Here is a 72089-nt window from a genome sequence, read left to right as displayed (position 1 = left end):
GTGATGGCTGCCTTATTTTGTGGCCTGGTTTCACCACACGTAGCCACTGGTTGCGTTGCTCTGGTCATAACTGTCCTGCAGCCATTACCGCTCACGAAACAGGAGTAGAGGACAGGAAATGTGGTTTCCTCTGGTTTTACAGCACCGTGTCGGGCTTTAGGACCTCCACAGCCCAAAACACCAAACTGTGACATACAGTCATTGGAATTTACTTGAATTAAAAATGACTGCTCGTCAAAAATCCACTGAATGATTGTTTTGGTGTTAAAACTGCATATGGTACATTTTAGTTTCTGCATATCATCTGGTGGTGATGCTTTTAAGTGTCTATATGTTTTTGCAGAGCAGATGTTATGTCAGCTGTGATTTGTAACACTTCATATAGTCTAACAAGCAACTTTTGGGGGGATCCATTTGTGAGTATAAACTATTAGAAATGAACCCCCTTATAACATCTCGTCCATACTGTAGATCTACCATCACGCTATCGAGGTGTTTTATTGGCCCGTGGGTGCAGCTGCCGAGTGGCATCTGTCATCAGAGCATGCCCTCGCTCTACGCCAAGGTAAGTTTATTTGGTTTGATACGTGGTGTGCTGCCCATATTTTCACAGGTGCCTCTGCTGTTGAACCAAGAGCCTGATTCCTGCTTTCCCTGGCAGACACAAGGCGCTGGTTGTCCAGAACTTCCTCTGGTGGAGGTGGGTTGAGGGGTGAGGGGTAGAGTGCCCTTCTGCTCCTGTAGGAAGCAATCCTCTTCAAAATGCCCACATATTAGTATGTAAATATTATTTGTGTTAATGAGAAGCTGTGTTTTTTAACATACTGTTTCATCCTCCGTCAGACATGGCAGCACTGGTCTGCGAATGGTCTACGACTATAAAACCGGCAAGTGGCTGAATGTCAAAACTGTCAAAAATAAAAGAAAAGTACCATGGACTAAACCTTTGATTTCTGGCTATTTTTCATTTTACTTCAACACAGTTCATTGCACATATCTGAGTGGGTGGAAAAATTATAATCCAGCTGCTGTCATGATGGTTAGAAGGTCCTACTGCAGTGGTTCCCAACCTTTTCTGGCTCATGACCCCATTTGAACATCACATATTTCTGGTGACCTTAGACATTCAAAACAGGGACTTTTTTTTGCTAAAATTAATTTGTTTAATATTTGCTATACTATGTTGCAAATAAACACTAATTTTAGACGACATTTAGGCTATATAATGTATATTATTATGGACGGAGGCAGAAAAGCCAGGTGTAGATTACTGCAAAAAGTGAGAATTTTATTTTCCTTGGTCAGGATATGTACAGTCAGCCCAGCTTGTATTTACAAGGTTGACAATTAATACTGAACAAACAATAACTCAAACTATGAATTATGAAAGAGCTGCAGCATCTGAAACTGACCACAATGAACATTTAAAAGATAAACAGTACCACAGTGCTTCAGTTTCATCTTCAGAGTTTGTCATGTCTTGTATGTATTGTGATTGTCTCTCAACTCACCGTATGTTTTTTTATTAGTTATTCTATTTTTACCAATTACTAGAAATTCCAGGTGACCCCGTTTGAATTCCAGGTGACCCCATGTGGGGTCCCGACCCCAAGGTTGAAAAACACTGTCCTACTGGCATAATAATCGTCTTGAAGTACATCTGGGGCCAAGACACGCCAGGCCTCCTACCTCAGAAGGGTAGGTTCAGGCTTTGTGGGAAAAAGCAGGTTGCTGCCTGAGGGTTACAGCTCTACTCCTTTTTATGAACCTGTGAGACTGGTGATGGTGTGGGAGATGCTGATCTGGAATCACATGTGGCCTTTATATTGTTGTATGTAATAGGGAAGGAAATCCTGTCTATAGGTAAAGCTTCATTCAGGTCTGGTTGTTATAAGAGAAAAAAGTGTAAACATGCTGGGCAGACGGTAGAACTGTTTCTCAAGTCCATACTCCATCTGTCCAGTGGTGGGTGGGTTACTTACAAAATGCTTTTCACTACTGATTACAGAATATGTGCCCTTAAATATAATTTTTACCACATTAGCTAAGAGTAACCAAAGTAGGAAAAACTTTGGATTAAAGGTTATAGGTTAACTTACTTTATTATCCCTGGTTGTGTTCCAGGCTGTTTTTTGAGCCCGTAAGTCACGACTTCAAACCACGACTCACGACTTTGTAACGTTCCAGGCAAGTCACGCCAAATTGCCTGAGCACAAGGAATTGTGGTAGCTAGATGTAAATGAACCAGCATGGTGGACCGTACCTTATGCTCATTTACAATCATTTCTATCGCAGAGGAGTAAAAATGGCGCATAAGGCAAGAGAAGCTGTTATATCTTTTATGTTATGTTATTTGGATATTTGGATACTATTATTTTTTTTGGTATTTTTCATTAATTTATTCTTGCACTCAATGGACTGAAAACTAGCTAACACTAAAGCAGCTGCTGATTATGCAGAGCATTTGCAGATAAATCATGTCAGATCAATACTTTGTTTTAATAAACAATTTGCATAAACACCGCATCCATGGGGACTGCCATTGCTACGTGACGTCAGAACTCGGAACTGGGAGTACATCGATCTAGTACGAGTTCACAGGTGGGAAGTCACAGGTTTGACTGCCATTCCAGTGCATTTTCACTGGTAGAAGGTTGGAAAAACACAAGTTATGGGTTGCCTGGAACGCAGCATCAGTCTGTTGATCTTACCATCATAATATACACACACAGTACTTTGCATCGGCATTAGCATTAGCAATTAGCCCATTAGGAACAGTGAGCTATCATTGATGACGATCGGGGACCAACCCCAGATCTTCATCAGTAACATGGTCAAGGGCATTGACAGGAGTATTAACCTATTTTGGAGAAGAACAAGGAACCTTTATTTGTTAGTATATTTTACATGTGAACATTCAACAGACACTGAAACTAAACCTCTACTTTTAACCCATCATTAGCTAAACATGCAGGAACACACCACACACTGCAGACTTAAAGGGGTCATATTGTGTTAAAACCCACTTTTATTAGTCTTTGGTACATTTATTTGTGTATTTGGACCCAATAGTTCATAAAGTTTGAATTTGAACCTTCCAGGTGCTGCAAAGCTATCTTTATATTAATTCCAGCAAAAATCGAGTGGATTTCTACAAACCATTTCAATTCCTGCTTAATTTGTTACATTTTATAACTAGTTACATCACAACATTTTCACATTTAAGGTCAAGACTTCTGATGAAAATTTCTCCGAGTACGACATAATTGTTTATCAACAGCAGCAGTTGTAGTAAAAAATGAAAATATGTCCAAACTTCAAGCCGATTACCTAAAATGTTCAGTTGTTGGTTGTATTAACAAACACAAGTGGCTGAACGAGACAGAGCAGCACGGCCAACAACCTGGAGGGGTTGGGGTCTGAAGTGGCTGAATTTTATTTAAAGGGCCAGCGCTCAAAATGACCTTTCTGGTGTCATTACTCAGAAATAGGGTTGAAGATGGACCTGTGGAGTTTAATTAATGAAGAATTCAGACCCAAGCAGAGCATTTACAGTTTATGTAGACCACAGGGAAATGTTTTAAAATGTATAATTCCATTTAAAAAAGCAAAATATCACTCCTTAACATGTCAGGTGCCCGCAGAGCAAATGGGAGGATTTTATTTCAGTTATTTCAGTTGGCTCCTGCCTTCAATTTATCTACACGTCATCATTGTCCTCCCTGCAATATGAGAGAACACCACATGAACAGCATACAGTTTTAATGACTGGATGCTATTTGCCCTGTTTGAGCAAAGGAGAATTGGTTGAAGACAGTTTCTCTCTGTGTAATCTTACGTTGTTTTGTGTTATTTTACAATGCAAGACTGTCCAGTGACATATAGAGGTGACTCAGTGGCTCATTCTCATTTTGCTTGGTAGGTTTGTGAGATTTAGGAATAAAAGCAACATACTATGGCTGAAGGAAAAAAAAAAAGGGTTAGAGACTGGGATAATAGCTAAAATAAGAATGATGAAAACAGACAGAATTATGCAATCCCTAAAACATGGTAGGATATTCATCAATTGTTAAGATACTTTGTTATGCAATCCCTAAAACATGCTTGGTGATGTATTTCGGATGTATTATAGAGGGAATGCACATACATCACTTCCCCCCTGGGCCACGCCCCTCTAAGTCAGACTGAGTGGCAAAAACAAACCAGTTCAACATGACGGAGCATAGCAGTGACTACAGCGAGACCAGGAAAAATGTGGAATATAACATGAAATTAAAGACAATTGGACTGGACATGGATCCACACAAGCTACCACACAACAACTGGTCTACAAACATTGATATGTGGCCGGAAATCATGTATCCTGACATAGGGCTGTGCAATTAATCGAAATTCAATTACGATTTCGATTATTACACGCAACGATTACAAAAATTATGTAATCGAGAAAAAAAGATTATTAATTTTGAGTCGTTTTAATTCACGCACACGCAAGCTACCATGAGCTGCTCTGCCCCGCCCCCTCTAAGCTACTGCTGCCAGCTAGCCGGCAGGTCCACCCCAAGAGGAAAGTTGTACCTAGCGGTCTGGAAAAACGGCAGGAGAATCACAGCAGAAGTGCTTGGTAAACAAAAAAGGCAAGTCAAATTCAATTGTATGGAATCACTTTGGGTTTGATGAAGAAGACGAAGAGCAAAAACACATCACGTGCAAAAAGTGTTTCGTAGTTGTGTCCGCACCGACCGGTAACACAACAAACCTTTTTAACCATCTAAAGTTGAACCACCGCCACCTTTATCATAATCTTATGAAAAACTAAAACTCATAAAAACAACTCCATCTACAACTTCGTCCGCAATGCAATCTTCAGTTTCCGAATCTCTTTACGCTGCAACTCCCGTATTAACCTAACCCGTATAACCCTAACGTGCGTTTTGTAGATGGCTGATGTATACAGAAGGCCTGAACTGAAACCTCACAGCACACCACTGAATTTACTGTTTCATACTACACTGAACATACTTGAATTTATAATTTGCACTTTACGTGAGCTTTTTTTTTTTTTTTTTTTTTTTTTTTTTTTATTGCTACAGTTCTATGGCAAGTCTATAGCAGTTTAATTACAGTGCACTATTTATTTACAAAAGGAAACATACTTGAATTTACAGTACACTTATTTGCATTCAAAGATTTTTTTGTTTTGTACAAAAGTGAACATACTTTGTTTTAGTGGTTAAAAGCTTTATTTATGTTTAAAGAGTATATTTTACATTGCTTTGCAAGAAAAAAATAAACAACTTTAAGGTTAACAAATAATCGTTTTTAATAATCGTGATTTCAATTATTGCTAAAATAATCGTGATTTTTTTTTTTTTTTCTATAATCGAGCAGCCCTATCCTGACATTTATATGAACCTGATTTCAACGCCAGGAAAATACCTAATGCAAAGGCTGAAAGCATACAAAAGCCAAAGAGTTGTTGACATCCTCGTCATCGTTAATTAGAGGATTACAGCTGGTGAGTGCTTTCAATTCAACATACTATTGTTTTTGAGGTTTTATGTCAGTGAAGAGTTATTTTGTTGGTGGTGATTGCCAAGGTAAAGGCCCAGCAGTAGTGCTCACAGTTCACTACTGATTTACTGGAGTTGAACCCTTAGTATTGACCCAAGTGAGTGGATGATCTACTGGTACTGTGGAGATTTAAGTAGAGTTAACATCAAATACTTGATACAACACAGCTACAACAGCTTTGTGCTAGAGTATCCCCTTATTTGGAAAACTAGGTTAGCCTCAGTTTAAGCTAGTTCACAAATCATGTAGAGCACAAGGTTCAGAATCACACAATTGAAGACAAAAATGTTTCAGTTATGAAACACGTAACTAAATGACAGATGCTAACATTAAGAGCTTTACTAAGAAGTAACATTAGCCAAAACCATATGTAATTTAGGGTATGATTTTATGCAAGAATACAGCATAAATTAACGTTACCTGACATGAAATGGCAACCACAAATCCAGGTTTTGTTGCCTGGATTCCAGTTATTTCTACGAATTGCAGCGATCCATCTGCTTCTTCTGTCTTTGGCTTTAGGTAGCCAGTAAAACGATAGCTCCCAGTGCTTTTTAAACCTATTTGTGCGATCAATGGCACAACAGGTCTTCCCCATTTTTTAGATTGTTCTAAAGTTTTCGCAGTATTCAAGCCAAAGCCGCTACTCATCTCCCTCTTTCTGCCACTCAGTGGGCATAACCGCGGTGATTTCCGCTAGCGGTGACGTCACGTGTATACTCTCTATTGGTAATAATGTAAGAAAAAATGATAGATATTTGTTTAAAATACCATGAGCGTTCAGTAAAAAGCCTATTACCAAAAAATGGTGCAGATTAGAACCACCTACAACAAATGACTGCCTACAAATTGTGAATGGAATATTTGAGTTGGAGATTCTGAGGACTCAAGAAGAACAGTGTCATGATAAACGGAAGAAATGGACATTTTTCATTTCAGTGTCACATTACTAAAACTGATTGTTAGTCACAAACATTTTTTATGGTCAATGTATCCCAAATGTCCCTCATATTTATTTCGTATTGTACAGAAATCAAACAATTAAAATAAGGTGTAAAAAAAAAAAGAAAACAAACAGAAAATGCACACATGAAATAAGACTCGAACCTCGGTCTCTTGTCTAAAACTTTGGTGTGTCATAACTAAGAATTTACATTCACTTATCTCTATTAACCTGCTTTTCAAAAATTAATAGAAGTATGGGGGTGTTAAACAGAATGCAAAGGGTTATGACAAAGTGACTGTAGTTGCTTTTCCATTGGACATCTGCGCAAAACTTTACCGATATTTACTAAATGTCGAAAAAACAGAAGTGCGTACTGTCAGTTTTTCCATTAAATCATAAATGCGATGATTTGTTTATTTATTATCGCGAGATGACACGAGAAGTCATTCCATAAACATGGTGACAAACGTAAATATGGTGTTGCTTTACAGATATATTCATTATTATTATATATTACCCCTCTATCTCATACTAAATTAAAAAAATGATTGAGTTTCCTGGTGTGTCCACATATACCTCGACATGTTTCTTCTTCTTCTTTGCTTGTTGTAATGTATGTCAACATGTGATTTTTTAATTCACCTGAGTCTCGTTGCGAAAAAAGGTCTTTCCATTGCATTTTTGCGTGATATACCATTTGCGCTATGCCCGAAAAACCCCCTATTGCCAGCGCAAAAACTTTTAATTGAAAAATGAGACTTTTGGCGAAATTGTCGTTTTTACATTAGGTAAATTTTTATGTGCAAGTTATATTTGAGGGTCAATGGAAAAGCGACTAGTGTGTGATGGCTTGGGAATAAGAATAGACCCTCATAACAGCAATTCACTTGTCTGACTGTGCTATAAAAATAAAGCCCAAATTCCACCCAGAATCCGAAATTGTACTGTTTTTTTCTTACTTGAAAGTCTCCTCCTTTGTGTAAATGAGAAGGTAAATCTGATGTCTTTTTCAGCGGGTGGTTGGCAGTCGAAGCGTGACAGGAAACTGTTGGTCTGAGGAGATGAGTCAGTGTGGACTCATCACTGTCTTAGTTATCTTTAGAGGGAAAACCCCCTGTCTTCACAAAACCCTCAAAGCACAGTTTTTACACATCTTCTGAGCTGTCTGCTGCCCTTTCTAACCCATCCACCATGTGTTCTCCACTCTCCATGTCATCCTCTACTCACTTTCTTTTCCTCTCTTGTTTTTTTTTTCCCTCTTAAACCTGGTTGCCCTCTCCTTTTCGGACCCCTCCCCCTCATCTATCTCTTTGTCCGTCTTCACAGATAAGTAGGCATCCCTCACCTTTCACATAGCTTCACATGGTAGCAATCAGAGTGGGCTTTGGCAGACAAATTAGGCCAGTTATTGCAGACCGGAGATCAGTGCAGAGGCGGGGAAACTGGTGCTAAATGCCAACAGATGGGGCCTGAAGTGGATTGGCCCAGTGTAGCCCAGTATGGTACAGTATGCCCTCGAGTGTCAGGCTGTAAGAAGAACCTGAGCCTAAGGGGAATACAAACATTCTTACTTAAATCTAAATTTTTCTCAGAGAAAAAGGGGAGACATGGGAAATGCAAATAGAAAACTGAGCCAATTTTAATCTAAAAAGAACGGAAACGGATGGTTTATATATGATTTTCTCATATTATGCTCAATCTTGAAACAGGATTCTTGTTAAATGCTTGAAGATATATTGTCAACACCAGTTCTTGTGAGCTCAGTGTGATATGATGGGTGGAATATGTTGAACCCAGCTCTAAAATGTATGTCACTGTCCATTTTGTAAGGAACTTTGTATGTCTATTCCCAAAAAAAAAAAAAAAAAGAGTCAGAATTATTTTAAACATAGGTCACCCTGCAGTTCACCACTGACTTATGCATATTTCATCAAATGTTTGGCTTAGATAGTCAATGCAACTCAGCCAATTTTGGATACTCTTCAAATGGCACATTTTCACCAATCAGTCTATCATCACTTGTAAAGTATGAGTGAATAATGCGCTCGGAAATGTATTAATTCAAAACATATTTCAGAATACAGTATTTTCCTCATGATTATTTTCCATTTGATCTGGTTTGGCGACGTGTGTCTCTGTGTCGACGATTAATTGGCCCTTTAGAGCGGATCTAACCAATGAGCAGAGAGTGGATGGATCCATTATAGCAGTTTCTCCTCTGTCACTCAGCCGAACCACTTTGTCTTGTAAAAACCCTGTCTTTCTGACTGTTTCCCACCAAGAAGTAGGAAAAATCAAGGCCAAGAGTCTTTCTGTATTTCTGTATCCAATCTTTATTCCAAACCAACATGCTTGCCCCAGGCTTGACACTGAAGTAGCCCACCCTGATCAGATAAAGCTCAGCCAAACACAATACTGCACCGTACTGAAAGTGTCTTGTACATCAGTGAAAGTATTTGCGTACACATCGAAGTGAAGGCTAATAATTAGTGAGTGTAATTCTGTCAAAGCTAAAATGTGATGTAATAAGTGTGATAACTCACATAGATGCTATGAAGAATTTATCAGTGTAATTTCTATTTGTCCATCTGCACACAATCTGCTTTTTGTGATCATCTTAATACATGGGGAGTACACACACACACACACACACACACACACACATACATACACATGCATTCCTCTTATGTTACAGGCTTTGAAGAAGCAGTCTCATCCCCAATTTCAACAGCACCCAATCAAACACAAAGCTGAGGGCTGGATTAGGAGCAGGCTTGTGCTGCACAATGCTCCTATCAGGGACCACACTGGTATTAAATTACCCCCAATTCCTCACTCATTTTCAATCACTCAATGGCCCAATAAAGTTTGTTTCTCCAATAAAAAAGAGCAACAAAGAAACACTGAATCCGCATTTTGTGGAACAACAGTTCCCTACAGCCCTTTACACAGTGTGTTTGTGTATCATCAATGCGATTGGTCCGCGTGCAGGATAAAGATCAGATAGGCCGAAACCGAGAAGAGGTTTTTGGAAGCACGAGCTGTGATTTTTACGTTAAACGGCAAAATGGAAAGATGGAGAGATTGAAGGATGACAGATGTGCAAGTGGAGGTGTGGTCATTGTCACGCATGTTGTCAGTTCCAGAGGGAGTGGTGTCTTTTCAGACGACAGCTGGTTTCACTCAGAGAAAAGACATGCAGCAGAAAGAGAGAAAGAGATCAGACCTTCACCACTGAATATTTATGATCTTGGTCCACACAGATTTCTCGCCACATTTTTTGCGGTTTACAGGGGGGTTAGTACTTGGTGACCCACACACTGACAGACTCGCAGACATAGATAGTCATAGATACACATACATTTATATTCACACATGCTTCCTCTGTCTCTAAGTGGAACGAGATGGAGGAAAAAAAGAAATAAAAAGGGGAAATAAGTCATAGAGATCATTAAAATGGAAAGTCGTGGATGTGGCAAAAAAAATGTAAAAGAAGTACATTAGGGAAAAGAGATTTAGGAAACAGACCTACACATTCACACACTGAGACCCCATGCTGGAAAATGCCGTTGTTGAGCTTTGAAGCACAGTGGTAATGAGGCTCCATTTAAAGCCAATGAAGCCGCTTTGGCAGCTTATGAAAGCACGATTGGTAAGCCCCCCTCGTCTGCCCCTGGGTGGTGTGTATTTGTGTGGATGTGTGTGTGTCAGTAGGATAGAGGGGAAGAATGGACAGTATTTGGCCCGATCTGCTTTGCTCTTTTCCAGTGCTCTAAGCCCCAGTTGTCTCCAAGACCCGTCGTTCTCCAGAGCTCAGTTTTCTCTAAAAACACTGAAGTGGTTTTGCAAACAGACGTGCAAAGGTTTACTTTAATACAGCTGTATGAATGAGACAATAGTCAATATTACACCTCTTTATCTAGTTCACTGCAACTATATTGACCTTAAATTCATTTAGCTACTCAGTTGCATTTTTGTTAGCATAAATAAACAGAGAAACACAGGAGAAAGAAGTTCAATCAGATGTCCTCTGACCCTGCATTGTAATCTGTTTTTTGGTCAGAGCAGCCATGACCCCTCTATCTTTGGCCATCACACTCTTAAAACCAAGCAAACCTTTGTGCCAAATTTGACCCATTAAGACCCAATACTACTTTTGTGTCAGTTCCCAAATTATTTTTCTGTCTATTTAACCTTTCTTAAATTATTTATCACCATTTATTCAAATATTCTCCTCTACATTTTGGGTTTTTAACCAGTATGAACCAGGTATTTTCCTGTATTTGATTGACCGATCATATGGATGTTCATTAAACATCGGATTAAAGTTAAGGGTTACTATCAGGCCTGGAACGGTACATGTACCGTTACAGGCCTGAACCGAACTGTTTTGGTACACACCTGTTCAGTTCGGTACACAGCTGTACCGAAACAGCACAGTATGATGAGAAAAAGAAAAAGGAACGAAAGACATCGTTCGATGCAGAACTTTAAATCTGTGCAAGTTTCACACGGACATATGGAAGGACGCACACATTGACCCAAAATATGGAATAGCAGTTGATATAAGGTTTAAAAAAGCAACAAATATGATGTGAACCTGGAAGGAAGAGACTGAAGACCCTCCACCTTTATCACAGTCCAGTTTGGATCAGTTCAGGTCCCGGTGAAAGACAACAACAAGGAAAGAGACGGTGATGAGACGGACGTTGTTTGGCCCCTATGAACTACGGTAGTTCTAAAACACTTACACCTGCTCTGTCTGTCTGTCTGTCTGTCTGTCTGTCTATCACGCACGCTGTATAATAGAGAAATAAATGGAACGTTGAAAGTATGTAAAGTTTCACTTTCGTTTCACAACAGCATTCGTTACGTCAGTTATGGACCGCACCCCAGGTATATAACTGCGCACCCCCCCTACCCCCCGGCTCCGACAAAAAGAAGAAAAAAAAAAAAAAAACCCATGCACACAACACAGTTTGTTCTCTGTCCTAAAATAAATAATTTGGTTCATTGTGTTGTCAATGTTTCTCTACAGTTTGTTTAACAGTAGTTCATCCTCTTGTTAATGTTGCACTTCATGTGGAATTTTTTTGTTATTTTTCTGCAGAATGTGAACTGACAGAACTGTGATTAGATTTTTCTTGTTTGTTCGAAACTACCTTTCAGGGAAAAGTGCAATATTAATGTTTAAAATACATTTAGTAATATTAATAATTTATTTTATTTTCTATTTGATTTGTAGCAGCAGAATTATATTATTCCTGTTTTTCTATATCCTATTGTCTCCAAAAATTGGGGGAAAAATGTTAAAAAATTCATAAATGCATTAATAGACATTTTGAGGGGTTTTCTTTCTTCCCGTACCGAACTGAAAAAAAACAAACCGTGGCTTTGAAAACCAAAAACATACAGAACCGAAAATTTTGTGTACCGTTACAGGCCTAGTTACTATTAACAGAAACAGAGAAAACTGAAGAAAAAGTGACTTTTTCAGCAAAATATGTAATTAACTGAACATAAACCAAGTGTGTCCATTCACTGTCATTGATCCAACTCCATGGGTTTTACTGGTGAATCAATGTTGTAGAAGATGACAGTGTTTCCACGTTCAATACGGAGCCTCTGAACGTCCAAATGGGTCATATCTGATGACCATGAAAAGATGAAAAACTGCATTTTACACCAATTATTTACATGTATTGATAGGATCAATGGATCAACAGATATTAAGCATTCAGATGCTTTTTTTTTCCCAATACTGGATGTTTGGGTCTTTATGGGTTAAAGAAATTTCCACAAGGCGCTCCTGACATATAGTATTATAAGAATGTACAGATAAGAGTTCGCTGTGACCTTGACCTTTGACCTTCATGCTTCAGCCCAAGTGAACATTTGTGCCAAATTTGGAGACACTCTGGCAAACTTTTCTCCACATATTGCATCTTAGATGTAATGAGAACTGACAGATATAACATTTTCAAAGAGAATAAGATGTTGATATCTCTGAGGAATTATGTGACAAGCAAGAACAAATACAGGTGGATTTTTATTTGCACTTGTGTTACATTTGCACAACCTTGGACCTCCTCAATTAACAGAGTGAAATTATAAAACAAAAACCACGGTGTTCCCTTTGAATTACTATACCAATCAACCAGTGGGCTGCATAGTGTCAAGTCTGGGGCAGAGAGAGAACAGAAGGAAAAAGAAAAAAAATATATTCTGTACATGAAAAATACATGTGCCCCTTGTATTATTTTTGTTGCAACACTATAACTCTGGTAGCTGCCTGAACCTCCATGCTTTGAACACCTCTTTTCTCCATCTTCCTGTCTGAAAACTCATCAGTTATCGTCTGGTGGGAACGGGTGCCAAAATAAGCCAGATGATCCAGAAGAACTCTTACAGGGGTTTTGTCAACACACACTGAGTGAAGCTGATGGCTTTGTAGGGGCAGCAGAGTTACATTGACCACATGGATATCTGGGTTTGAGGTCAGGGTCTTGGCTTCTGCAAACAGATCTGGAGACGAAAAGAAGCAGAAACTGTTTCTGCTGGTGTGTGTCCGAACACATCGCTGCCACTTCTTAGACTCAAATAGAAGAAGATTTAAGTTTGCATCATAATCTTGTGGATAAAAATATTACAGAGTGTGAAGTCACAATTAGATCCAGCCCTAAGGTTCACTCTGCTTCTGCCGCCAAATCTGTGACAGGACCATAAATCTGGGCTTCTACTGTCTTTGGTTGGAGGCTATTTTATGTATAATGACTATAACAAACTGATGGGAGACCAGAAATGTCCAGGATGCTGAAAAATATCTCATATGTGTGCTACATCCTATATTGTGTGTTTGGAGACAATCTCAGCTACTTCTATTCTCAGAACCTTGATGGCCATGCCTGGGGAGAGTGATGATAAATGGTTGCTTTCCTGTAATTTACCTTTAGGAGGATGGATGGAGTTGGACTGTTTGGTTTGAGGGTGGGGGGGAAGAGGAGAGGAGACTATAGGTGAGGGAGAGGGGACGAGGGGAAAAAGAGAACGAAAGTAAGTAAGGAGTTTCCTGCTTTGGATCTGACTCTTACTCCAGAGTTGGGTTTCATCAGAGATTTGTGAGTGTGTGTGTGTGAGTGTGTGTGTGCCTCAGTGTTTATTTACAGAGCTTTAGGTCTTGCTCTGTTCATGCAGCACTCAAGCAATAGGGAGTGGAAACACACCAGAACATTGCCCAGTGTATGTGCATACTTTCCTATGGGAAACACACACACACGCACATACACACACACACACATATCAGTTTGATATAATTTCTGCAGCTCAGGCTAATGGCTGCTATTATAGAGACAGATGATCAACACAACACACAGCTCATTAACTAATAATTTATTTTTTTTATCATTTAGATTAAAAAGTCAGTGGTTCATTGCCTCGGAGGAAAATGTACAAGAAAGACTTTGATATAACAGAAGTGAAGAGCATTTCTGAGCTGGGGGAAGTATCCCTTTGTTCCCCAAGAAAGGTAGGTGGATCATTTTTGCGAGTGAACCATAATTTCCATGGATAGTGTAACAACATCGTGGGTTGTTGTGTCCGTCTGTACTTGTATGGGAAAAGCAGAGGACCAGATTAGCCCCTGTCGCATTTTACTCAAATCTCCTCAAAGTCATTAATAATTGGGGTGGTTGTTGTCTGGAAACAACATAAAACCAAAAAAAGAATACATTCTGGCGTAATATCTGAACCACATCTTCTGGTTGTGATCACAAAAGCATATGTTTCTGGTTTCTACATCCATATAACATCATCTGGTTTGTACATCCGTACACGTGAGTCATCCCAGGCCAAGTAACGCTTTACAAAGACAACATAAATGGTAGAAGCAGTTCAGTACATATTTACAATGCATATGAGTCAAGACTTATTAAACAAGGCAAACGTCTACAAGTGAAACAGAAAACATGGGAATTAGACCAGACATGTATATGATAATTCTTCATCAGACACATCTACACGAACATGAAACAGTGTCAAAACACAGAAACAATGTCCCCCAAAAGTCTGCCCTTCCAATGAAAACCCTCTCATGTCTCCTTCACTTCATAAGAATATCACTTGTTTACTCTGGTAGGTTAATTAAACACACACACCTGTAAATGTTATAAATGCTGCAAAGGGGGAAACAAAGCAAGCAGTTATGGCCTCAGTTCCACTGCCAAGTTGCTAGGCTTGTTAACGTAAAACAACAGGATGGCTCTCACTATGTGGCTTACTAAATAGCTTTCACAAGAGACCCCCAAACAACATCTGGCTCACTCTAAACTCTTATCTTTTTCCAACATTCAGGGTGGGAGAAAAAGGAAAACGGAGAGCCAGTAGAGAGAAAGGGATTTGTGATCCTACGTTAAATAAAGCCCAGATTTAGAGTGGACTGAGAGGGCGGCAGTGACGTCACAGTTCCTCTGTTAGTACGTTGGTGTTTAAAAAGCTGAGGGCCAGAAAAGCCTCACAGGCACGTAACTTGACCATCCATCATAATGTGTTGCGCCATTCTCACATACCAGGGCGAGGAGACTGGTGCTACTGTAACAGCACCTGTCTGACAGGCCGCTGTGGACGGCCAACACACAAATAATTGACTGTTTGGTTCTGCATTTTTGTGAAATTCTACCTATGGGAATCGAGCCCTTGGTGTAGCGTTGCCAAAACTTAAATGCTTGTTTTGTCTAGGTTGCTTTTTGGTCACACACCAGATATTGTGGTGGGTGATAACTCATTTTGGTTGCTGGTTGTTTTTTTGGATTAAATAATTAAAAGTCAATAATACACAGATGAATTTGAACATCCAGACCTGTTCAGAGTTTATAGTAGCATCATATTTTCCACATTCTTCAGCCTGTTGATAAACACTTACAATCAGACTCCTGTGTGAGCGTGTTCTTCACAGTTTGACGTACATTCTTGGAAGACGTAAAAAAAAACAAAAACAGACAAACACACACACAGTGCAGTACAGTATACCGTTGAGGACTTTTGGCAGCCTCGTTCTGTGCTGTCACTTATCTAAGACACTGAATACACAACATGCAAAATGGGTTAAAACAGGAGTCTGGAGAGGGTGGTGGCTGACACAGAGAACAGAGCAGAGGAGAGACACTTCTGGAGGAAAGACAAACCAAACATTCGGCCACAGCCAGAGGAGCGTAACCACCAGCTAGCATGACATGCCTGTCGGCACACTCATTGCTGCACTAGCCTGACATGCTCCTCAAAACTGCATGTTTATCTTGTACTCTATTTAAATAAATTGTAATGCGCTTAACAAAATGAAATAACAGCAAAAGGCAGATAAAAAGCCTGAGAGCAACCAGATGGGTCTCTCTGTGGTTTTCGTCGGTCCTGACTTCCATAGTCTCTTAATTGAATTTAAAAACGGACTATGCTTATTTGGCAAAGGATGACAGGGACTGCGTTAGAGTAGGCAAGTGGGGGAAGATGACTTGGGAAGTTTTCCTTTGGATCTTGATGCTCATATTGGTTTAGTTCTTGCTCTGCTCACTGTATGGTTTTGATGGACCAGCAAAAACCACAAACATGCAAACATAACAAAGTTCATGAGGAATGAAATACGATATTCTCATGTCATAATACAATCAGTGAGCACTAAAAACTTTCCAGCCTCATTCATTTTGTCAAAATATACTAGAGAAAACCAGACTACGTTGTTTATCCCACTTTGTTTTCTTTTTACTGCATGAAAAAGGAACTCTCGTTTCAATCTCTTATTTTGACAAACAAAAGTCTGCCAGTCACTAGACACATCAAAAAATTCTGATATTTAAAGACAGAGAAATTACATTGGCTACACACAACATCTGAGAGGCCACTACCCAGCAGAAGACATTAACCATGAAGCAAAAAGTCTTCATGGAAAGGTTGGTATTGTTCTGAAATTCCAGCCATTTGTCCACACTGCTTAATCTTTCTTCCAGAAAAAGTGACAAGCAATGAGTCATGATGGTGATACATGACTTTATAATCCACTCATGAGAGGGACTAGTGGTGAAGAGGCACAGCCCCGGAGGCCTGCGATGTGACTCACACATGTCAAAAGGGTTTGTTCTGTTTAAAGGAAACACAAAGGTACTGTATATCTCAAACAATTACAGAACTGGGATATGAATGAGATAACAAAGAGCCACACAATGAATACACAATCTATGTTGAACAGTGGCATTAAATACTTGCAGATATGAGAGCCTACATGAGCAGTATATTCTGTGAGGGCTGTCTGGTGGCAGCAGCAGTGGTGGTAAGACTGAGGTTTGCGGTGGAAAAATGTCCCTGCAAAGGGAGCCCTTGGTTCCTCACGGGACGAGTGTTTTTAGTTACAGCGAATTGTGATCCGCGTCAGTTACTGCAGAGACCTGGAGCAAGTAGGCCCATACTGTGAACATTTTAACAGCAAATGTTGAAAGGTTCTCATGTGGCTCAGCTTGTGCTGACCCAGGTCGAGTTATCTGTTTCAATAACGAAACGTGAGGCAACCCATGCTACGGAAGTGCAGCTTGTCTTTAGACAGGTTGCATGTATGTTGCTGAAATCAGTCATTTTCTCTAAAGTGACAAGCACTGTTGAATACAATCCTCAGTGAAGAATGGTAAGTGTGAGCAGTCTTATATGTGAGTACTTCAACAAAGTGGCAGAAGACAGTCTTGACAAGAGGTGGGGTCGACGGAAGGGAGGGGGTGTATCTGGGGGAAGAGTGGACATTTCCGCTGTCGTCGTGAAGGGAGGGAATGGCGTTTTTGTCGACACTTCATACCCTTTTTAATGGTCCCTTTTTAAGGCAAACCAATTGGACAAAAAAAAGACAAGTGACATTACAATGACAAAACTTGAAAAATAAAAAGGAAAATAATTATACAATATACACAAAATGTGGTCCTTAAAAAAGGTAGGGTACATGCAGTCTTTGTAATGTGCAGTGTTTTTGTGACGGGGAGGACAAAGGGTTCAGGGGAGGAAAACAGGTGTCCCATCGTGCCAGGAGGGAGATCACTGGGTCAGGGTTCATGGAGGTAAGAGGGAGAGGTAGGGATGGGCGCTGCTTCCCATCACGCTTTGCTGCACTTCCCTTTCTTCTCTTTGCGCTGGAACTTCCTCAGGCGCCTCGTCCAAACGTCCCTCCACTGGATCACCAGGCTGTTCTTATCAGCCACCAGGCCCACACGCTCCGCACCTGTATTAGTGGCTCCACTGCCGGGCCCGACCCCAGGACCCGTCCCTGTACCCGTTCCACCGTCGCTGCCGCCCATCACCAGGAAGCGCTTGCTCATTTGGATCTTGGGACATTTGCAGGCCAGGTCCTTCATGTGTACCCACAGGATGTTGTCACCTCGTTTCAGGGGATCGCCACGGCTCTTGTACACGGACACCACGCTAACGGAGAACTTGGCCCAGTCCCCCACGGTCTCCATGTCCAAAACATTGACTTGGACCGCTGCAGACACATTCATAAAATCACACTTAGATCAATAATCCTAACACCTTTCATTTATTTATAATGGTCGACATGTAAGCGAATCTTACCATAATCTTTCTTGCAATATTTCTTCATGTTGATCTTCAGATTTCCCTTCACAGGTTTACAGTAGGATTCACAATCTGTAAAGTCAAGACAATAAACATTCAGACAGACTGTAATTACAAGGATCTGCATCATCTCACATAAATCACACATATTTACACACTTGAAATCTGAACTGTAATACGGTTTTACGTTAGGTCTAAGTTAGTGTGACAAAACATTGCAAAGGGTTATGAACTGTGAAAGCACCACTTAACACACAAAAGTGTGACATAAATCACCGTTTGTAAAATGTATGACCACAAAACCAAAGTGCTAGATATTAATATATTAATACGTAGACAAGTAGTGTTGAAGAACAAATTATATTTTTTACTGCACGTTGATATACAGAAAAAAACACAACATATCAAGTTGAGTAATTTAGGTTTTGTGGACTAAAATCAAACTTCAAGACATCAAATCCTCACTAACAGCTGGTGCTCGGAGCAAAGTGAAACATACCAGAGGAGTAAAAGTGTTCAGTCTGACATGTTTTCTGAGGTTTTGAGAAAAGACAGAGCATGGTGGAAGCAGGTCATGGTTGGATGGATGTGAATAGACCTTGGCTGCCAGCGTGAAGACTGAGACCACACATTGAAGAGATGACCTTTACTGACCATTCATATGTAGCACTGCCAGTGATGAGGTGTTACAATTATGACTGTGACAGTTAAAATGGTCTTTTTGGAAAAGTGACCAATCTCAGATCTTTTCTTGACTTTTACAATTTATTTTACAAGTGTTTTTCTGTGTAGAAGCCACTATTTTCTAGCCACAAGCTCCCATCTACTCAGCTACTCTGACTGAACTTTGAGCAGGAATATAAATAGCAACTATTATAAAAATAATGATACATTTTACTTTGTAATTTGAAAAATGGAACTGTTTACCACCTTTAATGGGCCAAGAAAGTTGAGATTAATCGGATAGAGAGCCTCCGAAAGGCTTGAGAGCACATGCATGTAATTATTCCTCATGGTTTGTTTTTTGGCGATCATGAAATATTTATTTTGCCGTGTCAACATTAAAAACCCAGACTTCTCTGTGATCACGAATATGTTTTCCATGATCTGGGAGCAGAAGGAACAAGGACCAAAGATAGGCAAAATTAAATGAACCATCAAAAACAGATGAAAGACTTCAAGTCAGAATTCTGTGACAAGGATTACTGATATAATTTAAAGCACTGCACTGGATTCTTAAATTGTGCTCATGGTAACTATTGCTATTGGAGCTCTGACAAGAAAGAAAAGGACACTGTTGATTATTTTAAGGCTCTACTGTACTTGACTGGATGCCATTGGTTTTTATGAACCGTAGCATTTTAGATCCACTTATTTCAATTATAGAACTTCAGAGGATATTGGCTTCAAAATATGAAAATGATGGACTAAAATGTAGAGAATGGAATGAAGGTCTTTTTCCAACAAGGGTTAGTTAAGTTATAGAGAGGGGGCACGAAAGCTGACCATGCTACTCATATGGAATGTGAGGGCATGAGACTGAAAAACCACATGCTAGTTTAACTTCACTGGTATCTGCGGTCGGGCCTTCAAAAGGAAAACCATTCAGTAACATCGCTTTCCGAAGCAAACCAAATAAAATTTCCCCGGACATGAAAAAGTCCCAATTAAGAACAAATGGTCATAAGAGAAAGAAATTATGCTTTTGTGGGCGTATGAGAGTAGGGGTGTTCGAGTGTTCATTTTGTTCCGTTTTTTCGGATGGAGCAATGGAAGGAGAGCAGGAGAAGGAAGAAACAGGGGACCAGGGAGCCCATAAAAATGTCCAGGAGTCTTGGCTGTATATCAGAGTGCTGGGGATTTTATTAGCCAGAGAAAGGAGAGAAAAGGAAAGAAAGAGAGAGCAGACAGCAGCTTCCAATAACCACAAGACAGAACGACATTTAAAAAACGATGAGTGGAGGCGTAGATGTTGATGGGTTTAGAGGTGCACGTGTGGATGGATTTGTTCATCTACTGTATTGTACATCATCCACAGGCCTTCAATAAATGATATTAAATATCAAAACTTGCTTAAGGTCTATTTCATTAGAAGTGAGCGTATGGTTTCATGTGCAGATCATTATCATGTTAGTGTGTATGCATCTGTGACAGGCAGGCAGTTGTATGAGATGTGCATGGATTTCATTAGATTTCTGCCAGTGTGTGTGTGTGTGTGTGTGTGTGTGTGTGTGTGTGTGTGCGGCATACAGTGGCTGGCCTAAAGGTATCAGTGGTGAAATGCTGGCCTGGGGACAGTGTGTGTTTTCCCATGAGGAGTCACTTACTGCTGGCTGTTCACCTGGAAAAGCTCTCAGTGAATCGCCCACTGACCCAGAAGACAGACCCACTGAAAACATGCACAATTGGCTCCCGGGCTCTCGATGCCCTCACTCCCTTTAGCCCCTTTCACTGTGCCGTGACAAGGACAAATTGCATCCACCGCCCCCTTACACAAAAACATTTTAGGGCTTGAGGTTTTTGATGGCAAAGCTTGTTTTTATGTGAGCTTAGGAGTGAGAGAGATCAGGAAAATGCTCTGGTGTGATTGGTAGAGCCTGAGGTGAATTAGCGATCAACAACCGTTGTGTTCTTAGACCTGGTAACACTTTCCCAGGGAAGTAGTAAACACTAGAACAGGCTGGACTGTGCTCTTTTTTTTCCTCAAAAATGTTTAAGGGCTCAAATAACGGAAGAAAGAAAGGATGAAAAGTTGCAACTAAACCACAGGAAGTGAACTGAAAATTAGTTTCCAGTTATTCACTTTATACCATTAGATTTAAGAGAAACTCCTTTACTTCTATTATACAGTGCTCACTGACTGAAGTAAGTCCATCAGTCAAAAGTTAACCCTCTATTGGGCAAGTTACTATTTTTGGTAATTTCTGCTAGGGATGGCAATCGAGAACTGGTTCTTTTTGAGAACTGGTTCCCAGTATCTTGATTCCTTGGAATTGTTTGCCTGCTTGCTAAACGATTCTGCTTACCGATTCTGCCTTCGTTGTGCATGCATGATGACGTCACATGCACGCTGCATTGTTTTGGTCTAAATGTAGCCAACATGGCGTTGAGGCAGAAACACTCCAAAAAGATGACACCAGCGCCACTTGTAACACCTGCAAAGCTTCCATTTCTTCAAAAGGATGAAATCCGTCCAATATGCTCAAACATGTGTCCACAGGATGTGATTCATTTACAGGAATGTCACATATTTGATATGTTATTTAGCGACGCTTGTGAATCTAGCAGCCGAGCGAACACCAGGCCAGTTCTGGTGCAGGCAACAAATGTCCTGCCCCCTCGAATAAAAGTTTCCGAAGGTAGGGGAATGGAAATGAGGTGCACAACAACGGGAGACACAAAGGAATTAGGAAAGCGTCTTAAGTTTGACTTTTACTGTGCCCCCCCTGCCCCCGCCGGGGACAGCACCTAACCCGTCATCTGTTATTATTATTTATGGATACTGTATATGTTATATTTCCTGTGCAGAGATGGAAATATAAAAGACAGTTAATGCAAACACACCTGTTTGTACTCCTTTATTCCCCCACCCAATGAGAATCGATAAAGAATCGGATCGATATGCAAAATCGATAATGGAATCGGAATCGTTAAATTCTTATCGATTCCCATCCCTAATTTCTGCCTGCATTACAAGACAGTGACAACATCAGTTCCAGTGAGGGCAGTGAGTCAACAATCTCAGGTCTAATGTGGTCTACAGGGTCTGTAAGGTCCACCTCTGCATGAACAGTGAGTGTACCTGCTTTGTTAGGAACCATGAAGTAATGGTACTAATGTAAGGAATGATGTTCAAAGGGATAATGTGGATGTGGACAGGGGTCTGGATCAGCACTGATGTTGGTCTAATGTTCTAAAAGTGACATTCTAATGTTTTAAAATACATGTTCCTTTCACCTTTCATGTGTTTTTCTTGTATTTTTACTATATACTTCTTGGATTTCTTTTTTTTTTTTTTTTTTTTTTTTTTTGCCACTTATTGGTGAAGAACCAAATATGGCAACTTCATTAACCAGGATTTTCTACATAACAATAAAAAATGTTTAAATTTCACCAAAGTAATAGCGTCTTGTTATGTCCTCCAATAACACAGTATTTCTATGAGTGTCCTATAAAGGGTTACATTTTCCAGTGACCTTTCTGACAAAACATCTTTTATAAAAGGAGGATATAAAAATAACAAAACCATGGATGCAGTTTCATATCAGTGGCAAAGTGTGCGGGGTGCAATTTACAGTGTGAGTGATGATACATGTAATAAACCCACTAATGAATCAACATTTCCAAATCAACACCCCCATTCAAATCAAACAACCGCAGAATGAAAAATAAGGGTCGGGTAATTGACCGGAGCCTAATTTGGAGAGTTAAAGCGAGAGACTGAACAAATTTCCCCCCAGTCAGTTGCCAACAGTCTTTTCACGCCTCAGAGCTCACCCCTTCTCTATATCTGAGCTAAACTGTAACTAATCATCTCTGCTGCCTATCTGCTGGCCTTGGCTTTAAGCTCCAACTATACTTCGAGCACAGTGAGGCTCCACTAACTTGAGGCTAGCGGTCGAGGAAATGGCGCCAAGGACACAGGTTTTTAAGACAATGGAAAAATTCTGCTGGCCTCAATGCGCTCGTTCACTTTGGAGAATTTCAAAAGAGGAGACCCGCCCTCCATTAATATTTATTCCACACCTTAAAACTCAAGCCCAGGAATATTAAAAAATATGTTTTCATTCCTCTCATAAAGAAACGGTGCATATGGGCGAGGTCCTCAGAGCGTATACTAACCTGCTGGTTCCTCTGTGCTGCTCACCACAGCTGTGGGGTTGACCACAGGGATTTCTGAAACACACACATGAAATACAGAGTAATTTAACCGGGTTAATGTAAATCCATACCTTTCAAATACGCTCTAAGTGATGTGACTGCTCCTACAAAGTGTGCATGTGTGGTCAAACACATGGAGTATGTCTGAATTCATTTAAGGGCAATTTGACAACAGTATGAAAAGGTTATGAATTTTAATAATGAATATATGAATACACAATTCAAGTCCCCTTTCATTCAGAAACAATTATTTTTTAATGTTTGTTCAGTGTAATCTTTGATGTTCACTGTGCAGAGTTTGACACTGTAGGGGTTTTGTCACACTGATCTGCTGAAAATAGAAAATGTCTGAAATTAAGTGTGGATGGGGTCATATTCCAGTAAGTAAGAATATCATCATTAAATGTGAGACTGATGAGAAGTGAGAGATATGCTGAAGAAGCAAATTCCTGCAAAATTCCCATTAATGGATTTGACTTAAGTTCTGTTTTTTATATGATTTGTGCAAACACATATATACAAAAAATACATTACAGTAAACATAATAGCATGCACCTAAAATCAACACTCAGTCAAAATTCATAAACTCTGTCTTTAATCGGGAAAAAATAACAAATTATACAGTATTTACATGTTTTACTCATAAGACAAGCATGACATTGAAGTCCGAAGCTGCTAGTGTTTAAAGAGTAAAAGAGAACTTTGAGTGAAACAAGAAACATCTAATGACCGCACTTTAGAAAACAAGAATATTCGCAAATGGAAAAAAAATAAATAGTTTAACGAAGTCATTGAACTTTGATGCAGAAAAACATTAAAATCATATTTTTATTCAATGTGGAATCTTTTTTTCAACATGTCTTTTAGCGTGACTGAATATGTCTTAAACAAAATATGCACATTATGTAGGTGAAACAGAGTGGATCTGTTCAAGTCAATAACAGAAAATACCACTGGGTTCTAACACACTGCATATCGACTACTCTGCACATGAAAACATGCACATACAGACAAACCGAGACAGACTGAAGGAATACTTATTGGTGGTGAGATGGAAGACAAGGCCAAATAAACCATGCATTCCAATCTCTAATTTAGTGGTTTTGCTGTCATTTTAGCGAAAACACTGACTTTTCGCATAACAATACAAGAAATGCTGGGTCAATGGACCCAATTTGCGGCAAATTCCGTAGATGAAACAAAAATTAGGATTGTATTTCTGTTCACTGTATTCAGAAGTGAGTCGAATGATAAGTCTGTGAAGAATTTAAAGGAAAAGTTACTACGGTAGATCAGTATTGTTGTCCCTTAACAGATGCCGGGTTAACACTGTTGTGTAATCTCTACACAAACATGTATTGACAGATGGACAGATTTTGGGTGGATTGTCATGAAAGAGATGCAGCCCTCCCTTACTTTGCCTGCTGGCTTTACTAAAAAGTGCCTGGTGGAATTCCTCCAGGACCTCTCTTCTAATCCTATGCAACTTTCCAATACAAATGCTAATGCTAACAACAGGCCCTCTGCTTTTACTGTAAACAGAGTGGACTGGAACGCTGGCTTCGCATCCACCCAGAGGATTCGCTTTTGATTGGATTTGGAGGTTCATGGACTGAACCGAATGGGTGGGAGCATGTTGGCGTGAGGCAGGGGTGTTATTGGAGAGCTCTTTTCAGGCAAAAGCAGCAGTTGTCTTTCTGAAATTATGGACACCCTGCCAACAATAACAAACAAGAGCACTAAGCTGTGTGCAGTCCCAGCTGCTCAAAGCCACTTTGAGTCGTGTCCCCTCATGGACACATCTTGTGAAGGCAGACAGATGATGAAAGGATCATTCAAATGAGGGTTGCTGCTATCATACTAATTGGCGGCTTAATGGCTTTGTCTTCTGTCTTGGGGTCCAGGAGCCTCAATAGGAGGGAAGATGCCCATATTGACACACAGTTGTCACTATCACTGCTTGTAATGGACCCAAAAGCCTGCATGCGTTTGCATATGCACTTTTCTCCTTGTTTCACTTGATGTTGCAGTGTCACTCAAATGAGCAGGACCTGCCATTCATGACCACAGTTGTTTTCTCCTCCTTGCCCATCCGCCATCTGCTGCAGAGCTGCATGTGTGTGAAACAACATGGCACCATGTGGCACGGTGCAGCAAAGTTCGGAATGGCACTGGGCAGCACGGCACGGTTTGCCTTGTTGGAGGTTTTCTTGGCATGTGTACGCAATGTGTGTCCATACTGCCTGGCACACAGTGTGGTGGAAAGTTGCCCTCTTTTACACATGCCTGCATGTGCCGGGAAAGTGGCACACACATACACACACTGTCCAAATATTATACATTATTGAAATCAGGTGGAACAAAAATAACCAGTTCATGGATTCTTGTGCTACTAGCTCTTCATTGCTCACCAACACCAAAAGAAAACATCTGCCTCCATTGTTTCTGGAAGAATTATTTTCCCTTTTTTCTCTCTTTTTTTTTTTTTTTTTTTTTTTTACTGTTATGCTGGATTGTCTATAATGTGATGTATGTGCATGTCCTGTTTTATTTTTTCTGTGGAGGTCAAGAACAATAGTTGTTACTGTGCTAATAATGAGTAAGTGTGATCTTAACTGCAGAATAAAGTATTACATGTTACTTTAACATGACTTTACGTTTGAGCTCTTATTGTTCACTTGTTTAGCACTTTTCCTGAAGAAAAACCTGAGAACCACATGTACTTGTACTTGTCAGAACACCAGAATAACTTAAGGCTAAAGGCCAGTGTGCTTTCAATTACATCCTGTAACCCCCATGTCAGGATACGTGCTGCTTACATTGTATTTCACCCTCCATGACTAATGTCTATTGTACACATGACTTTCACTATATCCTATCAACAGTGGTGTTTTCATATAGGGCGATATGTTATTATCACATGTATAGTACATATACATATGATATGGGATATATGAGGATATGTGTACAACATATATGAAATACCTTGGACATGCACATACAGTATATACACATAAAAGATTTTTCACACAGTTTTTTTATTGTATACTTATGTATGTATGTATGTATGTATGTATGTATGTATGTATGTATGTATGTATGTATGTATGTGTGTGTGTATGTATGTATGCAGTCAGAACGGTTAATTTTGTCCAAGATCAAGACAACATTGGACACTTCCACTCACCCACTCCATGATATGCTGGTCAGTCACAAGAGCATGTTCAGTGAGAGACTGATACCACAAAGGTATCACTGAACGACACAGGACATTGTTCAGACTGTTTAATTCCACCTTAAAACCTCAGATTTATAATTACACACAATAGTTTTACTTATTTATCTACATTTCTTTAATGATCATATTGATAATATTTGTCTAGTACATATTGTACAACTTGCTGTTCTAACTGTGTTTAATAGAGTGTTTAAAATGTATATTTGGTTATATTTAGGGATATATATATATATGTGTGTGTGTGTGTGTGTGTGTGTGTGTGTGTGTGTGTATTTTGCCTATTATTTTAATTTCACTTGCACAAAGCTACTGTACACACAATAATTTCCCCTTGGATTAAGACAGTATTCTGATTGTCCATTTTTGCAGTTGTCATAATGATTTAATAACAAACAACTTAAAAAAACACTGAGACAATATCTTTCTCAGTGTGATATGCACTGAGTGTTAGTGTTCATGTGTGAGTCACTCACTGATGCAGGGCGCCACAGGTGAGCGGCTTTGCTGGTAACCCTTGGCGCAGCGGTTGCAGGTAATGCCGGTGACCCCGTCCTTGCAGGGACACTGTCCTGTGGTCTGGTTGCAAGTCTTGCCTGCTGCTCCCACAGGGTGGCAGTCACAGGCTGGGTGGGTGTGGAGGACAGGTGTAAAGGGGGAGGGAGAGAGAGAGAGAGAGAGAGAGAAAATGTACATTTGATTGTTAGTTTATTACATTTGTTGCCAAGTTGCTGAGAGACAATGTGTGTGTGTAAGCAGAAGACGGATGAAATTACAGAGGGACTGACAGGAGGATGGCGTGACAGCACGTTCATCAATGTCACAAGACTGAGAAAATTGCCCTGGGCCCTCCTCTCTCCTCCTTTCAGACCTCAGAACTGCTGTGTGGAGTCTGGTGCCTGCTCGGTGACACAAGCTCTGCTGTTTCATCACTTCCCGAAATTAAAGTTCAGTTGATGCCCAACAAATGCCAACAGCAACAAGCAATGCTCCGGTCACATTGCACTGGCAAGACCTTTATGAGTTTTTCTGGTTCTAGGCAATTTATTTAAGCCACCTTGAGCAACATGAGGCTTTTTTTTCCTGGTTTAAAGAGCTGTTAAATACAAGAGCTGACGTGTTGGTCCGAGGCCCTCTGACAGAACTTTACAAGATGTTAGAGTGGATGAGAGGCAGAGGGGAGAAAGAAACATATCAGAGTGAGAAGTCAAGGAGACGATGAGAGAGAGAGAGAGTCCCTGTGCTCAGTATAGTCCAAACAGAGCCTCTGGTGTTTTCAGCAGCATAAACAACAGTGAATCTAACCAAACTGTGGCCATCCAGGCTCGACTAACAAAAACACACATTTGTTCTTTAAGTAATAAACACATACTTAACATTTCACAGCGGCCAGGCAGACAAACACATTGTTTAATGACACACAAAATAAATGTTAGACTTCAACATGTAACTGATGTCTGTAGAAAAAAAGAGAAGAAAGAAAATCATCCTATTTTAACTATTGATGTTTCCAAAAATACAAAAAGGGTGAACAATCAGCCTTTGCCATTGTTTTCATTGTAATCCTTTGGAAAACAGGCACAGGCCAGAGAAAAATTATTAAAGCCAACTTTGAGTGACTCGACTGTAATGCGATAGGTGTAATTGTCCAAGCTTATCAAGAAAAGACAAGAAGGGCCAAAATTACACTTTGGGGAAAACCCTGTAACCCAACAGTTTGTTCCAGAGCTTGCCAGAAAAAGGCAACTGCTAACATGCCACGGTTTCTTCCCAATACTTGATGGAACTGTGAATATGTTTATTTGGCCAGACATGTTGTAGCTGTTAGAATAGAGGGGAGTCTGAGGACTACACCACCTGTTGACTGAGCAAAAGGGAGGGGTCAAATGGCTGAAACTGACCCAGGACTGATCGAGTTGGTCTGGTGGTGGAATTGGGAAGGATTAACAGCGGCTCAGATCTTCAGAAACACCCGTGCCTTTTCCGGCAAGGCCAAGCAGTCTACAGGTGTCAAAGTGGCTGCCCTACGTTTGATGCTGTGCACAGATGTAAATCTGATGCCTCAGCATCGTGCAAAATCCCCACCATTAGGTCACGCAAGCCTAACCAGGAAACTCTTTGATGAGGCTGACGGAAATTTTCCAGCTGACCCAAACGGTGTATACAGTACATCTGCATATAGTGAGGACTATCTATTGTGTTCACACTGCCAGCATTAAGTACTCAATTCTGACTTATTTATATATATATCTTAAAATTTTGGAAAATGTAGGATTTCAGCATAAACTTGAACGGTCCTGACCTGACGAATATACATAAATGAACACAAACGAACAGCAGCTTACAGTACCATTTAGGAGCTGATATGGAGCGGAGGCCAGCAAACTGGGTATTAGGTAAACTCCCATCTCATATGTGTAATTTTCTATCACCCAGCCCAAAAGCTATTATAACTTTCATTCCTCTGTGCTTCGTATATTGACATTCTCTTGTTTTGCTCCCTGATTTTGGAATATCCTTCAGAATATTATACAATTAACTGCTTTACCTTACACTTTCAGCATCACATTAACTGCAATATGACTGTTGTGACAGATAGAGGTTGCATTGGAAAAAATCCAATTTGTACTTGACCACATCTGGAAATGGCCCAAAATCAGAATCGTAAAGATCAAACTCCATGACATTTCTACTGTCTGCACTGTCAGGAACAGATCTGAGTTACATAAAGGGGAAAAAAAATCACATATGGCCCAGTTTTACTCGCAATCTGAACATAATCTTTGTGTCAACCATATCTCTATCTTGACATCCCTGTAGTCATTGATCAACTTGAGCCAAAGCAGATGCAACATTGTCCATGGACCACTTGGAAATTTCTGGCCTTCCTGGGATTTGTTACATTAGATATGCTAATGTAACCCAGCTAGCAACTTTACATATTAAATCCATGTCAACAGACAATAGAAGAAAAACACTTTATATTTATCTCCAATAACGCCGAGAGCAACATTTGCAAACATGAGAAAATGAACAAGTATTTGATCTAAGAATGACTAAAAGTAAGCTTTAGTCCACTTTTAAGACACATGTGGGATAAACCCCCTGTTATCTGATCTATCTGATACATGCTAGTTTTGGTCTGGCATGCCTGCTCAGACACGTAAAAAACACAAGCCATTGTGTCTTAGCTGATCACTGAACAGCACAGGCTATTAACTTGTTACTCAGTCCAGTCAGTATAAACAACATGGGAGTAATGCTATATGTTCTCACTTCCCTTCTAAACAATCACAGGCTGTTAAGACACCAGAGTTTACAGCACATGTCCACGTTGTTCTGTAAACAACAAGCAAAAGCAGGATCTGGATGTCCTGTGGTGAATGAGGTTGGGGGCATTGGGGTGGGGGGGCTGGTGTCAATCTCCACCCACATTTCTCTTCCTCAACCTGTTTTTCTGAAGTTTTATGTGCAAGGGCTCGGGCCAGTTAAGAAGCAGTAAAAACGTCTTCAGATGTTGATGACTTTTCAAGCCTGTGCGACTGCAGACGTGACAGGCACCGCATTGGGATTTGTAGTCCTTTGACAGGCGTTTGTTCAGTTTAACTGATTAGAGTTGCTCTGTGCATGCGTGTGTGTGTGTGTGTGTGTGTGTGTGTGTGTGTGTGTGTGTGTGTGTGTGTGTGCCTATGTCCTAAAACACTTCCGGGGTACTGCTCTTTGTCTGCACTTACTGGCAGAAGGTGATGTTATTCATACACTGTAAGCCCGGACTTTGTATTTACTAAAATGCTTTAATTACAGTGTACTTAAATGATTTAAGTTTTATTACATTACTATAAAATGTTAAGTATATTCTACTAATTTGTAGACATAGTTGAAAGTACGAAAAAGTTTAAGTTGAATGGATTTAAATCACTCAGTTTTAGTCATGAACACACCTTTTTATCTCCACATTGCATTGTGGGTATTGGGCATGTTGTTGAAAATGTGTTATTTTTATGTGCAGGGGTTCAGCAGGGCTGTGGTGTTAGTGTTAATTTTGACTTAATGTGTGTATGGCAGTGTTTATAGGCCTTTTTGTGTTTGTTTTCGTATTTTTGTAGAGCTGCACTGTGAGTGAGAGTCATAGGCTGAAAAATGGCTTTCCTGTTCATCTCTGATTGTTCTTGTGTAGTGTGATATTTTTTGCCTTGCCAAATTAAAAGCTCTTCCTGTACTGGCAATTACGTTGATCTAACTTCCATTCATGCTATAATACATGCAGCTGAATAAATTAAATAGTTAAAGCAATTCATGTTGGAAACAATTTTAATTTAAATCAAGTTGGTTTAAATAAAATGAACTGATGATTTAAAGTCTAATGATTATGCAAAGCAATTGACATTGCAATAAATTTTAAGTTAAATTAAAAATGGCATTTAGTGTGTTGTACTTAAAATAGTAGTTCCATTCAAATCAAGCGTTCAAGTTTAATGCACGCAAATAATTCCATTCAAATCAAGCTTTTAAGTTTAATACACTCAAGTTTTCATTATTCGTTTCTTAAATTTTTTAAGGCAACCGGTTTCCTCAAATTTTTTAAGTAAATTCAACTTATCCAGTCTTACAGTGTAGTTGGAAACATAAACTGCTGGCTCTTTAATTTAGAAAATAAATATAAGTGCATATGTGTTTATTATAAAGACAAGGGATACTGCTATTATTTAAGCCTCAGGCAATACCCAAACCTGTCAGCAGAGTGGTTGAAGCTTATCAGTACATCTCAGACTCAAATTAGATTCAGGTCAAACTTAAAAGCTTTGCCCTGTATATGATTACAAGTCTTTGATATTAATGATATGAAAACAGGTATTCACCCTCTAGAATTACATTAGTCAGCTGTTACAGGCCAGGTCCTAAAATTACCTTAACTGGCTTGACCTTCAGAAATTACTGACATTCTAGACATATAGTACGTCCAGCACAGTTTATATTGGCGTCTGTTGCTTCACATGGACTATAGCCTCATTTTTTTTTTTTTTTCTTTTATCAATATTCCTTTCATTCGACGAAAACCAGCTGTGCAACAAATGCTTGGACACCCCAAAAGGCCTGATATAATGCAGCCTGCTTGAACAGTGGTGATTGCCATGTTCTGTTAATTTACTGACCATTTTAATGCTTGTGACACCATAAAATGCTCATGTGCAAGTGAACTACAGAGACCTCGCCACTAAACAAAGAAGACTTGGCTGCTGTTTTGTGCATGTGGGAGGTAAGTAGTGTGTAGCAGAGACAGTGAAGTGGTTAAGAGGTGAATGCGCTTCTTCATCCACTCCCAGGACTGTGTAGAGACCCCCATCTACAGAGCACGTCTGATTAGAAACAGACACAGCCTATTCCTTCACTAAAAGCCTGCTCTACCCGCAGCCCTCCCCATTCTTGTCTCCTCTTTAGAAAACACCTGTATTTTATTGTCGTAACTCCATTTCAGACGTGACACTCACCCCCTTCAGCCATACTGCACCTCTGACCTCTATCCTCACCCCGACACATGGAGATAAAACATGGAGGAGAGCGAGTATCTGGGCTTAAAAATAAATTCAGGGAGAGAAGTCATAAGTGTGGAGGGAGGAGGAGACGGGGGTTATAAACAATCATGGGAGAAGAGGTAGATGGAAATAAAAAAAAAAGAAGTGAGAAAGGCCTGCAGCAAAGGAAAATGGCAGCTCCTCGACGGCTGTGGAATTGCTCTGATCAATCATGAAGCTGGCAGCTCAGTGAGAGGCTACTCAGACGATACCTTTCATTTCCGACACATCTGGGCCCTATGTGAGCAGGGGTGATAAACTGATCACTTGGCTCCGATAGTGACAAATTGCAGTGTCAGCGGCCCTGCACGTGTGTGTGTGTGAGCATCATATTTTCAGATTTTGCAGGAAATGAACAATAAGCGAACGAACGCCTTTCAGAACATATATCTGTCAAGAAAGAGGCAGATCTCTGTCAGTGTTTGGTGCAATAACAGGTCAAATGACTTCAGTTTTAAGGCATGTGACCAAGTTGCCTCGACATTTCAGTGCGACTAACATGGGCAGAATGATATCATGCCATGTCAAACCTCCTGGTGTTCGGTTACAGCTGCGGAGGGAAAACTGAATGGAAGCCAGTTGAGGATTCTCACCAAGAAATTTTGACCAAACAAGTGTTGGCTGGTTTCACCACCGCTGTTGTTTTGGCAGTTCTCTGACACTGACTTAGTGTTACTATTGATCTGCTATTAATTTGTGGATTTTTCGGAGCAACAACAACAACAACACAAAGTTGATGTTTTCCAAATGAGTTCAGATGGAGGCAAGTATGGCTTCCAGCATAATATTAGGTTGAAAAATATTCACTGCAAATGAAAAATAATAAATGGGTAAAATACATTTTTCCATGAAAAACGCTATGGTCAAGTGATAATATTATGTGGTGTGCGGTACGAGGAAACATTTGGTGGTGCAGCCAGAAAAGCTTTGGGCAAGGTATCATTTCATGTCTCTGCACTCCAGTAAAGCAAGTCACATATGATGATATTTTTTATTCAAAGTTCCCGTGCCTGTGTGTGTTTCCAATCATAACATGTTAGGCCTTTTACACTTTCTCCGAAATGGCATGATTACACAAGTATTAGTAGGGTTAGAACATCTCAATCAACCTTTGTTTGAAAATTGAGTAAACACTTAGCACAGCATTTCGCCAAGTGAAAAGTCAGGTTGAGCTTAAAGTAATAATCCGTGACATTTTCATATAAATAAATATTAATTTTGCTACTTCATTACTGATTGATGTAATACAAAAGGGATCCTTGTTCGGGAAAACGTCTGCATTAGTGGTTGTAAACATAATCTGGACTCTTTTTCTCCCATTTTCTGTAATTTCTTTGTTTCTGACTATAGAAGGAGAATTATTTAACCACTGATCACTGTCATAGTGGTTGCAAGAAAAAGAAACAAGTGCCACAAAAAGACAGCATTAACAGGAAATAAAAGATAAACCAAATTAGAACCGCATCAGCTGTTTGTTAATAATTGCTAGTATAAGCGCAAGGCAAAAAAATGCAGAAAGTCAATTATACACCGTAACAAATACAACTGGAAAAACTACAGCTTGAAGTATTTGCAGTGAGACATCTGCTTGGATTCTTACCTTTACAGGCTCGTCGGTGGGTGATGGGTCTGGCCATGTCTCTGTAAAAGCCCTCCTTGCAGTAGTGGCAGTGACGTCCTGCCGTGTTGTGGCGACAATTCATGCAAACGCCTCCGCTCTTCCTCCCTGAGAGTTTGTACAACTCCATGTTGAATCGACAGCGACGAGCGTGGAGGTTGCAGTTACAAGCTGAAGAAAAAAGTAGCAGATAAAGTTAATTTTTGCATTTAAAGATTGTATAGGCAATGAAAATTCACAGTCTCTTCACAGTGTTTGGATACTTAAAGATGCCTGTATGGTGTCAATAGTATTCACATTCATTACTCAGGCAGAAGTATAGATACTATGGTTTAACTAGACTTCTGTAGAAGTTGAAGTCTCAATTCAAGCTTTTTACTCAAGTAAAAGTGTAAAATTACTGGTTTCAAAACTACTTAAAGGAGTGATCTTTTGCTTTTTTTAAATGGTATTATGCATTTTCAAACATTTCCCTGTGGTCTACATAAACTGTAAATGCTCTGCTTGGGTCTGAATTCTTCATTAGTTCAACTCCACAGGTCCATCTTCAACCCTATTTCTGAGTAATGACACCAGAAGAGTCATTTAGAGCGCTGGCCCTTTAAATCCAAATGAGCCACTTTTATGCCCCACCCCCTCCTGGTTTTTAGCTGTGCTGCTCTGTCCTGTTCAGCAACTTGTATTCGTTAATACGACCAACAACTGAACATTTTAGGTAATCAGTTCAAAGTTTGGACAAATATTCAGTATGGACTACAACCGCTGCTGCTGACAAACAATTATGTCGTACTCTGAGGAATGTTTATCGGAAGTCTGGACCTTATATGTGCAAATGTCGTGATGTAACTAGTTATAGACGTAACAAATTAAGAGGGAATTAAAACAGGTTGTAGAAATCCACAAAATCTTTGCTGGAATGAATATAAAGATAACTTTGCAGCACCTGGAGGGTTCAAATTCAAACTTTATGAACTATTAGGGTCCAAATACACAAATAAATGAACCAAAGACTAATAAAAGTGAGTTTAGATAAATATGACCCCTTTAAAGTATAAAAGTAAATGTGAGGGAAAAATGTCATTAGGACAAAAGCTTAGGGGCCTATAGTGCACTACCCCACCTCCCCAAAAAACATTTTTCTAAAGGCCATAATGACTATAATGTTATATTAAAATGTTCATGTTGAAACATTTGGGATGCAGTATAGGCTACCTATTTCAGCCGCATATATGCCCATTGAAAATGAACACATTTTAGTCCAATGCAAATGTATTAAAGAACCATATATGTGTCCTACTGAGCATTAACATGTGTTTCATGGAGCAGAAGATATGATGAGTAGTTGCCTATAAGTATTGGAATGGTGCAAAACGTCAGGTACGATGGATCGCGTACAAACCAATAAGGTGTCGTAATGGTATATGTTTATACTTCTCATCCAACCAAAATCAAATTCACTCTATCAATCCGTTTTTTTTTGTTTGTTTGTTTTTTTGAATGATGACAAGCTGGAATGAAGACAAGCCAAAATTAAATAGGAGAAACAAGTCTATTTTTAAAATGTAAGGAGTAGAAAGTACAGATAATTGCATGAAGAAGTAGAAGTAAAAGGTTGGCTGAAAAATAGTTACTCCAGTAAAGTATAGATAACCCAAATTTCTACTGAAGTAAGGTAATGAAGTATTTGTACTTCATTACTTGGCACCTCTGGAGGTATGCACTGCAGCAGTGCATATGCTTATGTCTGCGTACATAACACAAGATAGCCAGGAAAGACTTTCCACCATGGTGGTGTAATAGTAAGTGGTTTATAATCTAGACTGCGTCTGTGGGCTTGGCTGCTATTCCAGAACTCATCAATCAAAAGTGATATTTGCAGAGCTCATTTTCTCCATTTCATAATTAATGAATTCTGCTTCTCTCAGCCCATTAGTTATTAATCACTGGAAAGAGAGACATTAATTTCATGAATCAGTGATGAGTAAAGGCACCTAAGATCTATTAAAAGCAAGAGCGATTCAGATAAAGAAGCAGGCTGGAGTTAGCTGTCTCCTAAATGAGGCGAACAAGAATATATGGGATGTGAAGTTGGGCTATAGCTCAACAGTCTGTACTTAAGATCCCTCTGCTTCCATCCCCTTTTCACTGACTTCTCCATGTAAGATTTACCAGCTCTCAGCCACTCATGTGAGAGTTGCATTTGATGAGTCTAATGAGAAACCTGCCCTTCTTGTTTGTATACCAGAGTTTGATCCAGATCCTGTCCTGGTTAAATCAAAGTCAGACCTGGGACCTGAAGATTTGGCCTTTGCTTCAAAGACGACTGGAGCAGAGCTTAGTTCCAGTTCAAAGTTACCCCGCACTCATTTTAGCAAGAAGTAAACAAGAGCGGAACTGTTTAACCAGAAATGTCAACAGTTGTGGCAAAGGAGGATTATTAGGGGATCACAACAGAAGGTGATATTAATTAACCTAAATCCAGTATGAGTGTGTTGGAGAAAATAGATTTTACCAACAATGGATGTTTGGACCAGAACAGACGCAGCAATGACGAATAAGCAGACAGACTGACTGCATGGACGCATGTGGCTACGAATGAAACATGAAGTGACTATCGACTTACTTGTTATGGATAAGAAACAGATTTCATTGCGAAATAAATGGGGAATTGATCAGATATTTTGTACATTGTAATCCTCATGTTTTTACTAGTACAAGTTTATGTGTATTTGTGGAAGTGCAACAGGGAACTTAACTCTTAACTGGTTTGTATTATTGTAGATATGTGTTATTTTATCATGTAAAAGTGAAATAATAGTGCATATTCACATAATATTAAGGGCACTAAATGTAAATAGCATGTTGACCTGTATCTAGTATGCTCTAGATGTGGTAGTTTTAATGCTGTTGTGTACTCCTGCATGCTGTTCCGCCTTTGTCCAGCAGTCACCGCCAAAGCGTTCTGGGCATAGCAATGTGATTGTAAGGCTATTGTATTCCAAAATTACAAAAGTCTCCCAAAATACTGGTCCAATCAGCTTGTTGTTTTCGCTACTGTCTTCCTTGACCAAAAATACATAAGTATACTGAACCAAACTGCAGCAATCAGCTTTTTCCAGATTTTATGTAATTCCTGAGACACACACATGCACACACATACAGAGGCTACTTGGCTTTTATAATATAGATATTGATATTTCACACTCTCAACAGAAGGGGGAAGTCTCATACCACAACACACTTAGAACTACCAAAACCACCACTGAATCAACCAGCTATATATCCACAGACTGTATCACTCACTGAATAAAGTATAACGCTCATTGTTTACACACATCTGTATTATGGCGTCATCGTTTTGTTCTTCAAACAAAAATTCACAGCCAACCATAATCTACATGTGCTGCATCAGCTAATAGTTTACATTATCCCTCTGTTAGCTTAGCTCTGTTTTTAGACAGAAAACAGCCACAGTAAAATCACAAATCACCTCTGTTTTCTGTACGGTTTGAGTTGTCAATACCTGAACTAAAGATCTGTTTGGAATCATCCAAACAAGGTCAGAATTGTCGCAGTTTAGTCTGAACCGTCAATCAACAAACCACCACTTTAGCACAGACAATAACATCACATACTAACTTTATACTTCATAAACCTTGTGATCAAACTCACCCGTGTTCAAGAAACACTGTAATTCTATCATCAAACTCCATTCTTTTCTATTTAAATCTGTGTCCAGTGGTAAAAAATAACAACACTACTTCTAGATTTGATCACTTTCTCAATTTCTTTGACTCTAAAAGTTGTTTCTTAGCGGCTCTTATTCTATCGGGTCACTTTCTGATGCTTTGGTCAAAGACCTTGTGGTGTTAGTTTTCCTCACACATTGGCGACCAATAGAATGACTCACTACTCCCTCTAGTGGCCACATAAATACGACAAAGCATTGGTGTAAATACAATTCTACCGGTATCTTGGGAATAACTTATAGCTATATATTCTAAACTTTCTAATGATAATTTTAGATTATTTTATGTTATTTAAAAGTAGAAATATTATACATAGCCCATTTAAGGTGCTTTAACAAAAATATCGATTCCCTAAGTGTACGTGCAACAAAACCAACAACACAGTCATTTCTACTGTTTCCTTCTCCAAAATCTGTGTCTGACACATGCATATTGAGAACTATTCAGTTTAAAGGTCATTTCAGTGATTTAATGGAGCTCAATGATCTGTACGACATCAAATATGACCTTAGTGCAGTTGATCAGAAAATGACTTAACAGCCCTTCGACGGCTGTTTCGCAGAAGGAGAATCACTTAAATAGATAGTTGAAGCAATAAGTCGCATGAGAGCAGTGAACAATAACCACCTCCAAGTACACTAGGGGGGGGTGGGGGTTGGCACCAGATTGGGAAAGAGGCCCGGTTTTCCCTGGTCACAGACCCTGGAAAAAAAAAAAAAAAAGGGGGAACACATTCCCAGACAGTTTCCCAATTCCATCTGGTTATTTTGCTGCACAATTTGTGTGGAATTCCACAGCTAATGAAATGCTTTTTCAGTGAAAATTTATATCAGGCCTGTTAATACCGAGAAGATGTTTGAATTGTTGGATGTGATGGAATGAATTGGCGAGCCTCAGACAGGGCTTATACATCTGTCATCACATTAAAATAAATAAGTAAATAAAACCCACGCTTAATTATTGACTTATTGAGTGTGTAATTAATCCAGTCTCTATGAGCATTTACGTCTTTCTGCTTTCTGTGTGCAGGCGTATGAACGGCTAAACAACCTGTCGAACTTCTTCTAAGGAGAATGTGACAAAGAACACTCCAGCTCCAGTGAGCGTCTGGGGGCTGCTGGGGGGCCAACACGGCGGAGAACTGTGATTATGATCAAGCGTCTCAAACACACACACAGCTGTGAGCACTTGTGTCCATTAACACCTTGTAGCCGAACATGAAAGCAATGGATTGCATTTTCTCCCCCAGCTGAAGTAACGTCGGCCCTCATACGGCATCTTCTCGATTTTCTGCCGTGCAACAAGATCGGCCAACAAAGTCTGAAGCAAAAGAGGATAGGTTCAAGTGTGGAGAATGTAAAGAAAAATCCAGAATTTCACCTTTGAATGGTTTACCATGTGCAGCAGCAGCGGCAACTGTGAATGGTTTTAACAACATCCAGACTTTTCATGACAGAGAGAGAATTAACGTCTGGCAGAAATACGACTTTGGTATCTGACAGGAAAGAGAAAAAGCATGAATGGAGCAGTCGGAAATACAACCAACAGCTAAATTGAATGACTTCAGAGAAAGCGCCAACATGTAGGTGTTTGTGTGTGTACCTGTGGTGAACATGCAGCTACACCACAGCTGCAGTTAACTCCAGTTCAGAGCTGCAGCTGCCCAAGGAATGATCCTGGAATGTTTATGGGTTTGTTTTGAAGTACTTATGCACACACACACTCTGACACCCCACTACCCCAAACCTGCCACCCCCACTGCAACCCCCCCACCCAAATTAGGCTCAGCGGGGATAACTGAACACTATTGAGGGCCATTTTTTAATTCATTAACACATCAAAGCCTCACTAATGGCCTGCAAAAAGAAAAATGCTCGCTAATTCTTATCTGTCGAAGGGAAAAAAAAAACAGATGGAAAGAAATTCTGTGGGTGGTGGAAAGTCAGCAATGAAACTGCGATCCTCGGGTGAACTCAGCTACTTTATGTGTCAGTGTCCAATTCAAGCATGCAAAAATTTGGTTCATCTTGTTGTCGTGGAAATCAAACAACAAACAAAAGCTGGAGGGCTGCAAACAGGGGGATGGAGAGACAAAAATAAAAGAAGCTCTAGAGGGGGAGGAGGAAACATTCCCATAGGAAAATATTAGAGGAGAAAATAGTTTTGCCATTTTGTCATTAAATCAAATCACACTAAATGCAAATTTTAGGCAACAACTGCTCCATTAAATATTATGCTTTTACCCAATAACTTCTCCTTTAAAGTTTGCACATATACAGTTGAGGAAAAAATTATTAGACCACCCTTGTTTTCTTCAATTTCTTGTTCATTTTAATGCCTGGTACAACTAAAGGTACATTTGTTTGGACAAATATATTGATAACAACAAAAATAGCTCATAAGAGTTTAATTTAAGAGCTGATATCTAACCATTTTCCATAATTTTGTTGATAATAAGCAAAATCACTTAAGTTCTTACATCAATAGCTATGGCAAAAACAGTGCTTTTATGCATTCCATGTTTTCTTTTCCGTCTGTTTTAGTCATTTGATACACACAGAGGAATTAGTACTTGATTGTATAACCACTGTTTTTGATGATTTTTGATGGTCTAATAATTTTTTTCCCGCACTGTACTTTGATCAACGAGGTGTGCACTTACAAATATTCAGGTAAGACAGAAGGACGGAAGAACAGCACACAGTTTTATTTCAGCCTTCATAACAGGTGCCTCTGCAAATAAATGTGCTCAGAACAAGCTCACATACTGGTCTGTCAAGCGTGCTATGACAAATTGGCCCGTAAAGACTGTGCTCAACAAATAAAATGGAAGTGTGTTTGTGGAGTGCACCGCCTCCCTGTTCCCCACCATATGTCAGGGATAAATCTAACCTCATTTTTCCTTCATCTTGACCAAAGCCAGGTTGGTAAGCACAGCCAATTGATTTTGGATGCCTGCGCAAAACCCAAATCCCATATCTAAAATTGGTCCTTGAAAACTGGAGGACTGCTCTCCCACTGCCACCTTAGCCCTATTGGCCCAGCCTGTGGTTCAGACGTGCTGCAGCTCCCCTTGGTGACCCTCTCCTCCTGGCCAAAAAGGGCTCCTGCCATCTTGTGTGAGTAGTGTGTGTGTGTGTGTGTGTGTGTGTGTGTGTGTGTGTGTGTGTGTGTGTGTGTGTGTGTTTGGGCAGAGTTCCGCCTGGCTGCTCCAGCCACCTGCTCAGGGCACCAGGGGGAACACCCGGTTAATTAGCTCCTCATTAGAGCCAAAGCAGTGTACAGTTTGGACCAACACACACATAAACACACACTTTTGTGTCAACACACCAAAGTCGACTGCTTCCTCACAAAATCACAAGGATCAAGGAACGTAAAAGAAACAACAAAAACAAGTAGTCAAACAGGAGGAAGACAGATGTAAACACTGCTGGGTCTGTTCATGTTAAAGAGCTGAAGAAAACAAACTCCAACTAGAAAAGCCCTCGGAGAGCGCAGACCTCCGCCAAGGCAGATCACCCCCTCCATCACCAACAAAATTATTTGTTCCTCGTGCCAGTATCAACATTTCCTGAAAATTTCATCAACCCCCCCCCATCACCACCAAAATTTAATCATTTGTTCCTTGTGCCAGTCTCAATATTTCCTAAAATTTCATCCAAATCCGTCCATAACTTTTTGAGTTATCTTGATAACAGAAAAAGAAACAAACACCCGCTCCATCACCACCAAAATTTAATCATTTGTTCCTTGTGCCAGTGTCAACATTTCTTAAAATTTCATCCAAATCCATCCATAACTTTTTGAGTTATCTTGCTAACAGACAGACGAACAAACAAAAAATTCACCCCTCCTGATCACCACCAAAATTTAATCATTTGTTCCTTGTGCCGGTATCAACATTTCCTGCAAATTTCATGAAAATCCGTCCATAACTTTTTGACTTATCTTGCTAACAGACAGACAGACAAACCCCGATGAAAACATAACTCCGCTGTTAAACTAGGCAGAGGTAACAATGATTTCATTCCTCAAAGCTGAGGACTATGGTAAACTACAACACTAACTCTGCTGTGTCTTTTTTTTTTTTTAGCAACCAAGAATCACATGAAAGAACTGATCATGACTATTGACATCATCCAGTAGTTTTTAGAGTATCCATTTGAAGCTTTATGTCTGTATTTTGTCTGTTGCAATATTGGTTTTTTAGAGCCAAAAGTGACCATATTTGGCCAAGAAGGCTGAGCTGGAAGGGATGATGGCTGAAACTTGGCAAGCCAAAGTTAATTCTACCTTACAGATGTGGTACAATGGTAATCGTGAGACATTTGCAAAACAAAATGTACTGACCCATGTGGTTCGAATGGGTCATGTATTTCTGTTGTGTTTGTATTTTGGTGACAGCTCTCTCTCTCTCTCTCTCTCTCTGTCTCGCTCTCTCTCTTCAGTGCCACAATTACTGTGATGTTCATCATCTGCAGGTGTGTGACTGGTGGAACTTGACACTGATTGGCTGGAAGTGAGGATAAAAGCTGGCTGATGCTGATTGGCTCCTCCAATTCCCAATGATGGTGGCCTGGTGATTGCTGTGTTTGTGTGTTATGAGAGTTTTTGTGAAATAAGTGAATTTTGTAAATATTGTAAATTAGAGTAAGTAATGTGACAGGTAGCAGAAAATAGGAAGGAGAAGCCCTTTTTGTTTTGTCATACTTTTTCTCCTGTTTTGGATAGGAATTAGGTCACAATGATTATCTTTGGTTTTGTTATTTTGCTTTGATGATGAGGTAAGGATAGGGTTGTGTTATCATTTTGTTTTATTTTGGGCATTATTTCTCTCTTCTGAGTGGCAATAAACTGCTACCTTATTAATTGTAACCTTGGTCCGGGCCTGGGCAAGTGGGGCACCTTTAAATATGTTATGTTCAGGTTTCCCCAAGGCCAGGGACATAACAAAAATCCTTTGAAAGGTCTTGTTAGTGTAACCTCTTAGCAAAGCATTAAGATGAGTCGATTAAGTCAAATCTCGACTACAACTCCTTTAGAGCTGTCTGTCGGGTAGAACATGTTTTATTCAATAAATTAAAAAAATGAGAAACTCCAACTCAGCAGGCCAGTGAGCTGTCAAATCCACCTGTCGATCAAAGCCCACACACAGGCATCAAAGCGCTCTATTAGCCGTAAAGTCTAAGTAACAGCAAAACAATTTACAGAGCAACCAAAAGAACACTATTAGAACGTCCAAATGAAACAGATGAGACAAGAATGACTCCTGGAAAAAAAGATTGATTTAGTATTTCTTTCTAAGATCTATGTGGACTGGAACCAGGCTATTAAAGAGCCAGTCAGTAGTTCGACTATGCACTGACTTCAACTTTAAGCCGCATTTGTTGGCCCTTTTGTTCCAAACTCCCTTCAGCCTCACATGCTCTGTCCCTCTCGTCTGCACAGACATATCATTCACTTGTAGCTTTGACACCATGTCCCAGCCGTCCCCTCCCTCCGCTGGTTTCTGTGGTTAGCCTCACGCCGTGGGCTTAAGAGCAGGCTCTTGGGAGCCCTTTTGAACTAAGAGTCCCCTTAATTCCTCTCCCACCCCTTCCTTAAGCCTCTCTCTCTCTCTCCTGCTCCCTCCTCTTATGAGACTCCATCTCAAATACTCTCACTCACTCTTTGGCTGTGTTTTTGCTTGTTTCCTTCTCCAACCTTCTTTCTCTTCCATGCTTTCCTACCTCTTGTCTTTCTCCCTCTGGATGGCACCAGGCAGGGAAAGATTTTAACTAGATTAGGCTGGAGGGATGCCAGGATGGGGGGCCGGGTGTCAGTAGAGGGCTGAGTCCTTAGCTCTGTTCCCTCTCTGGTCCATTTCACTTCTCCACATCTAAACATTGTTATCTCTGTCTCAGGTCATCTTTTTTCTTGAACAGGCAATAACCTAGACTTCTGAACACAGGGGCAGATGCAGACGACTGTTGTGCAATCACATCATCGTGCGGAATGGATGAAACCTGAGGGGAAAACAGATTTACTTCTCGGCATACCCAAACATGAGGTCCAATGTGGGAGGTGCATGCGAGACTTGAGGGGTTTCTGCAATTGACAGAGGGAACATATCGATAGCTAGTTAGTGAAATCAGAAGATCTGTTTGGTGATGGGATTGTCATGGAAACTTAAGTCAATTATATGAGTCAAAGATGAAAAAAATCAAAGGACAGAGGTTAAATTTACAAAGGATCTCTTTAGATTTTCAACTGTGATAAAAGGGATTTGGGTGGACACACTCCTCCACACAACCCACAAAAGCATGTTTAAAACCATATTGCCTTATAACCATATTGTTGTCAAGTTTTCAACCGTAACAAGAGATGTGAAGTATTTAACTTTTACAGTTCTGGTAAAAATTAAAGTAAAAATGCAACACCTGGTCTGAAAAGCCAAACTGGCTCAGTTTGTTTCAGTGGAGCTACACCATATGGGGATGATCATGGATGGAAGGGTAGACAGCACATAGAAACCGATTTGTCCACAAAACATACAACATTCATTCCATGTAAAAGTATGTACACAGGCATTACTGTACACACGACAAACGGCAACGGATCAGTCAGCCTGTGTCAACCACTGACAGGCAAAACCGCAGCTACAACAATAAAGGAAGACCAGAGCGATTATCATCCATTCATCATAAACAGACAGACATATATTTTCACCGCCACTGAATCTCACTGCCACCAGCAACAACGGCAGGCGGCCAAAAACCACATATATTTTCAGGCAATAGAGCAGAGAGGCCTGGGAGAGCAAACAAAAGCAAACTGTTGCCCAAACATAACAGATTTAATAACAGAAGAAAAAGACACATTTCAGCAAAAAGAGAACTAATATAGAAAAAAGAAAAGCAGTCAGAAAAACTTCCAGGCAGTGAGTTAATCTTTGACAAGAGTCAGTTACACAAGGACAGAGAGGAAGAGAGCGCCGGCGGTGACGGACACCTCGGGAGGTGATTACTACCATCTGTGGGAGAGAGTCAGCGAGGGCCTCGGAGAGCAGGGTGGGCACGCTGCAGCTCCACCAGTTTGCTTTGGCAGCAGGATGAAACGCTACATTGCACCACTCTATTACATGTGGCTTTCACAAATGCAATAAGATGTATATGCACACGCACACACTGTGCCTCAGGCGGGCCACAGAGCATTTCCCAGAGATCCAAAGTTTTAACCCAGCTGACATTAACACAGTTATTTGACACTTTGCTGTCCTTAACATTGTTTCACCATGTTCCCTGCTTGCCAAAGAGTCTTTATGGGTGGCTTCTTAGAATGAGAAATGGATCAATCCTTTGCGGGTTGGCGAAGAACCAAAGCAGCGATATTAACAAACTAAAAGCAAAGCAGTCGGAATGACCAAACTCTGTTGTCTTAGCCAGATACCGGAAGGAATTTGTGAAAACACACAGACGGAGTACTAAACCAACTGCACACACCTAATGTTTGTGGGCCTCTCAGTGCTGTAGCCCCTGCATCTCACGCTAACCACCCCAGAGGCATCATTTCATAGGGCTGTTGATTTTAGAACAACATTCCTTGGCTGTGTAATTATTTGAAAGCACAGGAGGTTCCTTTTTCAAATCCACTTTCTTTCAGCAACCCCCCTCAACATACACTAACACACACATCTCTAGCTCATTTGAGTACTGCGGTGTAACTAATTGAAGTGTTGGGTCTCTGTTAGCCTCCAGCGACAGCGGTGGAGGCGGGAGGGGTATGAGGGTCTTTAAGTCAATTAGAGAAAGTTAGAACATGGCACATACATGCACTAATATCAAGGTACGCCTGTGTTTTTCACCCTTACATGCCTATATTTAGGATTCCGCTGAGTTCCATATCATATTGCCCTCTAGGGACAGATGGATGTAATTTCAACAGGTCATCGTGGATAATTTTATGTGGCTGTTTGCTGTAAAGCTGCATTCACAGGGTTGAGTGTTGAAATACAAAGCAATCCGGTGAGGTTGACTCAGTTCCTCCACAGACAAAACAACAAAAATCCCAGATATATTGTTCTATAATAACTGCCGGTATGTTGCAAGAAAAATAGCGCACAAGTCACAGTCCAGGCAGAGATTGAGAAATGATAAAATGTGTAGTTATTCATGTTATCCGAATCACGCAACCTCAAAAATGGCGCAGCGGTTTCTTCTATGGTGTGTGTATAAGAATGACGTCATTGTTCAATCACCAGGCCTAAAAAGTGTCTTGACAAATCTGCTCTACGACTGGAACATGGGCCTGACCTTTGCTTGGCCTTGGTAGGAGATCTGGAGGGAAAAAATGCTGTGAAAGGATGGAGGCCTATTTTGAAATTCTAATCAGCATCAAATAACCATCTGCCCCATGTCAAAGAGAGAAATTAGGACAGAGAAATAGGGAACTAAAGAGAGAGAATTTGTGCTTCTGTGGTCTTAAGAGTTTCCACAGCTCTGTACACATCTCATTCGGAGTCCTGTTCCCGAGTGTGTGTTCCTGGCTGGCCTCTTCCTCTGACACACACATATGCACACACCTCTGCTGGATCACAGCGCTCTCACTGCTCCCCCATCTGTCAATGTCCCCCTAATTCCAACTAATAGTTTCCAAAAAACTGAGTTCACTAAAAACCGCAAGCCCCCACAAAAAGTTTGAGCAGGCTTGCAACAAGACATGCACCTTTCAAATGTTTAAATTTTCCTTCCTCTGCTGTGAAATGCACATTTTAATATGACCACAGCTTCATCAGTGTTGCAGACATGATCTAATAACATCTATTATATAACAGGTAATAACATTTTTAGGGGTAAAACTAATTTCCCTCAGGTGTGGACATGGATGTACTATATAATGAGAGCCTACAGTGATTAGTTATTTGGTGGATTGATTTAATTTGTGAGGAAACTCCCCTTCTCATGTAAAAACAGAATACCATATCATTCATTCCCCACTGGAGCCAGTGCAGTACGTCAAATTCACTATTAAAAATATTCACCACCGCACCCAAATTCTACACTAGAGCAGAAACACCCACTTCTGCTACCAACCACAGTTCACCTGCATTTATGAAAAATCTACCCACGAGGCCATTTTAGTAGCCTTCTTTTGACCTCTGTATTTAATGCTATAAATGCATACCGGCGTGCCTGGCGCAACACTGTGAGCAGACCTGGCCTGACTGGTCCATTAGGGGATGGATGGTGTTTGGCACAGGCCTCATAGTGTCCCAGAGCAGCACTCTGGACTTCCTGCAGACTGAATCCAAATGAGAACAGCTTGGTGCTGCAGCCAAACAGGGCCAAGATGGCTGCACACACAGCGGCTACACCACCATAAATTATCATCTATGCAGGATGTCACATTGTCATTGACTCCAGAAGAGGCCTCTTCATCTTATACAGTGACTTTGGCAGACCCTATTAAGCCATGATATACCGTCTCACATTTTTAAATCAACATGCTGTATTTACATTATGGCATCGAGTGTGCCAGCAGAAAAGCCAATACTCCATCACAACCGGTAACCAAATAGCTCTTATCCATCTGCTTCCTCATTCTCTCCTGTGGCTTCAACTCCGGGCAGATAAATCACAGCTTTTTCCATCATGTCTCCCTCAATACAAACAGACACACTCCTTTACGAGGCTGCCCTCTCTGACTACTAGAGCAAGGATTTGTAAACCAATGTCTTCAGGCAGGATTCATGGTGAAGGAGGCGGCAGATGGGCATGTGTGTGCATGGTTTGCGTCTGGAGACTGTTCATGAGCTTGCCAAGAGCCCAGACAGTAATCTTGGTGCGGTGTACGTCAAGCATTTAGCAAGCCCCGGGAACAATCAAACCAGTCTGTTAGAAACAATGTTCTTATGTAAAAACTGAAGTATGGGCTGTTAAAAGTGAGAGCAAAGCCTCGCAAAATATGAACTGTCTGAATAATAAGATTTAAAGAGGTAAAATCTGGCCACCAGACACATCATTTCTCATGGACTGACAGGCTCAGAGGAGGGGTGTGAAACACCTATTGATCTGGCTCTACATCTGCCCACTCTAAATTCCTCATTACCCACAAACCCTCTCCCCGTCAACTTAACCTTGTCACCACCCTGCAAAGGATCATGACCTCAGCCCAGCCCCCTCAGACCTTCCTTCCAACTCAAACACCCCCAGGGCCTACTGAAGGCTCTGGTGACACCTAAGGGACTCTTCAGGCCTGTAGCTCTCACACATTTGCCCAGTCTAAACAATGACACCTCACTGCTGCAGTGGCATGCCTCAGGGTTCACACACTAGCCCGCTGCCATTCATGCGCAATGTCAGAAAGAAAAACAAGCTGAGAAATCATTTTAAGAATGGGCTTTAATACACACTGGAGAGGATTTTTTAAAGGTTCTCCTGCTACTTTGAGGATATTTTGGAAACATTTCTACCGGAATAAGCTGTAAAAAGGCTTTTGGAACTTGAAATTGTGGGCATCTGGGACAGAACTTTTTGGCGTGTCCGGATGTGTGATCAGGTATAGCGTGCAATATGCAATAGGTTTTAACTGCCCTGTATCAACACTGGGATTAGGTCATCAGAGTTGGCCGCTGTAGCCGTGCTGTTTAGTCCAGAAATCATGGATCGAAGTGACATATCAATCCCACAGAGAGGGGATCTACGAGAAGCGGGTGTAACGTTTCGGAAACAGCTACGGGACATTTGAAAGAGGGTGTGTGCAACATTACAAGGGAGAAAACACAGGGATTTACAGGATATTGTTTTAGAGGAGTCTAGATGTGTGTGTGTTTGTGTGTATTTGTTCAGTAAGCAAGGGTGTCAAGGTTAGATGAGAAGCCAAAGTAAGGTATTGTTGGCACAGGTGCCTTAGAGTGAAGGAAGGCTGGATTTGGCCTGTTTTATGCTAAAATGGCCCTGCTTCCCAGGCTCTGTCATTCTCTGTCCCCCTTAAACAGATCTGGCACTGTTCAATGCTAAATAGGATCTGAGGCCAGCTCACTGGGCAATTACAACATGTTAGAAAAATATACACAGTCTTTCAGTGTTCAACTTCTGCTTTTTCTGAGGCTGCAATTTTATTTCATTACAGGCAAAGGTTAAAAGGCGGACAGTGGTCTCTAATATGGTTTTATTTTCCTGTGCTAACAAATTTTTATGACAAGAAAAACTGACCTGAATAATGTTCTACCTATAGCAGTTTATACTAACAGAGAAACCCCGTCAAATTTACCACATATAGTGAAGAAATCCTGCTAAAGACATATGACTTACATGACATGCTTCAGAAATCTTTGTACAGCTATGAAATTAATATATGGTACAGGCTAAACATCACTTCAAAACCTGTTATTGTAGAAAAGACTAATCCAATACAAAGGTAATCCATTTACATTTACAAAAATTGCCACAGAAATTGCTATAATTTCACTTGGCAAGCTTTCAGCATAAGTTTGGATGACTTTTACTGAGCATGTCTTGAGGTAAAGGCAAATACTGCCAAATAACATTCTTGGATGACTTAGCTGTTGCAGTGTGCCAGTGACTTGAGCTGTTGTCATCCACTGTTTAGACTTGCTTGTGAAAAAGAGGGGTTTTTTTCATGGACATGTACAGAAAACATGATTTTTGTTGAGTAGAAAGCCTGTTTTTCTGTAGAAAAACTGTAAATGAAAGAACCTGATGGGAAATGCATGGAAAGGTCATTGCCAGGGTTGCCAGCTAGGCCACTAACAGAAAATGCTACTGGAACACCTCACCAGTGTTGACACCAATTCACCCCATATGTTCTGGTAAAAATATCAGATTCCTTAGACAGTCAAACACAGGTCATCTTCATTAATGCCCTTCTTTTCTAATATATTATTCTACTTGATAATATTGTCCACCATATTCTGAAAATGGGCAGTGAAAAGATTGTCCATGTGTATTTTTCATGTATATTTCCTTAATTCCTCAAACATATCTTGAGAAAACAAGCCCTAAAATCCAACGTCAGAACGGGTGCGAAGGGTTCATTATGTGTTTTTTGTCACTAAAGTTTGGAGCTGCAGTCCTACACAAAGCATCACACATACTGCTGTAATGTATTGGGAGTGAGTAAAGGTGGTGCAAAATAAGCTTTGCTAATGTAAGTCCTCACAAATAGGAAGTGACTATTTTTTTGTAGGCTTGACACCGGAACTACACCACAGAGAAATCTTCAGTATAATCCACAGCAGAATAACTGTGACATATTCAAGAGTAAATAAGTAATGACAGAATGACTTACGCAGACACTCATTGGCCTCACGGGCGCTGGCTCTCTGCCACGGTCGGTCATAGTGAAAGGGCTTGCATCGGTCACATTCAGGTCCTTCTGTGTTGTGTTTGCAGTCACAAACCAGCTTGCCTTCCTTGTCTTTTAAACAGCGTGAGGCATGGCCATTGCATTTACACCTCCCGCCCACCTGGAAGTCTCCCACTGCATAGAAATAAGTTGGCAGTGTTGACGGTACTGCGACGGGGTCATCATCCCTCCCTCCACTGTTACTTCCAGCCCCCAGCTCCCGGGGAAGTTGGGGTCGACTAAAGACCACACGGATGTCTGTGACGGTTACCCAGTCCTGAAGGACCGGGCTGTTGTCAAAGTCTTTGCCAGAGGGCCGACCATCCAAAGTGCTGAAAGCAATGAGCCCTCCAGATAGCGGGTAGAGGTCAGTATGGCCATCAGTGCAAAGAGCCTCCTGCTCATTTTGCTTCGTAATTGTTGCTTTATTAGGCCGATTGTACATACGCCGACACTGAGAGGAGTAGAACTGGTAGGGCATCCAGGTCTTGCCATAGTCCATGCTCTTATATATGGCCAGGGACTCAGGCCGTGGCGAACAGAACTGCAGGCTGACATAGGTGATCTCAAATTTTTTACCAAGAGAAAGCGTGAGTGTAACATTATGTGGCGAGGTGTTCAGATTCTCCGACTGCCAGCATGTGAGGTTATGAGCTGAGTTGAGGTCTGTGAGGTAGGAAGCAGGGTGGGCCCGGCGGGGGTCGGCTGCATCACAGATTTGGCATGTACGTACCGAAGGCCGGTCATCCCCCCGCTCCACCACGCTACAGGAGCGGGATGGAGGCCGGCCACAGACGCTGGACACCATCACTTCCTTTCCAAAGGCAGCATTGATAAACTCTGGGATACAACGGCGGGCTGCTCCTGTGTCATCATAGCAGGGGTCTAAAGGGGTCTGCTGTCCTGCGAAGGGATTTGTAGCGCTGTGGGTGAAGGCTGAGCATGCCAGGAGGCACAGACCCAGCAGGCATCTCCAGGGTTCCCTCATCCTGCTCAGAGGGTCTGTGTCTAATTGTGAGGTTTTTGTATGTGCACGAATCTGTCTTTGTAACCGTCTACCCAAGAGTGTGTGTGTGTGTATGAATATGGGTGTGTGTGGATGTCCAGATGTGTCTGTGTGTGTTTGTCTTCGTATGCTTGTGAAGTTGTGAGTTAATGGAAGGAGAGTGTCTGAGTTCAGTGACCCTTTACTTCAGGCTGACCACTGCCTTTCCTGTAAGAGAGAGAAACAAACATAGAGGTCAGTGTCACTGGAAATATCTGTTACCATAATAGGATATAAAAATAGAAAGTCACAGAAACAGAATTTTACATCACAAAAATGTTTGTGTATCTTTTAAAGTTAATGAAACTCTCTAACACAAAAAGGCTGTTAATAGACCTTTTTAAACTACACAATTACAAGTGAATTTTTCACTGACTAAAAGCCTGTCACTGGATAAGACAGTTAGACGTGGGGCCCAAAAGACAGGATGTGACCATTTAAAGAAAGACATTAGTGGCTACAAGTGACTGCATCCTGAATTTCAATGCCAGCCTCTCATTCAGTACTTCTATTCAGGTCAAAACTGGCCAAGCCTTCTGGTCATGCTTGAGCAGCATGGCAGAAGTCACCCTATAATCCCTGGCGATGCTACAGAGCAGTGGACCGTGCGTGACCTCGGTCAAACCACCGCTTTAAGAGGTGAAAAAACTGAGAAAAGGAAATATTCCATATAGAAGAGCGTGGTGTTTAAGCTGTTCTTCTTGTTACTACTTTTCGCAGGATTCTGACTGGAAATCAAGCATCGCAAAACTATTGTTACAAAGTGCAGACCTTAGAAAAGGAAGCTTTATGTTCATTCACTGAACCAGAAAATTCTCCAAAAGTGATAGCTATTTGAGGATTATACTGTGCATTAAAAGAGCCGAGGCTATGAGACTCCATTCAAGCTTTTCTAAATCTCTGGGTCAAGATTGGTACCTGGATGACATCATTCATAGTTTCACAGCTAGACGAGGGGCCTCTTAGTCTCGGAGAGAGAAAGATTGAGAGGCGCAGCAAGAGAAAGCTGCAGGGCAAAGAAAGAGTCAGAGAAAGAGATGTATATGGCCTGAGACTTTCCTTCCCTAATCCCCTTTTTAATACCTCGGGTGTCAAATCTAGAAGAGCCCCATTTCAAAACGGACAGCTAAAGGTTCTGAGGAGGCACCCCAACCCTCTTTTGCAAGGTATTTATTAAATTACAATGAATCACACCCACCTCCTCCTACCCTCACTCTCCCTCTTATACTACAGCATCCCTCTTCATCTTGGTAGAACAAAAGGTCGCCTCTGTATCCACTTCAGTCAAGCGGGGAAGGCAGACAGACGGATTTAAGGGGAGTCCAAAAAACAAAAGTTTCGTTCTTTTCTTGTACGAGGGGTCCAAAGCTAGCAACCCTTAAAAAAGCGCTCAGTGGCCTGGTAAATAGGACCACTCTTCTGTGCTCGAGTGCTTAAACCCGGACATTTGGCCTCTACTCAAGCACAGATAGGGTGTTAAAAGAAAGAGAGTGAGGGAAATATACAAACCAGAAAGAACGAGGGGGGGGGGGGGGGGGGGTTTGCTCTGATTTAGCTCTTGTACATGGGGAAAATAGAGATACAAATATTTCTATTGACTGAGATTTGATCAAACCATTCATAAAAAAACTAAAATGCTCTTATATGGGATTATTTCAAGATTCAGCACGAAAACATCAGCAAAGACCCAGAGCCATTGCAAAATTAAACACATGACAAATGGATTGCAGAGCCGGTTCATAAATGATTGGAGTAAGAGTGGGCCTTGGCAGGATGGATAAGGACACTGATCAATGACATGTGTCTGAGGACGAGGAGGTTAAAGTGGGCACGAAGGCGGGGGTTCATCAGCCAAGGCACTCCATCAAAAGGATGGCTGGGGTAAAGCTGGCGGGCCTGACACCCACTGGGGAGGGCACGGAGAGACGGCTGATAGAATTAGCAACTCATTAGCATCCAGGCCCAGCTTCCATCAGCAGCATGTTCATCTGAGAAAAGAGACAGTGGGCATGTCCTGATAGAGAAAAAAGGGGCCTAAGCAAGAAAAAACAAAAAAGGATGTAAAGGTGTGGTAGAAAGGAAGAGTGGGATTTAATATTTGACTGGTGTGTTGATGGGGGATTGTAAAAGAAAGTTACAAAGTTTTGGACCAAAAAAAAAAAAAGGCAGGAAACTACTTGACAGACACAAGAGACTAGAAAAGAGGACAAACAGGCACAAAAAGGTAAGAAGCAAAAGAGGAACACAGGAAGGCAGAGAACCAGTGAGGGGCATGACAGTGATAAAGCAGAAGTGACTCAGGGGAGGCCGAGCGAGGACAGAGATGAATGGAAGCAGTAGGAGAGAGAGGGAAAGTGACAGAGATGGAGGGAGAGAGCTGAAGGAAGGACATAAAAAATGAGAGAGGGAGAGCCGGAGAGAGAAACAGAGGGGAGACAGATTAAGGTGGAGGACTGCACTGGTCTGTTTCTGGACTGGATGACTAAATATGGAGCGGCCCGTGTGCTGCCGGGCCTGCTGGGAGATTCTTCCAGGGTCTGGTGCTGTCAGCCGCGTCTGGCAGACGAGCGCGTAGGTTAAACAGAGAGAGAACAGTGACATGGCTGTTTAATTCCACTCTGAAATAAATGCTAGCCTTGAAGCAAGTGTTAACACTTCTCCAAGACGGTCCAACAACACTATACTGCGGGTGCGAATCTGGTCTTTATTAAAAACTTAAAGCTTATTCTATATCACTACAAAAAGTGCTAAATGTTAGCCGCAAAAATTGTTCGGGATCGTGAGCTTTGCCAGGATGTCAGCATCGTGGTGGACCTTTAAAATACTAAGAATCTGTTTCAGCAAGAAAATTCTCTTCTTTCAGCAATGACAGTGTGTTTAACAAGCCACAAGTTTCCCTCAGTGGGGGGGGCAGACATTGTCTTTCATTAAATGTGGTTGAAGTAGCAACAGCTGCAGGCCCATGTGTCTGTGTGGAAGAAGAAGACGATGAATACCACACAAAAATGTTGGGCCGTTTTCAGAAAATGTACTAAAGAGATGTTGATGATTTCCAGAACGCACATTGATTCATTTTTAATTGTGTTTTATTTTTTAGAAAACAATGATCCATTTAGTGTTCAACGCATTAATAAATCTGTCTATCATCAATATTGGGAATTACTCAACATTACAGATGTAATAAAGTAATTTAGCTATTTGATTTTATTCCTTACTTCATTTTTTTGCTTTTTGGTGAATTTCTACTAAATGTTTTAAACTAGACAATAACTCACAAAAGTCCTAAAGGCTTTTCTATTTCGCTTTGTCTGTGTTTATTCTAAAATAAGGCATTCCTGCACAACAAGACAATGCAAAGTAACCAAATGAATGTCATATTTTACATGTTGGCTTTCTACCAAAGGGAAGATGTAGGAGGTAACCCACTTAAAATCACCAACTTTTTATTAAATAACTGTAATTTAACCCATAAAGACCCAGTGTCAGTTCCCAAATTATTTTCTCTCTCTGTTTAACCATCCTTAAGTGATTTATCACCTTTTATTATAATATTGTCCTCTGTATTTTGCATTTTTTCAGTGTAAATCAGGTATTTTCCTATATTTAATTTACTGATCATGTAGAAGTTGATAAAAACTCAGATTAAAGTTGAAGGTTATTTTATCAGAAACAGATAAAACTGCAGAAAAGTGACTTTTTCAGTCAAATCTATCATTAATTGAACATAAACCAAGTGTCTCCATGCACTGTCATTTATGCCTGCATGATGTATTTAGTAAGATTTAAACCAATCGATGATAATATACTAGACCTAATGCAAGTGTTATTTTTTCAGTGTTTAACCCATAAGAACCCATGGGACATTTGTGGCAGTTCCCAAATTTATTTTTCTCTACATTTAACCATCCTTAAGTGGTTTATCACCATTTATTGTAATATTACCTTCTGTAGCTTGTGTTATTTTAAATAAAAATCAGGTATTTTCCAACATTTAATTTACTAATCATGTAGATGTTCATGAAAGCTCTGAGTAAAGTTGAGGATTATTTTATCAAAAATAGAGAAAACTGACTTTTTCAGCAAAATCTATCATTAACTCAACATAAACTCAATGTCTCCATCCACTGTCATTGATCCAACTCCATGGGTTTTACTGGTGAATCAATGTTGTAGAACTTCACAGTGTTTCCACGGTAACTACAGAGCCTCTGAACATCCAAATGGGTCATATCTGATGACCATGAAAAGATGACAAACTATATTTTACACCAATTATTTACATGTATTGATACTATTAATTGAACAATAGTTATTAAACACTTTAGATCAGTAGATGGTTTCAGTCACCAGTGGCTGTCGGGTCTTTATGGGTTAATACATGTAGAGCTGAATTGATGTGCATTTATTGTGGATGGTTATATTGAAATTTGTATCTTTTCCAACTTGAAGACAGTTAAACTAGTGTAAAAAAAAAAAATACAAAAATGTAGTGACTTTTATTTATCTGTGTCACTGAATCTAAAACCTGCAACACAGGCTGAAAGTGCAAATAATTCAGACATTATTTACTTTTTTTTTTTACCAGTAACTATAATGGATTACATTTTTATCTATTTATTTATTTATTTTACATTTAAGTAGTTACTCTCCAACTCTGTCAGTCATTAGTGCGGCGATAGCATCTTACAAGCTCTATTTGATTTTTTTTTTTTTTTTTTTTTTTATCTGGCTTTTGCTTGCATTGCAGATTGTGCCTGTAAAGTTACATTTTACCCTCCAGCACACAAACCTACCACTATCTGCTGTATAAAAGATAAAATGCTCATCTGGCGGCTAAGCCTTTTCAGAATGAATGGCTGCTTATAGTACAGTGACAAATAAAAAACTGCAGTGAGTTCATCACTGCAGCATTCCTCTGTGGATTAATGGCAAGGAAAATGTACTTGTGCCGACGTGCTACAATCCCCAGTGGCTAAGTTACTGCAGTGTTTAAATAATTTGCCCATTAGTATTATGAGCACAATATGTGAAAGGATGAAAATATATGAGGCTTTCAGGGTGGAAGGAGTCGTGCATGGCCACACAGATTACTCGAGCCATTTGGCAACTGGACTGGATTCAATGGTTTTAATCAACCAGTGACAGCCCAATTAGAAAGGATCAACGATGGAGGGTAAAAGGAAGGGTGAAGTGAGATTAAAAAGATGTGCGAGGGGGTGATGCAGACAGGCAGAAAGACAGGCAGAAGGAGAGGTAGACAGGAACTGTTAGACAGCAGGGTGGTCTGGTGGTTTCAGCAGAGACATTCCGGGAAGCGTTTTTTCAGCTTCTCTCTGTCACCGGGAGATCATCCCATGTTGAGTTGTCTCTCTTTCAAGCGTGGGCGCCTCTGTCAGAGTTCACAGATTAGGAAAACAGAAGTGGCTGAGAGGCTTTATTTGGCTTGGGTGTAGAGGAGGGCACCGGGGGAGGTGAGGATAGGAGCGGGACAGCTGAGCCACTTTGTATCCCAAGTGGGAGCCTTTCACGTTTTGCTCTGTGGAGTTGGCGTTCGGTGGGTTCGCTCACACTGAGGGTGAACGGAGGTCTTCTTGGGTACCCCTCGCAGATGACAACAAGCTGAGGCCCAGGCTGGTGCCCTGCTGTCCCTCCAGCCTGCTGTACAGTAATCCCTGGTGGGGTTATTAGCGGCTGCACAGGAGCATGGAGGACTTTTTAATAGGCTAACAACAGGGCCACCTCTATTCTCATTATCATTATAGAGAGATGAATAGTATGAATATAAAAAAAAGCAGTGACACCAGAAATAAAAGAAGTCCTCTGGGACACAGATGGTGTGGTGGTGTTTGAGGCACTTCACCTGAATAACATTTTAATTCATGTGTCTCAATCAAGGACCGTGTTAAGGATGGTAGATACTGTAATAACGGTTTCCAGTAGATTTCATCAAGGAAAAAGTCTCAAACAGTGTTAAAAAATCAGATATGATGACAGAATGACAGCAAATTTTTCTGTGAGAATAATTAAAAAACAAAAAAAAACAGTTACAATTTGGCCTGATAAACTGAGCAGTTTGTGGTTAATTTTATTCTTGATCGATCAGTCAAATGAATGAACTTGATATTACTGTTCTAATAAAATCACTGTTATTTGTTTTAGAGCTTGAATAGTGAGTGATAGTCCAGTATAAAGACGAATTTTAAACAGAAAAAAGCAGATTATTCAAGAGAAAAAAGAACGACACTGAGAAACTATCACTGACTTTATATGAAACTATGTGTCGAACCAAACTTCTGAGTAAAACTGATAAATACCTGGGTGCTTCTATGAAACTGGTCCCTAAAAACAGGACATGGGGCTAAAAATTCAAACTAGATGTAAACTAAAGTTATGAAGCAACTTTGGAGGCACTTTGGGTCTATTTTAAAAATAAATACTTACTGAGATAAAAGAGAAACTATTTTTCAGATAAAACACATTTTTACATTATTTTAAATTATATTTAATACAAAAATGATATGTAACATGGCCAAAAGGACATGAAAATTACATACTACTATTTTTTTTTTAATATCTCTTCATTCTCTCACATTTACATTTTGGGAATTGACCAAAAGCAAGGCAGAGTGTTTCACAAAAATGACCGCTGTTGCAAAATCATTCGCAATTTATGTGCGTTTAACTGGGCAGGTTCTGCATGTAACACAAGTGGACACGATGGGTTATACACAAAACCAGGAATGAGACTGAGATTCATGAAAAACCCACTTATCTGTTTTAGAAAAACCACTAGGATCATCAAATTTAACACAGTGTCTTTATTTATAGCAGTATATTAGACCATTTCAAGCCTTGTTTTCAGATCCTATTTTTGGCTCCAACATTTTTTAAAAAATTCATTAACTTTGGGATGGCTCAGAGCAAGAGTATAATTTTTTTTGCATTCATCTGAGGTCATCATTAGGTACGTCCTGGGGGGAAATATGTCTAAATTTCTGTTTTATTATTAGGTCTACAAAGCTGGAAAAGTGCCAGTTAGGAAAATGTACCCAGTTTCATAGAAGCACCCACCTATATGAATAAAACAATAACTCAAGTAATTAATCAATACGTCCAGAGCTGAACATCAAATGAACTCTGAGACAAACTTAGATGTGAGCAATTTCTATTTTTGACCTATTACTTTCCATCAGAAAAGCCCAACGATAGTCATCTAATATAAGGCTTTTACTGCCGCCAATCTGATGATGATCTATCTCTAGTGTGTATTCTTAGACAAACACATGCACACACATGTTGAATAAGTAAATAAACCCCACCACATGAATCAACATGACTGACAGGCCTCAGGTAGCCAGGGTCACACACTGGCAGCCTGAATTCCACTTGATGTGGGTTCGTCTCCACAGTGGTGACGACCATCCTGTTGTTTGTGTGTGTGTATGGGGGTAAAGGGGTCCTCAGAGTTCCTCGCTGGTAATCATTAGGGAGGGAGGAGGAGGGGAGGAGAAGGGGGGGGCTCCGAGGGCAGGAGGGGGTCAACTCTCACAGCTGAGGGCATCATTAGCAGGAGGATCACTGACAAATTTCCACAGCCCACCTTATGTCTGCTAGTCCGCTGTATGTGTGTGTTACAGAAGCAGTTTCTATCTGCTATCAATTGGAAAATACACTTTTACAGAGTTCTGACAAGTGAGGCAATCCAGAGAGTATAAAAAAAAAAAAACATCAATGAAATAATTCTTCCCATCTTTACTTTTCCACCTCTGCATCTGACAGAAAGAGACACTGCAGGGAGAATGAAAGAACGAACGCCCAGAGGAGGAATGCAGCAGCTTCTGTAGCCCAACCCACACGGCTGGCCCTGAGTCTGACAGCGGTTCTTTAAATCAACAGAACCTGATCCAGAACCGAACAGGAGGAGAGAAGACAGACAGCGCGAGGTGGAATATGAGGTCAACCTGGTTCTCACAGACTCAAGCAGGAAGTTGTGCTAAGCTACCACTGTCTGTTCTACGCTCGCTTCAAGACCTTTTGGGCGCAAAAGCAGAAAAAAAACGCTGATAGGACAAGTTGTGTATTTTTGGGTTAATGATGTTTTCTGCGAGGTCTGTGTTTCTGGTGAGAAAACAGGAGGCGTAGGGAGAAGAAGCACATGAGCAAGCAGACTGAGTTTTAGTGACTCAGGACTAATTTGTGAGAACCAGATCAGAATAAAATAGGTTCATTTTTTTTTTTTTTTTTTTTTTTTTTTTTTCACTGTTTGCATGTCACCAACATCCAACAATAACTGTTTATCACTGTGACTTTTTCCCACAGTAAGTATACAGACCAGAATAAAATACCACACACAACTCAGAAATTGCTTCTTCTGCACTTAATAATAAGCAGTAAAAGGTTTCATCTGCTAATGTTACAACGAAAATGTGATGTTCCCTCAGACTTGCTTTTGTATGTTTCCTCTTCATTGTAAAAACAAAATGATTTTGACTTTTGACTGCTTCCCGAGTTCTGACAGACTTTGGAAAAACATTTTTTTCCTGCCATGCACCATGGTTGTGGAATAATTTTCAAAAAATTCCAATACTACAAACATTCTTTTGTGTTAACTCTTTAAAACCTGACGTGTCATCGCTGACACACCAGTTTGGATGGTTGTAACTCTTTCACTGTTTGTGCAATTGGAAAAACTCCAACTGTTTCTGAAATCTGAGACATTGTGCTTTATAGGCTTTATTGGTTAATTACGGTAATTTCACTCATGCCTGTACTAGAGGCTGAAGAAGAAGCCATTTTAGCAGAATTATAACAAGCAGTAAATTGCAACTGATTGCTAGAATTTGAAATATCTGGGGGGAAAAAAGTGCTCTGGGAAAATGGGCAAATGGACTCACTCACAGCATATTTTCTAACCTTTTTATAGTCAAAATAAGAAAAAAAAAAAAAAAAAAAGTCCTGGCAGACCATTTCAGGCTTAGGGTTTAAAGCAGTGTTTTTCAACCTTGGGGTCGGGACCCCCTGTGGGGTCGCCTGCTTACTAACTTACTAATAAAAATATATGGTGAGTTGACAGAGACAATCACAACACATAAAAGACATGACAAACTGAAACTGAAACACTGTGGTACTGTTTATCTGTCAAATGTTCATTGTGGTCAGCTTCAGATGCTGCAGCTCTTTCATAATTCATAGTTCGACTTATTGTTTGTTCAGTATTTATTGTCAGCCTTGCAAGGTTATTATCGTTAACGAAAACGAACGAAATGACGAAAACTAAAATTGAAAAAACATTTTCGTTAACTGAAATTAATAAAAACTCTAATTAAAAGAAAAAGACGATAACTAACTGAAACTGTATCGTGAGCTTACAAAACTAACTAAAACGTATAAAAATTATGGATACAATTCCCTTCGTTTTCGTCTTTTGTCAATGTCGGATTGATATCAAATTAATTTATTTGGCTCCAGCAGTTTGAGCTGGTGACACCATACGACACTACACAGTCTGTCATGTCTGGTCACTGTGGTTTCCAGTCATCTTCTCGTCCACACTCTACCTGGAACATACAGACTAAAGCTGGGATAAAGCAGCACAGTCCTGTCTGGGATTTACTGTAGTGATACATGGGTCGTTTTTTTTTTTTTTTTGGCGTACCGTGTGTGTGTGCATGAGTGACAGAGACAGAGCAGAGCTAAAGGACAGAGTCAGTGTTGAACTAGCATCCAGGTAAAAACTGGAGAGTTTATCACCATGAAAAGGCCTTCCAAGCCCTGAACTGCACAGTTTAGAAGAGGAGAAAAGAGGAGGATGAAAACTAATCCAATTACAGAGGTATGGAACCTGTTCTAATGTTAAAAAACGTTTGATGTTACTAGCTACAGCTAGCTGAACTGAAATGAAGCAAAGTTGGCTAATAATGGAACTGGAGATGATTAAGATATGAGAGATCTGCTAAGGTGTGGTTTACTGATGAGGAACTGGGTTATATATGTTTATAAGTGGTTTATATATGTTTCTATCTGCTTTAACTGCTGGTTAGCTGGTTTATAATAGGTTCCTATCTGCTTTAACTGCTGGTTAGCTGGTTTATAATAGGTTCCTATCTGCTTTAACTGCTGGTTAGCTGGTTTATAATAGGTTCCTATCTGCTTTAACTGCTGGTTAGCTGGTTTATATATGTTTCTATCTGCTTTAACTGCTGGTTAGCTGGTTTATAATAGGTTCCTATCTGCTTTAACTGCTGGTTAGCTGGTTTATATATGTTTCTGTCTGCTTTAACTGCTGGTTAGCTGGTTTATAATAGGTTCCTATCTGCTTTAACTGCTGGTTAGCTGGTTTGTATATGTTTCTGTCTGCTTTAACTGCTGGTTAGCTGGTTTATAATAGGTTCCTATCTGCTTTAACTGCTGGTTAGCTGGTTTGTATATGTTTCTGTCTGCTTTAACTGCTGGTTAGCTGGTTTATAATAGGTTCCTATCTGCTTTAACTGCTGGTTAGCTGGTTTGTATATGTTCCTATCTGCTTTAACTGCTGGTTAGCTGGTTTGTATATGTTCCTATCTGCTTTAACTGCTGGTTAGCTGGTTTATATAGGTTTCTATCTGCTTTAATTGCTGGTTAGCTGGTTTATATATGTTTCTATCTGCTTTAACTGCTGGTTAGCTGGTTTATATATGTTTCTATCTGGTTTAACTGCTGGTTAGCTGGTTATATATGTTTCTATCTGGTTTAACTGCTGGTTAGCTGGTTTATATATGTTTCTATCTGCTTTAACTGCTGGTTAGCTGGTTATATATGTTTGTATCTGGTTTAACTGCTGGCTGCTTTGTGCATCTCCTGTCATGCTTTGCACATCTTCGCATTGTTTCACGTAAGTGACGTTGTGTATGGATTGCACCCCCCCTCAACCTGTTATAGGGAATTTATACATTGTATGGTTCATTGTGTCTCTGCTCAGGCCATGAGCCGCCCTAACCCGACCCCCAAATAAAGTGTCCAGGGTAACCCATATCCGCGCCTCACTAATTTCTTTGAATAGGATGATGAGGAAGATAAAATATATGAAATAACTAAAACTAATACTAAAACTAAACTAAACTAAACTAAACTAAAACTAAGCATTCAGAAAAAAACGATAACTAATAAAAACTAACAAACCTGCTCTAAAAACTAATTAAAACTAACTGAATAAGAGAAAAAAAAGTCAAAACTAATTAAAACTAAACTATAATTAAAAATCCAAAACTATTACAACCTTGCAGCCTTGTAAATCCAAGCTGGACTGACTGTACATATCCTGACCAAGGAAAATCAAATTCTCACTTTGTTCAGTAATCTACACCTGGCTTTTCTGCCTCCGTCCATAATAATATACATTATGTAGACTAAATGTTGTCTAAAATTAACATTTATTTGCAACATAGTATAGCAAACTATTACATGATCAGAAACAAATTAATTTTAGCAAAAAATATCTCTTCGTTTTGAATGTCTGGGGTCGCCAGAAATTTGTGATGTTAAAATGGGGTCACAAGCCAAAAAAGGTTGGGAACCACTGGTTTAAAGGTTTAATGATTTTAAAAGGATCATGGAGAATGCAATGAAGAAGGAATGCCACTGTTTTTCTTGATGCCATTATGGTTGAATAATTGTTGTTCTCTTTTATTGTTCATTGTGTATCATGTATATGTTTTATATGGTTTTGACTTTGTATGGCTGCTACCTTGGCCAGGTCTCCCTTGCAAAATAGATTTCTAATCTCAATGGGACTTCCTGGTTAAGTACAGGTAAAATTAAAAAAAATTAAAAAAAAAAAAAAAAAAAGTAAAAACTGCAAATAACGTTATTGTTCGTAGTTGTAGTACTTTTAAATGTATGTTACACACTTTTTCTAAAAAAAAAAAAAAAAAAAGCATTAATAAAACTCGAGAACCTCAACCAGGAAATAATAAATAAGCGTTTCACAAGTGAAAAATGTAACTGTGAACTTGTGAGTGAGTCTTGAATGTTTTACTGACAGAGCCATAGACTATACAGTGTGGGAGTTCACAAATTTATAGCCTCTATGTCAGGCTATGATCTGCTTTCAAATACAAGAAATATTTCCCCTACATGTGTTGTCAAGATGCGCCTGAGAAACGGATGAGACCCGTAGCCCTGTGACGGCTGGCCAAGCTGCAGATTCCCTCTTAAAAATTAGTCGCATTAAAGCCAGCGCATCCGGGTAACAGAGACGATGAAGACATGCAGGGAATACTGAGGAGGCTGACGTTCCAGAAATGCACTGTTTTGAATATATGTGGGTGGACTGAGGGCTTCTTGTTTGAACATTTCCCATGAACCTGAACATGACCCCGACCGCAGCTTTGGGGCGGTGTGCCTGGACGGTAGTGGTCAGAGAGAAGCAGGTGAGGTGTTCCCGGCTTTGACAGGAAGTAACTCGTTTAGAGGGACGGAAGGGTTTAAGGAGAGGAGAGGTGAGCACGCTTTTAAAGTCCTTTGAAGGCTGGCTGCGGTAGGGAGGGCCGTGGTTTTCCCAAAAAGCCCCCCTAACAGGAAAACAGTCTCTTTTTTTTTTCCATTGCACAAGAGAAACCTCTACCCCACAGCCGAAAGCAAGAACCTGCTTTGAACTCACAGGGGGAAAAACCGCAAATAATTTTATTAAGTGCTTGTAATACTCGCACAGTTGCGTACATTACACTTAAACGCACACATTGTTGACGGACAAACATATGCTCGTATAGTTGTGCGTGTACTCACAGTGTGTTACTTCACTCACACATGAAGACAAGTTCTTGAGGATGCCAAAGCTGGTGACTCATCAGACGCCACCCTTGTTTCTCTCTTCATGATCTCCACCTCCATATTACCACCAGATGCACTAGATGACCTTTGACTTAAGGTCCACATCTATATCTTATGTCCAACTTATTCACAAGACTAAAATGTAGCCACTTGTTCTATCTACAAACCAATATGTCAATATTTCTGAACAAAAAATGCATTTCATTTCATTTCTAGGTGAGTGTCTCTCAGCTCTGCAGTGTCTTAACACCTCTGAGAGAACACAATGAGGCTATAATAACAAGTGTGTCTGTGTGTTAGGTGTAGACACTGGCTGCACTTAGTCAGGCTTATGGAAAGATACTGTGGCCTAATTTAATACAAACTCCAGAAAGATGTGATAAGAAATAACTCATGATGTATTTATTAAGATTTAAACCAATAGATGATGTTATACTAGACCTAATATAAGTGTTTTTTTCAGTGTTTAACCAGTAAGGACGCAGTGTGACATTTGTGGCAGTTCCCAAATTTAGTTTTCTCTATATTTAACCATCCTTAAGTGGTTTAACACCATTTATTGCATTATCCTCTGTATCTTGTGTTTTTACCTTTGAGGTTATGTTTATTTGGGTTTGTTTGTTTGTCTGTCTGTTAGCAAGATAACTCAAAAAGTTATGAACAGATTTTGATGAAATTTTCAAGAAATGTTGATACTGGCACAAGGAACAAATGATTAAATTTTGGTGGTGACCAAAGGGGGGGGGGGGGAGGCACTGATCTGCCTTGGCGGACGTCTGCGCTCTCCAAGTGCTGTTCTAGTTTTCAATAAAAATCAGGTATTGTCCAACATTTAATTTACTAATCATGTAGGTGTTCATGAAAGCTCTGAGTAAAGTTGAGGATTATTATATCAAAAATAGAGAAAACTGACTTTTTCAGCAAAATCTATCATTAACTGAACATAAACCAAGTGTCTCCATCTACTGTCAATGATCCAACTCCATGGGTTTTACTGGTGAATCAATGTTGGACAAGATGACGGTGTTTCCACGTTCACTGCGGAGCCTCTGAACATCCAAATGGGTCATATCTGATGACCATGAAAAGATGACAAACTGTATTTCACACCAATTATTTACATGGATTGATAGGATTAACTGAACAACAGTTATTAAACACTTTAGATCAGTAGATGGTTTCAGTCACCGGTGGCCGTTTGGGTCTTTATGGGTTAATACATGTAGAGTTGAGTTGATGTGCATCTATTGTGGACAGTTATTATTACCTCCGCCAAGGAACGGCAGAGGTTATGTTTTCATCGGGGTTTGTCTGTTTGTTTGTTTGTTTGTCTGTTAGCAAGATAACTTACAAAGTTATGGTGGATTTGGATTAAATTTTCAGGAAATGTTGATACTGGCACAAGGAACAAATGATTAAATGTTGGTGTTGATCGGGAGGGGGGATGGATTTTTTGATTGTTTGTTTGTTAGCAAGATAACTCCAAAAGTTATGGAAGGATTTTGATGAATTTTGAAGGAAAGGTTGATACTGGCACAAGGAACAAATGATTATATTTTGGTGGTGATTTTGGGAGGGGGGGGCTGATCTGCCTTGGTGGAGGTCTGCGCTCTCCACATGCTTTTCTAGTATTGAAATTTGTATGTGTTGCAAACCTGACTCTGATGGGCAAGTTCTTGGTTTTGTGTATTCACCATCCACCCAAATCATCTCAGGAAAAGTCAAAATAAGTACCACATAAAAAAAATACCATAGCTTATTCTCATGTACTTCCACAGCCGGGTATTTTATCAACATATACTGCTTGACTCACTGTACCCACATGCTGTATCAGTGACTGACATGAACAGAAGCGAACAAGTAGCATACGTGTTTGTCATAGCTTAACAACCATGCGTTGCATCGTCATAGGGGTCAACACCTGGTCACTGGCAGAAGGGGAATAAATACAGTTCCTTTGGAGAAAATCCACCCGTGGCGTCTGTGAACTCTGCCTCTGCTATCAACACAGACAACGTCTACTGTCTGTATATCTGAGCCAGACACACACATACTGATAGGTACTAAGTGGGCACAGACACAGACCCCACACACACACATCTCCTCTGTGCATCTGGAGGAAATGTGTGGCTGACACATGCAGAGTAAAGGGAGTGGCAGGATGAAGCATGTGAATCTTGGCCCCTGGATCTTCTTCTCACAGTAAGAGACATCTTAAGTGTCACGCTGACGAATGACAGGTATTTTAACAGGAAAGGTAAGCACATACACACCCCATTTGTCACTCAGAGAGAAAACACACAGACACTTAAGTTAGGAGTAAGACGGCGTTTCCACTTCATTCTCACCTCTGAAGCAAAGACGATGGATGTGTGAGCGTGTGAATCCGAGTAATGCATGGATTCATCACAGCACATTAATCTATTGGGCTAAATATAAATTCACAGAAGGGAGGGAGTGATCCAGGAAGGAAAGGACAATGCGTTTTCTACATGAGATGTTCAGGGTAAACTGTACAGTAGCAGCTAATGGACAAGTCTAAAGGAAAGATGATTCTGACTGTTCATTTCTGTTCAACTCATGTTAAAAATGGCCAAAGCAGAGTTTACAAAGTGCATTGTCTAATAGAAATATTCTGAAATGCAAAATGTCAACCTTGGTGTGTTATTGGAGGAGACTTTATTATTTTTGTGTAATTTTTCTAAATATTTTATTGTTATGTAGAAAATCAAGGTCAAGGAAGTTACCATATTTGGTTCCTTACCCATAAGTGTCAAAAAAAATCTAATAAAGTCCAAGAAGTTTGTATAAAAACTGCAAGAAAAACACATGTAAGGTGAAAGGAACCTGTATTTTAGAACATCATTTTTAGAATATTACAACAACATAAGTGCTGATCCAGACACCTGTCCACATTCACATTATCCACATTATCCTTACATTAGTACCATTACTTCATGGTACCTAACAAAGCAGGTCCACTCACTGTTCATGCAGAGGTGGACCTTACAGACCATGTAGACCACACTGGACCTGCTCACTGTAACTGTTGCTCACTTGTAATGTGTGTGGAAATGACCAAAAATAGTCACTTGCCTGATAAAGGGGTAATACATCAGCATAAAAACAAATGGAGACTGGAAAAGAAAGACCAAACATACATCTGAACTGGAGACAAATATGTTGGATGTTTTGACTTTACTTGTTCAGGTGACTGGAACCCTTAACCTTTCAAAGCAGATGAAAACAATCTGCTTCTGTTATTTCTCCATCTCCATCCAAAAACCTATCTCTGCGATTCATAAATACCACATACAAGTATGCGAACACAACTGTGAGAGAAAAAAAAAAAAAAAACCTGCTGTGTGTTGCTTTGGATTAGCCTCCACATCATGTGCCTTCAGCTACTACCGACTCCCTCTTTTATTGACGGAAACAGGGTGTGATGCGATTAAATAATGATGATTAATTTTCAAAAATAGGGGGAAGGATGAGGCGGTGTCCACATGAACAACACCTCGCCTCAGCTCCAAACAGTTCCTCTAACATGTGAGGATTCAGAGAGGCCTTCTTCATGGACCCATTCCAGTCATTTGCGGTGAGAGTGAGAAGTAGGTCAAGTGGCTGACACTCTTTCAGTGTGCAATAGAGGCATACTTTAAGTCTATTGAAGCAGTTAAGATAAGGAAACTGTATCGCCACTCTGTCTTTTTCACTCATTCTTGTTCCAGACTCAGACAGGATGGGGCTCATCATGATGGAGGCTGTTATTTCCTATAACACTTTTTTTTTTTTGCCCCTTCATTGTCAAATAATCATCACTTTCCAAACATGTCCGCCACAACTAAGTGTTTTTGTGTTGTGTTTGCCTTTTTTTGTGGGCTTTTCTTTTCTATTTGATGTCGATATGTGTGATTTGATGTTGAAATGTGTGTTTTTGTGACAATTTCTATATACAGTCATGTGGAAATAAATATCCCTTCTGGGACAAATAAAGTCTAAGTCCAAAATCACAAAGAAGACACCAGTTATTGTAATTATGTGAGATGACAATCCACGAACTTTCCTGCCAAATCGAAACTGTTGCGCAAAATTCCACAATTGCCATTATTAACCCTTTCATGCATGAATTATGAGAACTTTAGTTGAGGGTTTTTTTTTTTGAGTGTTTTTATTCCTCCTTAGGCATGAAAAAAACAATGAAATTGAGATTTTTTTTCATAGAGTTACAAAAATGTCCACTCAGCTACACCATGAATTTTATTCTTGAAGCAAAGAAACATGCATTTAAAACCCAATATTATAAAGTGATATGAAAACAGTGAAATGAAACCATGTTTAATGCAGCTAATCTGATGTTTTCTCACATTTTAACATATTCTAATACTAGTTATTACTCACTTCATGGAGATAATATGCAAAAAAAAAAAAAAATTAACAATTGATTTCCACTCAAGAACCAATCAAGAACAGCAAAGTTACAATAATGGTATGAATTGCAGTTTATGAGATGATGCATAAGTGTCCACTGTGTCGGTTGATAAGGAACTAAAACAACTAAACCCATGAATATACAAGAGAACAGCTGGAGAAAAGCTGTCCACTGTAGTGACCACTATGCATGAAAGGGTTAATAACAAAAAATGATAGATAGATAGATAGATAGATAGATAGATAGATAGATAGATAGATAGATAGATAGATAGATAGATAGATAGATAGATAGATAGATAGATAGATAGATAGATAGATAGATAGATAGATACTTCATTGATCCCGGGGGAAATTCAAGTATTCAGCAGCTTTACATGCAGCACAAGAAGACAAAAAACAGACAGACCAAAACACACCACAGTAGTGGGTTAGTACCAGGTTGACTCTAGGTCACTCTAAAAGACACTTGCTAAAGAACTACTCTAAAAGGGCTTCCTGTACAATAATGTATATGAGTATATATATGAGGACCTGCATGATGTTGAACTCTAAATTGTGGCAAAAAAATAAAAAATAAAAAAAAAAATTGTTTTGTTTTTGCGCACAAATATTGTCCAATGTGCATATGGTGGCGTCAAAGCGAAAAGGGAAAATATTGGAAGTGACAAACGCATTGGGAGACTTGGCAAAGGCAGAGCGAGGAAGACGGGAACCGAGGAGCGCGCTGCTTGCTTTGGCATCGGCACTTGGCACTGACTCCAGTCGCTATTAAACCTCACGCCTCCTTATAGCCAACCTCTTGTACTTAGTATTAAATCCTCTGAGCGGACTTTTTTTTTTCCTCCTTGCTTCATTTTTTTTTTTTTTTTTTTTTTTTTTTGCTGCGACCTGCGGGAAACCGAGGAAGCTGACACCTGTCTGTAGGTTCCGCTGCGCCCCATCCTGCGCCTCCGGTTCTACAACGACCAACCAACCAACCAACCAACCAAACACCTACTTACACACTCACACAGACTATATATGTCATATGAATTACTGCCTTCGTTTACAACAAATGACAGGTAATAAAACGCCAACCACTAAAAACACAGTGAGTTCCACGCTTATTTTAAACGAATAACTTGTGCGTAAAAATGCTTTTGTGTGACTGAAAAGACTTCAAACTTACCCCACGTCGTATCACGTCGCTAGGATTAAAAAAAAAAAAAAAAAAAAAAAAAAAGACGTCCTTAAAGATCCACTAGAGGTTGTCTCCTGTCAGAAACTATCCTATCCACGCGTAAAGAGTGTCTTGTCTCTCTCACATTTGCCTCATACAAGTATTAAGTGGCGAGACAACCGCGTAGCGCATATAGTCACTGAGAGGAGGTGGACCACTGCACCCATCCGCACCCGGAGCTCAAACCAACTGAAAAGCGTCCAGTACATCCATAGGTTGTAAAGCGAGCCCTGGGTAGGCTACTCCCTGTTAAAATCAAACCCAGATTTTCCCAACCATGTGTGCGCAAGAAAGAGAGAGGGAGAGAGAGAGAGGAGGGAGAGAGAGAGAGAGAGAGGTCTTGATATTTCAATTGCCCACTGTGTTTTGTTAACTCAGATTTCACTTTACCTGTAATTTGGCGATACGTATAATTTAGTTGTGTCTCCAAAATAACGCAAAAAACGCAAATAACCACTTAACCAAACTACCACTTGCTTCAAAATCCCCCCCCCCTCTCTCTCCCTCTCTAACAACACAACTGGTCTCACTTTTACAACAAATACCTCCGCCGCTTTACGGACTGATACTGCGCTGCGTGTTCTAAATGCCCCATGGCTGGCTGTGTTCACAGGCTGCCATATGGAGGTCGTAATGAGAATACAACGTTGAACCTGTTGGAACAGAGTCGGCCTAGCGGGGCTCTGGGGCCCGGAGAAACAAGAGGCAGATGCAGAATGTTTGAACTTATTAATCCTAATAACAGTCCAACACATTCTGAATTTATTAGGAAACGCCAGCGGGTCACACAGCATAAAAAAAAACTGTTGATGGGTTTAATAATATGTAATAAGAAATGATAAGTAGTGTCGTATTAAATTTACGACAGTGTTGGCTCTGTGTGTCTGTGACGTTCGTTTTGGCACAGAAAATAAGACCCTGCGTCCCTGGACACGCAAAGCATTGACTCATTAACCTTCATTCACATGGTTCCAACCACCCCTTTTAATGTGGATGTGAATGAATGTGATATGAGATGATGGGGAGTGAGTAGTTTTACATATATCTGATGTGGAGTGTGCGTAAAAGCGCGCTGCGGAGGTTATTTCTATCAGTGGCTCTGTGCGTAAAAGCGCACAGAAGAGGTCACGACTTTATGACACATTTGGTGAAAATTAGAAGGATTTTTGTTGTGTAGATGTTGACACCTACACACAGTGGCTAAAATACATTTTGTCTGAAGTCTGGATGCATAAATTACAGAGTTGTGTGAGTGGTTTTTGGTTTGCCTGTTACAAATTGCCACCGCAAATTACAGCTGAGCACCAGAACTATTAAATTTGTAAATGTGCAAAGGAACATGTGTTACATTTGTTAAAATCAACACAGCAGAACCGCGCGGACGGACTCTCACACACACTCTCTCTCTCTCTTTTTTTTTTTTTTTTTTTTTTTTTTTTTTCAATAATTCCTGTTAATTTCCAGGCGACAGCAGGCAGCATGTTGCTCAGTGTGTTATTGCAGGTGCAGACTGCCTACCAGCGAGCCGTGATTCCAGCATCACGGCCGATCAAATCCCGAGCACCTCCTGGCTCCGCTGTAAGCTGATCAACATTCCTCCTGTATTTATTGTACCATCCTCTGGGGGGGACAGCCCGGCCCGGCCCGGCTCGGCTCGACTCGACTTGACTCGGGTACTAGCTGCGCATTTGTACCTTTATTCCTTTAATTCACGTAAAACAAAGGCCATTTAAAACATGTGGTCAAATCCACAGATATTTAAGATAAAGAAAAAAAAAAAAAGAAAAGCCAAGAATGCGCGCCTGCGTGGATACAAGGACAGAGCTGTCAAATACCTCTGATTTATGGAGGTAAGTCAAGGCGAGGAGACACAAATGTTCCATTAATAATATTTGTGAAACGTCTTTTCTACATTCTGATCATTTCAACACAGACATCAGGGCTCAGCAACAACTGGCGAAGAAATATTAGCCATGAAATACACGCAAATATACAAGAATAAGGCCATGAGAAAATTATCAGACAGTTTTGTTTTTTTTTTTAATTTGATAGTGTTAATTCTTCTGATTTTTACCTGATTTACTTATTTTAATGTTGGTCATTTTTCATTTCAGTGTCTGAAATACTAATTTAATCTGATCATGGGTTTTTAAACAGGGGTTAATGAATCTCTTTATGGTCAAGTCTTGTTTTTTTCCTCCCAAAACCACTGATATTCTTAAAAAAAAAAAAAAAAAAAAACCAAAAGCCTTTAATCCCAATTAGATGTCGTATATTTTTAATTTTAAGTTCACGGTTTAAAAGGTTTATACAAAATACAGAAATGTACATTAAACAGCCCATTAATAGCGTCTTGAAAAAGAAATAACACAATCATTCCAGTAAATAAGAGTGAAATTATAACTGAGCTGATTTTCATTCAGTTGTTTTTTTTTTTTTTTTTTCTGGTGCATCTCCTCAAAAACAGTTGAATTGTGACTCATTTGTGTGTCAGTGAAGTGAGCAGGCGCTAATCTAGACAGATTATCTGTGTCAGTGCAAATGGGACAGATTAGACTGCGTTAGAGACAGACTGAAAGAGAGCAAGACTAATAACAGGCAACACACTCACTTGTTGTCAGCTGGGATTCATGCAGTTCTCCTCGGTTCTTTAGAGTTGTTGCATTTGGATCACGGTGCTGATTTTGTCTGCGGAACAAGTCTCAGTGGTCTGTCTGTTCACAGCCCCGGGACCTCGGAGCTGGGTTCCCTGCGGCGGACACCCTGCAGAAAATGTCAGCCTCCGGCTTTCTCCTCGCTTCATTTTTTGGCACCCCTGCTGCTGGGCCAAAGAGATGCTTACCTTGTCCAGATGGAAACCCCCGCACGGCTGTTAGTGAGCGGAGGACGCCCTCTTGTGGTGAAGAGTGTCAGTGAAGGGATGGGTATACAGTAAAAAATTACACTGGGTTACAAAAAAATGTTTTTTGCAAGTTGTCTAGGTTTTTTCAACTGAATTAGGACCATTTTGCACCGCTAAATCCAAAAATGACATCTGTTTTTCTCAATCAGGTCAGGTTTTTTTT

At 40.1% G+C, this 72089-nt stretch overlaps 1 protein-coding gene across 2 annotated transcripts; it reads right to left on the bottom strand.

Annotated features, from left to right (window-relative positions):
* Positions 1-13892: 13892 nt before the first annotated feature.
* On the bottom strand, positions 13893-71769 carry ntn2 (netrin 2). Of its 2 annotated transcripts, none has more exons than XM_030122533.1 (7): positions 71636-71769; positions 49463-50732; positions 33408-33596; positions 26711-26860; positions 22961-23014; positions 18116-18190; positions 13893-18026 (listed from the first exon to the last, which is right to left on the bottom strand). In XM_030122533.1, exons 2-7 carry the CDS (start codon positions 50505-50507, stop codon positions 17641-17643), a joined length of 1899 nt encoding a protein of 632 aa, XP_029978393.1. In that variant the 5' UTR covers positions 50508-50732; positions 71636-71769; the 3' UTR covers positions 13893-17640. The 2 variants fall into 2 exon arrangements, with proteins under 2 accessions (XP_029978393.1, XP_029978394.1); XM_030122534.1 differs by lacking the exon at positions 71636-71769 and adding an exon at positions 68974-69264.
* Positions 71770-72089: the final 320 nt, after the last annotated feature.

The sequence above is a fragment of the Sphaeramia orbicularis genome, chromosome 19 (genome assembly GCF_902148855.1).
Source record: "Sphaeramia orbicularis chromosome 19, fSphaOr1.1, whole genome shotgun sequence".
NCBI lineage: Eukaryota > Metazoa > Chordata > Actinopteri > Kurtiformes > Apogonidae > Sphaeramia > Sphaeramia orbicularis.
Note: the sequence above shows the minus strand (reverse complement) of the source record. Positions and strands in the feature narration are given on the sequence as shown.

Coding starts and splice junctions, on each gene's coding strand:
- ntn2 (XM_030122533.1), bottom strand. CDS start 50,507: ATGAGGGAACCCTGGAGATGCCTGCTGGGTCTGTGCCTCCTGGCATGC. Junction 26,861..33,407: donor CCACCGACGAGCCTGTAAAG/GTAAGAATCCAA, acceptor ACACCCACCCAG/CCTGTGACTGCCACCCTGTG. Junction 18,027..18,115: donor ATATTGCAAGAAAGATTATG/GTAAGATTCGCT, acceptor ATGTGTCTGCAG/CGGTCCAAGTCAATGTTTTG.